This window comes from Phyllobates terribilis, unplaced genomic scaffold, assembly GCF_046119375.1.
Source record: "Phyllobates terribilis strain yellow unplaced genomic scaffold, ASM4611937v1 Scaffold_126__1_contigs__length_5098115, whole genome shotgun sequence".
NCBI classification, from domain to species: Eukaryota; Metazoa; Chordata; class Amphibia; order Anura; family Dendrobatidae; genus Phyllobates; species Phyllobates terribilis.
The window spans coordinates 4,981,899-5,047,386 of NW_027362886.1; positions in this window are offsets into that span (position 1 = coordinate 4,981,899).

Consider the following 65,488-nt stretch of genomic DNA (forward strand, 5'->3'; position numbering starts at 1 on the left):
AATGTGTGCGAGTGTGTGTGCGAGTGTGTGTGCGAGTGTGTGTGCGAGTGTGTGCGTGCGAGTGTGTGTGAGTGTGTGTGCGAATGTGTGTGTGTGCGTGAGTGTGTGCGAGTGTGTGTGTGAGTGTGTAGGACTGTATGTGCAAGTGTGTATGAGTGTGTGTGCGAGTGTGTGTGCGAATGTGTGCGAGTGTGTGCGTGCGAGTGTGCGCGAGTGTACGCGAGTGTGTGCGTTTGAGTGTGTGCGAGTGTGTGCGTGTGAGTTTGTGCGAGTGTGCTTGAGTGAGTGTGTGCGAGTGTGTGCGATTGTATGTGAGTGTGTGCGAGTGAGTGTGTGCGAGTGTGTATGAGTGAGTGTGTGTGAGTGTGTGCGTGTGTGTGAGTTTGTGTGCGAGTGTGTACGAGTGAGTGTGTGCGAATGTGTGCGAGTGTGTGTGTGCGTGCGAGTGTGTGCGTGCGAGTGTGTGCGAGTGTGTGCGTGCGAGTGTGTGAGTGTGTGTGCAAGTTTGTGTGCATGTGAGTGTGTGTGAGTGTGTATGAGTGTATGTGCGAGTGTGTGCGAGTGTGTGTGAGTGTGTATGTGTGTGTGTGCGAGTGTGTGCAAGTGTGTGCGAGTGAGTGTGTGCGAGAGTGTGCGAGTAAGTGCAAGTGTGTGTGTGCGATTGTGTATGAGTGTGTGCGAGTGTGTGTGCGAGTTTGTGCGAGTGTGTAAGTGTGTGCGTGCGAGTGCGTGCGAGTGAGTGTGAGTGTGTGCAAATGTGTGCGAGAGTGTGCAAGTGTGGGCGTGCGAGTGTGTGCTAGTGTGTGCGAGTGTGTGAGTGTGTTCGAGTGTGCGCGAGTGTATTCGTGTGAGTGAGTGTGTGTGTGAGTGTGTGCGAGTGTTTGCGAGTGTGTGTGTGAGTGTGTAGGACTGTGTGTGCGAGTGTGTGCGAGTGTGTGCGAGTGTGTGTGCGAGTGTGTGTGCGAGTGTGTGTGCGAGTGTGTGCAATTGTGTGTGTGAGTGTGTAGGACTGTATGTGCGAGTGTGTGTGAGTGTGTATGAGTGTGTGTGCAAGTGTGTGCAAGTGTGTGCGAGTGTGTGCGAGTGTGTGTGTGCGAGTGTGTGTGCGAGTGTGTGCGAGTGTGTGTGCGAGTGTGTGTGCGAGTGTGTGTGCGAGTGTGTGCGAGTGTATGTGCGAGTGTGTGCGATTGTGTGTGTGAGTGTGTAGGACTGTATGTGCGAGTGTGTGTGAGTGTGTATGAGTGTGTGTGCAAGTGTGTGCAAGTGTGTGCGAGTGTGTGTGTGTGAGTGTGTGCGAGTGTGTGCGAGTGTGTGTTTGCGAGTGTGTGCATGTGTGTGCGAGTGTGTGCGAGTGTGTGCAAGTGTGTGCGTGCGAGTGTGTGTGCGAGTGTGTGTGTGCGAGTGTGTGTGCGAGTGTGTGCAAGTGTGTGCGAGTGAGTGTGTGCGAGTGTGTGTGCGAGTTTGTGCGAGTGTGTGCGTGCGAGTGTGTGCGAGAGCGTGCGAGTGAGTGTGAGTGTGTGCAAATGTGTGCGAGAGTGTGCAAGTGTGGGCGTGCGAGTGTGTGCTAGTGTGCGCGAGTGTGTGAGTGTGTGAGTGTGCGCGAGTGTATGCATGTGAGTGAGTGTGTGTGTGAGTGTGTGCGAGTGTTTGCGAGTGTGTGTGTGAGTGTGTAGGACTGTGTGTGCGAGTGTGTGTGTTCGAGTGTGTTCGAGTGTGTGCACGTGTGTGCGAGTGTGTGCGTGTGTGTATGAGTGTGTGTGCGAGTGTGTGCGAGTGTGTGTGCGAGTGTGTGTGCGAGTGTGTGCCAGTGTGTGCGAGTGTGTATGATTGTGTGTGCAAGTGTGTGTGAGTGTGTGCGATTGTGTGTGTGAGTGTGTAGGACTGTATGTGCGAGTGTGTGTGAGTGTGTATGAGTGTGTGTGCAAGTGTGTGCAAGTGTGTGCGAGTGTGTGCGAGTGTGTGTGTGCGAGTGTGTGTGCGAGTGTGTGCGAGTGTGTGTGCGAGTGTGTGCGAGTGTGTGTGCGAGTGTGTGTGCGAATGTGTGCGAGTGTGTGCGAGTGTGTGTGCGAGTGTGTGCGATTGTGTGTGTGAGTGTGTAGGACTGTATGTGCGAGTGTGTGTGAGTGTGTATGAGTGTGTGTGCAAGTGTGTGCGAGTGTGTGCGAGTGTGTGCGAGTGTGTGTGTGTGAGTGTGCGCGAGTGTGTGCGAGTGTGTGTTTGCGAGTGTGTGCATGTGTGTGCGAGTGTGTGCGAGTGTGTGCAAGTGTGTGCGTGCGAGTGTGTGTGCGAGTGTGTGTGTGCGAGTGTGTGTGTGAGTGTGTAGGACTGTATGTGCGAGTGTGTGCGAGTGTGTATGAGTGTGTGTGCGAGTGTGTGTGCGAATGTGTGCGAGTGTGTGCGTGCGAGTGTGCGCGAGTGTACGCGAGTGTGTGCGTTTGAGTGTGTGCGAGTGTGTGCGTGTGAGTTTGTGCGAGTGTGCTTGAGTGAGTGTGTGCGAGTGTGTGCGATTGTATGTGAGTGTGTGCGAGTGAGTGTGTGCGAGTGTGTATGAGTGAGTGTGTGTGAGTGTGTGCGTGTGTGTGAGTTTGTGTGCGAGTGTGTACGAGTGAGTGTGTGCGAATGTGTGCGAGTGTCTGCGAGTGTGTGTGTGCGTGCAAGTGTGTGCGTGCGAGTGTGTACGAGTGTGTGCGTGCGAGTGTGTGAGTGTGTGTGCAAGTTTGTGTGCATGTGAGTGTGTGTGAGTGTGTATGAGTGTATGTGCGAGTGTGTGCGACTGTGTGTGAGTGTGTATGTGTGTGTGTGCGAGTGTGTGCAAGTGTGTGCGAGTGTGTGTTTGCGAGTGTGTGCATGTGTGTGCGAGTGTGTGCGAGTGTGTGCAAGTGTGTGCGTGCGAGTGTGTGTGCGAGTGTGTGTGTGCGAGTGTGTGTGCGAGTGTGTGCAAGTGTGTGCGAGTGAGTGTGTGCGAGTGTGTGTGCGAGTTTGTGCGAGTGTGTGCGTGCGAGTGTGTGCGAGAGCGTGCGAGTGAGTGTGAGTGTGTGCAAATGTGTGCGAGAGTGTGCAAGTGTGGGCGTGCGAGTGTGTGCTAGTGTGCGCGAGTGTGTGAGTGTGCGCGAGTGTATGCATGTGAGTGAGTGTGTGTGTGAGTGTGTGCGAGTGTTTGCGAGTGTGTGTGTGAGTGTGTAGGACTGTGTGTGCGAGTGTGTGTGTTCGAGTGTGTTCGAGTGTGTGCACGTGTGTGCGAGTGTGTGCGTGTGTGTATGAGTGTGTGTGCGAGTGTGTGCGAGTGTGTGTGCGAGTGTGTGTGCGAGTGTGTGCCAGTGTGTGCGAGTGTGTATGATTGTGTGTGCAAGTGTGTGTGAGTGTGTCCGATTGTGTGTGTGAGTGTGTAGGACTGTATGTGCGAGTGTGTGTGAGTGTGTATGAGTGTGTGTGCAAGTGTGTGCAAGTGTGTGCGAGTGTGTGCGAGTGTGTGTGTGCGAGTGTGTGTGCGAGTGTGTGCGAGTGTGTGTGCGAGTGTGTGCGAGTGTGTGTGCGAGTGTGTGTGCGAATGTGTGCGAGTGTGTGCGAGTGTGTGTGCGAGTGTGTGCGATTGTGTGTGTGAGTGTGTAGGACTGTATGTGCGAGTGTGTGTGAGTGTGTATGAGTGTGTGTGCAAGTGTGTGCGAGTGTGTGCGAGTGTGTGCGAGTGTGTGTGTGTGAGTGTGCGCGAGTGTGTGCGAGTGTGTGTTTGCGAGTGTGTGCATGTGTGTGCGAGTGTGTGCGAGTGTGTGCAAGTGTGTGCGTGCGAGTGTGTGTGCGAGTGTGTGTGTGCGAGTGTGTGTGTGAGTGTGTAGGACTGTATGTGCGAGTGTGTGCGAGTGTGTATGAGTGTGTGTGCGAGTGTGTGTGCGAATGTGTGCGAGTGTGTGCGTGCGAGTGTGCGCGAGTGTACGCGAGTGTGTGCGTTTGAGTGTGTGCGAGTGTGTGCGTGTGAGTTTGTGCGAGTGTGCTTGAGTGAGTGTGTGCGAGTGTGTGCGATTGTATGTGAGTGTGTGCGAGTGAGTGTGTGCGAGTGTGTATGAGTGAGTGTGTGTGAGTGTGTGCGTGTGTGTGAGTTTGTGTGCGAGTGTGTACGAGTGAGTGTGTGCGAATGTGTGCGAGTGTCTGCGAGTGTGTGTGTGCGTGCAAGCGTGTGCGTGCGAGTGTGTACGAGTGTGTGCGTGCGAGTGTGTGAGTGTGTGTGCAAGTTTGTGTGCATGTGAGTGTGTGTGAGTGTGTATGAGTGTATGTGCGAGTGTGTGCGACTGTGTGTGAGTGTGTATGTGTGTGTGTGCGAGTGTGTGCAAGTGTGTGCGAGTGAGTGTGTGCGAGAGTGTGCGAGTAAGTGCAAGTGTGTGTGTGCGATTGTGTATGAGTGTGTGCGAGTGTGTGTGCGAGTTTGTGCGAGTGTGTAAGTGTGTGCGTGCGAGTGCGTGCGAGTGAGTGTGAGTGTGTGCAAATGTGTGCGAGAGTGTGCAAGTGTGGGCGTGCGAGTGTGTGCTAGTGTGCGCGAGTGTGTGAGTGTGTTCGAGTGTGCGCGAGTGTATTCGTGTGAGTGAGTGTGTGTGTGAGTGTGTGCGAGTGTTTGCGAGTGTGTGTGTGAGAGTGTAGGACTGTGTGTGCGAGTGTGTGTGCGAGTGTGTGCGAGTGTGTGTGCGAGTGTGTGTGCGAGTGTGTGCGATTGTGTGTGTGAGTGTGTAGGACTGTATGTGCGAGTGTGTGTGAGTGTGTATGAGTGTGTGTGCAAGTGTGTGCAAGTGTGTGCGAGTGTGTGTGTGCGAGTGTGTGTGCGAGTGTGTGCGAGTGTGTGTGCGAGTGTGTGTGCGAGTGTGTGTGCGAGTGTGTGCGAGTGTGTGTGCGAGTGTGTGTGCGAGTGTGTGCGATTGTGTGTGTGAGTGTGTAGGACTGTATGTGCGAGTGTTTGCGAGTGTGTATGTGCGAGTGTGTTCGATTGTGTAAGAGTATGTGTGTGCGAGTGTGTGTGTGAGTGAGTGTGTGCGAGTGTGTGCGAGTGTGTGTGGGAGTGTGTGTGCGAGTGTGTGTGCGAGTGTGTGCAAGTGTGTGCGAGAGTGTGCAAGTGTGGGCGTGCGAGTGTGTGTGCGAGTGTGTGCAAGTGTGTGCGAGAGTGTGCAAGTGTGGGCGTGCGAGTGTGTGCTAGTGTGCGCGAGTGTGTGAGTGTGTGAGTGTACGCGAGTGTATGCATGTGAGTGAGTGTGTGTGTGAGTGTGTGCGAGTGTTTGCGAGTGTGTGTGTGAGTGTGTAGGACTGTGTGTGCGAGTGTGTGTGTTCGAGTGTGTTCGAATGTGTGCACGTGTGTGCGAGTGTGTGCGATTGTGTGTGTGAGTGTGTAGGACTGTATGTGCGAGTGTGTGTGAGTGTGTATGAGTGTGGGTGCAAGTGTGTGCAAGTGTGTGCGAGTGTGTGTGTGTCAGTGTGTGCGAGTGTGTGCGAGTGTGTGTTTGCGAGTGTGTGCATGTGTGTGCGAGTGTGTGCGAGTGTGTGCAAGTGTGTGCGTGCGAGTGTGTGTGTGCGAGTGTGTGTTTGAGTGTGTAGGACTGTATGTGCGAGTGTGTGCGAGTGTGTATGAGTGTGTGTGCGAGTGTGTGTGCGAATGTGTGCGAGTGTGTGCGTGCGAGTGTGCGCGAGTGTACGCGAGTGTGTGCGTTTGAGTGTGTGCGAGTGTGTGCGTGTGAGTGTGTGCGAGCTTGTGCGAGTGTGTGAGTGTGTGTGCGAGAGTGTGTGCATGTGTGTGTGCGAGTGTGTGCGAGTGTGTATGAGTGTGTGTGCGAGTGTGTGCAAGTGTGTGCAAGTGTGTGGGTGCGAGTGTGTGCAAGTGTGTGCGAGTATGTGTGAATGTGTGTTCGAGTGTGTGTGAGTGTGTGTGCGAGTGTGTGCAAGTGTGTTCGAGTGTGTGGGTGCGACTGTGTGCAAGTGTGTGCGAGTGTGTGTGAATGTGTGTTCGAGTGTGTGCGAGTGTGTGCGTGCGAGTGTGTGCGAGTGTGCTCGAGTGAATGGGTGCGAGTGTGTGTGAGTGTGTGCGAGTGAGTGTGTGCGAGTGTGTATGAGTGAGTGTGTGTGAGTGTGTGCGAGTTTGTGTGCGAGTGTGTGCGAGTGAGTGTGTGAGTGTGTAGGACTGTATGTGCGAGTGTGTGCGAGTGTGTATGAGTGAGTGTGTGCGAGTGTGTGCGATTGTATGTGAGTGTGTGCGAGTGAGTGTGTGCGAGTGTGTATGAGTGAGTGTGTGTGAGTGTGTGCGTGTGTGTGAGTTTGTGTGCAAGTGTGTACGAGTGAGTGTGTGCGAATGTGTGCGAGTGTCTGCGAGTGTGTGTGTGCGTGCGAGTGTGTGCGTGCGAGTGTGTGCGAGTGTGTGCGTGCGAGTGTGTGAGTGTGTGTGCAAGTTTGTGTGCATGTGAGTGTGTGTGAGTGTGTATGAGTGTATGTGCGAGTGTGTGCGAGTGTGTGTGAGTGTGTATGTGTGTGTGTGCGAGTGTGTATGAGTGTGTGCGAGTGTGTGCGAGTTTGTGCGAGTGTGTAAGTGTGTGCGTGCGAGTGAGTGTGAGTGTGTGCAAATGTGTGCGAGAGTGTGCAAGTGTGGGCGTGCGAGTGTGTGCTAGAGTGCGCGAGTGTGTGAGTGTGTTCGAGTGTGCGCGAGTGTATTCGTGTGAGTGAGTGTGTGTGCGAGTGTTTGCGAGTGTGTGTGTGAGTGTGTAGGACTGTGTGTGCGAGTGTGTGTGCGAGTGTGTGCGAGTGTGTGTGCGAGTGTGTGTGCGAGTGTGTGCGATTGTGTGTGTGAGTGTGTAGGACTGTATGTGCGAGTGTGTGTGAGTGTGTATGAGTGTGTGTGCAAGTGTGTGCAAGTGTGTGCGAGTGTGTGCGAGTGTGTGTGTGCGAGTGTTTGCGAGTGTGTGTGTGAGTGTGTAGGACTGTGTGTGCGAGTGTGTGTGCGAGTGTGTGCGAGTGTGTGTGCGAGTGTGTGCGATTGTGTGTGTGAGTGTGTAGGACTGTATGTGCGAGTGTGTGTGAGTGTGTATGAGTGTGTGTGCAAGTGTGTGCAAGTGTGTGCGAGTGTGTGCGAGTGTGTGTGTGAGTGTGCGCGAGTGTGTGCGAGTGTGTGTTTGCGAGTGTGTGCATGTGTGTGCGAGTGTGTGCAAGTGTGTGCAAGTGTGTGCGTGCGAGTGTGTGTGCGAGTGTGTGTGTGCGAGTGTGTGTGCGAGTGTGTGCAAGTGTGTGCGAGTGAGTGTGTGCGAGTGTGTGTGCGAGTTTGTGCGAGTGCGTGCGAGAGCGTGCGAGTGAGTGTGAGTGTGTGCAAATGTGTGCGAGAGTGTGCAAGTGTGGGCGTGCGAGTGTGTGCTAGTGTGCGCGAGTGTGTGAGTGTGTGAGTGTGCGCGAGTGTATGAATGTGAGTGAGTGTGTGTGTGAGTGTGTGCGAGTGTTTGCGAGTGTGTGTGTGAGTGTGTAGGACTGTGTGTGCGAGTGTGTGTGTTCGAGTGTGTTCGAGTGTGTGCACATGTGTGCGAGTGTGTGCGTGTGTGTATGAGTGTGTGTGCGAGTGTGTGCGAGTGTGTGTGCGAGTGTGTGTGCGAGTGTGTGCCAGTGTGTGCGAGTGTGTATGATTGTGTGTGCAAGTGTGTGTGAGTGTGTGCGAGTGTGTTCAAGTGTGTGCAAGTGTGTGTGTGCGATTGTGTGTGAGTGTGTGTGCGAGTGTGCGTGAGTGTGTGCGAGTGTGTGTGTGTGAGTGTGTAGGACTGTATGTGCGAGTGTTTGCGAGTGTGTGCGAGTGTGTTCGAGTGTGTGTGAGTGTGTGCGAGTGTGTGCGAGTGTGTGTGCGAGTGTGTGTGTGCGAGTGTGTTCGATTGTGTAAGAGTGAGTGTGTGCGAGTGTGTGTGCGAGTGTGTGTGCGAGTGTGTGTGCGAGTGTGTGTGATTGTGTGTGTGAGTGTGTAGGACTGTATGTGCGAGTGTGTGTGATTGTGTGTGAGTGTGTAGGACTGTATGTGCGAGTGTGTGTGAGTGTGTATGAGTGTCTGTGCAAGTGTGTGCAACTGCGTGTGAGTGTGTGTGTGCGAGTGTGTGCGAGTGTGCTCGAGTGACTGGGTGTGAGTATGTGCGAGTGTGTGTGAGTGTGTGCGAGTGTGTATGAGTGAGTGTGTGTGAGTGTGTGCGTGTGTGCGAGTTTGTGTGCGAGTGTGTGCGAGTAAGTGTGTGCGAATGTGTGCAAATGTGTACGAGTGTTTGCAAGTGTATGCGTGCGAGTGTGTGCGTGCGAGTGTGCGCGAGTGTGTGTGTGCGCGAGTGTGTGCAAGTGTGTGCGAGTGAGTGTGTGCGAGTGAGTGTGTGCGAGTGTGTGTGCGAGTGTGTGTGTGCGTGCGAGTGTGTGTGAGTGTGTGCGAGTGTGTGTTTGCGAGTGTGTGCAAGTGTGTGCGAGTGAGTGTGTGCGAGTGAGTGTGTGCGAGTGTGTGCGTGCGAGTGTGTGCGTGCGAGTGTGTGCGAGTGTGTGTGAGTGTGTGCGAGTGTGTGTGTGCGAGTGAGTGCGAGTGTGTGCCAGTGTGTGCGTACGAGTGCGTGCAAATGAGTGCGAGTGTGTGCGAATGTGTGCGAGTGTGTGCGTGCGAGTGTGTGCGAGTGTGCGCGAGTGTGTGCATGTGAGTGTGTGCGAGTGTGTGCGTGTGAGTTTGTGCGAGTGTGCTTGAGTGAGTGTGTGCGAGTGTGTGCGATTGTATGTGAGTGTGTGCGAGTGAGTGTGTGCGAGTGTGTATGAGTGAGTGTATGTGAGTGTGTGCGTGTGTGTGAGTTTGTGTGCGAGTGTGTGCGAGTGAGTATGTGCGAATGTGTGCGAGTGTCTGCGAGTGTGTGTGTGCGTGCGAGTGTGTGCGTGCGAGTGTGTGCGTGCAAATGTGTGTGAGTGTGTGTGCAAGTTTGTGTGCATGTGAGTGTGTGTGAGTGTGTATGAGTGTATGTGCGAGTGTGTGCGAGTGTGTGCAAGTGTGTGCGAGTGAGTGTGTGCGAGTGTGTGCGAGAGTGTGCGAGTGAGTGCAAGTGTGTGTGTGCGATTGTGTATGAGTGTGTGCGAGTGTGTGTGCGAGTTTGTGCGAGCGTGTGAGTGTGTGCCTGCGAGTGTGTGCGAGTGAGTGTGAGTGTGTGCAAATGTGTGCGAGAGTGTGCAAGTGTGGGCGTGCGAGTGTGTGCTAGTGTGCGCGAGTGTGTGAGTGTGCTCGAGTGAATGGGTGCGATTGTGTGCGAGTGTGTGTGAGTGTGTGCGAGTGAGTGTGTGCGAGTGTGTATGAGTGAGTGTGTGTGAGTGTGTGCGAGTTTGTGTGCGAGTGTGTGCGAGTGAGTGTGTGCGAATGTGTGCGAGTGTGTGTGCGAGTGTGTGTGCGAGTGTGTGTGCGAGTGTGTGCGTGCGAGTGTGTGTGAGTGTGTGTGCGAATGTGTGTGTGTGCGTGAGTGTGTGCGAGTGTGTGTGTGAGTGTGTAGGACTGTATGTGCGAGTGTGTATGAGTGTGTGTGCGAGTGTGTGTGCGAATGTGTGCGAGTGTGTGCGTGCGAGTGTGCGCGAGTGAACGCGAGTGTGTGCGTTTGAGTGTGTGCGAGTGTGTGCATGTGAGTTTGTGCGAGTGTGCTTGAGTGAGTGTGTGCGAGTGTGTGCGATTGTATGTGAGTGTGTGCGAGTGAGTGTGTGCGAGTGTGTATGAGTGAGTGTGTGTGAGTGTGTGCGTGTGTGTGAGTTTGTGTGCGAGTGTGTACGAGTGAGTGTGTGCGAATGTGTGCGAGTGTGTGTGTGCGTGCGAGTGTGTGCGTGCGAGTGTGTGCGAGTGTGTGCGTGCGAGTGTGTGAGTGTGTGTGCAAGTTTGTGTGCATGTGAGTGTGTGTGAGTGTGTATGAGTGTATGTGCGAGTGTGTGCGAGTGTGTGTGAGTGTGTATGTGTGTGTGTGCGAGTGTGTGCAAGTGTGTGCGAGTGAGTGTGTGCGAGAGTGTGCGAGTAAGTGCAAGTGTGTGTGTGCGATTGTGTATGAGTGTGTGCGAGTGTGTGTGCGAGTTTGTGCGAGTGTGTAAGTGTGTGCGTGCGAGTGCGTGCGAGTGAGTGTGAGTGTGTGCAAATGTGTGCGAGAGTGTGCAAGTGTGGGCGTGCGAGTGTGTGCTAGTGTGTGCGAGTGTGTGAGTGTGTTCGAGTGTGCGCGAGTGTATTCGTGTGAGTGAGTGTGTGTGTGAGTGTGTGCGAGTGTTTGCGAGTGTGTGTGTGAGTGTGTAGGACTGTATGTGCGAGTGTGTGTGAGTGTGTATGAGTGTCTGTGCAAGTGTGTGCAACTGCGTGTGAGTGTGTGCGTGCGAGTGTGCTCGAGTGACTGGGTGTGAGTATGTGCGAGTGTGTGTGAGTGTGTGCGAGTGTGTATGAGTGAGTGTGTGTGAGTGTGTGCGTGTGTGCGAGTTTGTGTGCGAGTGTGTGCGAGTGAGTGTGTGCGAATGTGTGCAAATGTGTACGAGTGTTTGCAAGTGTATGCGTGCGAGTGTGTGCGTGCGAGTGTGCGCGAGTGTGTGTGTGCGTGTGTGCGCGAGTGTGTGCAAGTGTGTGCGAGTGAGTGTGTGCGAGTGAGTGTGTGCGAGTGTGTGTGCGAGTGTGTGTGTGCGTGCGAGTGTGTGTGAGTGTGTGCGAGTGTGTGTTTGCGAGTGTGTGCAAGTGTGTGCGAGTGAGTGTGTGCGAGTGAGTGTGTGCGAGTGTGTGCGTGCGAGTGTGTGCGTGCGAGTGTGTGCGAGTGTGTGTGAGTGTGTGCGAGTGTGTGTGTGCGAGTGAGTGCGAGTGTGTGCCAGTGTGTGCGTACGAGTGCGTGCAAATGAGTGCGAGTGTGTGCGAATGTGTGCGAGTGTGTGCGTGCGAGTGTATGCGAGTGTGCGCGAGTGTGTGCATGTGAGTGTGTGCGAGTGTGTGCGTGTGAGTTTGTGCGAGTGTGCTTGAGTGAGTGTGCGAGTGTGTGCGATTGTATGTGAGTGTGTGTGAGTGAGTGTGTGCGAGTGTGTATGAGTGAGTGTGTGTGAGTGTGTGCGTGTGTGTGAGTTTGTGTGCGAGTGTGTGCGAGTGAGTATGTGCGAATGTGTGCGAGTGTCTGCGAGTGTGTGTGTGCGTGCGAGTGTGTGCGTGCGAGTGTGTGCGTGCAAATGTGTGTGAGTGTGTGTGCAAGTTTGTGTGCATGTGAGTGTGTGTGAGTGTGTATGAGTGTATGTGCGAGTGTGTGCGAGTGTGTGCAAGTGTGTGCGAGTGAGTGTGTGCGAGTGTGTATGAGTGAGTGTGTGTGAGTGTGTGCGTGTGTGTGAGTTTGAGTGCGAGTGTGTGCGAGTGAGTATGTGCGAATGTGTGCGAGTGTCTGCGAGTGTGTGTGTGCGTGCGAGTGTGTGCGTGCGAGTGTGTGCGTGCAAATGTGTGTGAGTGTGTGTGCAAGTTTGTGTGCATGTGAGTGTGTGTGAGTGTGTATGAGTGTATGTGCGAGTGTGTGCGAGTGTGTGCAAGTGTGTGCGAGTGAGTGTGTGCGAGTGTGTGCGAGAGTGTGCGAGTGAGTGCAAGTGTGTGTGTGCGATTGTGTATGAGTGTGTGCGAGTGTGTGTGCGAGTTTGTGCGAGCGTGTGAGTGTGTGCGTGCGAGTGTGTGCGAGTGAGTGTGAGTGTGTGCAAATGTGTGCGAGAGTGTGCAAGTGTGGGCGTGCGAGTGTGTGCTAGTGTGCGCGAGTGTGTGAGTGTGCTCGAGTGAATGGGTGCGATTGTGTGCGAGTGTGTGTGAGTGTGTGCGAGTGAGTGTGTGCGAGTGTGTATGAGTGAGTGTGTGTGAGTGTGTGCGAGTTTGTGTGCGAGTGTGTGCGAGTGAGTGTGTGCGAATGTGTGCGAGTGTGTGTGCGAGTGTGTGTGCGAGTGTGTGTGCGAGTGTGTGCGTGCGAGTGTGTGTGAGTGTGTGTGCGAATGTGTGTGTGTGCGTGAGTGTGTGCGAGTGTGTGTGTGAGTGTGTAGGACTGTATGTGCGAGTGTGTATGAGTGTGTGTGCGAGTGTGTGTGCGAATGTGTGCGAGTGTGTGCGTGCGAGTGTGCGCGAGTGTACGCGAGTGTGTGCGTTTGAGTGTGTGCGAGTGTGTGCGTGTGAGTTTGTGCGAGTGTGCTTGAGTGAGTGTGTGCGAGTGTGTGCGATTGTATGTGAGTGTGTGCGAGTGAGTGTGTGCGAGTGTGTATGAGTGAGTGTGTGTGAGTGTGTGCGTGTGTGTGAGTTTGTGTGCGAGTGTGTACGAGTGAGTGTGTGCGAATGTGTGCGAGTGTGTGTGTGCGTGCGAGTGTGTGCGTGCGAGTGTGTGCGAGTGTGTGCGTGCGAGTGTGTGAGTGTGTGTGCAAGTTTGTGTGCATGTGAGTGTGTGTGAGTGTGTATGAGTGTATGTGCAAGTGTGTGCGAGTGTGTGTGAGTGTGTATGTGTGTGTGTGCGAGTGTGTGCAAGTGTGTGCGAGTGAGTGTGTGCGAGAGTGTGCGAGTAAGTGCAAGTGTGTGTGTGCGATTGTGTATGAGTGTGTGCGAGTGTGTGTGCGAGTTTGTGCGAGTGTGTAAGTGTGTGCGTGCGAGTGCGTGCGAGTGAGTGTGAGTGTGTGCAAATGTGTGCGAGAGTGTGCAAGTGTGGGCGTGCGAGTGTGTGCTAGTGTGTGCGAGTGTGTGAGTGTGTTCGAGTGTGCGCGAGTGTATTCGTGTGAGTGAGTGTGTGTGTGAGTGTGTGCGAGTGTTTGCGAGTGTGTGTGTGCGTGTGTAGGACTGTGTGTGCGAGTGTGTGCGAGTGTGTGCGAGTGTGTGTGCGAGTGTGTGTGCGAGTGTGTGTGCGAGTGTGTGCGATTGTGTGTGTGAGTGTGTAGGACTGTATGTGCGAGTGTGTGTGAGTGTGTATGAGTGTGTGTGCAAGTGTGTGCAAGTGTGTGCGAGTGTGTGCGAGTGTGTGTGTGCGAGTGTGTGTGCGAGTGTGTGCGAGTGTGTGTGCGAGTGTGTGTGCGAGTGTGTGTGCGAGTGTGTGCGAGTGTGTGTGCGAGTGTGTGCGATTGTGTGTGTGAGTGTGTAGGACTGTATGTGCGAGTGTGTGTGAGTGTGTATGAGTGTGTGTGCAAGTGTGTGCAAGTGTGTGCGAGTGTGTGTGTGTGAGTGTGTGCGAGTGTGTGCGAGTGTGTGTTTGCGAGTGTGTGCATGTGTGTGCGAGTGTGTGCGAGTGTGTGCAAGTGTGTGCGTGCGAGTGTGTGTGCGAGTGTGTGTGTGCGAGTGTGTGTGCGAGTGTGTGCAAGTGTGTGCGAGTGAGTGTGTGCGAGTGTGTGTGCGAGTTTGTGCGAGTGTGTGCGTGCGAGTGTGTGCGAGAGCGTGCGAGTGAGTGTGAGTGTGTGCAAATGTGTGCGAGAGTGTGCAAGTGTGGGCGTGCGAGTGTGTGCTAGTGTGCGCGAGTGTGTGAGTGTGTGAGTGTGCGCGAGTGTATGCATGTGAGTGAGTGTGTGTGTGAGTGTGTGCGAGTGTTTGCGAGTGTGTGTGTGAGTGTGTAGGACTGTGTGTGCGAGTGTGTGTGTTCGAGTGTGTTCGAGTGTGTGCACGTGTGTGCGAGTGTGTGCGTGTGTGTATGAGTGTGTGTGCGAGTGTGTGCGAGTGTGTGTGCGAGTGTATGTGCGAGTGTGTGCCAGTGTGTGCGAGTGTGTATGATTGTGTGTGCAAGTGTGTGTGAGTGTGTGCGATTGTGTGTGTGAGTGTGTAGGACTGTATGTGCGAGTGTGTGTGAGTGTGTATGAGTGTGTGTGCAAGTGTGTGCAAGTGTGTGCGAGTGTGTGCGAGTGTGTGTGTGCGAGTGTGTGTGCGAGTGTGTGCGAGTGTGTGTGCGAGTGTGTGCGAGTGTGTGTGCGAGTGTGTGTGCGAATGTGTGCGAGTGTGTGCGAGTGTGTGTGCGAGTGTGTGCGATTGTGTGTGTGAGTGTGTAGGACTGTATGTGCGAGTGTGTGTGAGTGTGTATGAGTGTGTGTGCAAGTGTGTGCGAGTGTGTGCGAGTGTGTGCGAGTGTGTGTGTGTGAGTGTGCGCGAGTGTGTGCGAGTGTGTGTTTGCGAGTGTGTGCATGTGTGTGCGAGTGTGTGCGAGTGTGTGCAAGTGTGTGCGTGCGAGTGTGTGTGCGAGTGTGTGTGTGCGAGTGTGTGTGTGAGTGTGTAGGACTGTATGTGCGAGTGTGTGCGAGTGTGTATGAGTGTGTGTGCGAGTGTGTGTGCGAATGTGTGCGAGTGTGTGCGTGCGAGTGTGCGCGAGTGTACGCGAGTGTGTGCGTTTGAGTGTGTGCGAGTGTGTGCGTGTGAGTTTGTGCGAGTGTGCTTGAGTGAGTGTGTGCGAGTGTGTGCGATTGTATGTGAGTGTGTGCGAGTGAGTGTGTGCGAGTGTGTATGAGTGAGTGTGTGTGAGTGTGTGCGTGTGTGTGAGTTTGTGTGCGAGTGTGTACGAGTGAGTGTGTGCGAATGTGTGCGAGTGTCTGCGAGTGTGTGTGTGCGTGCAAGTGTGTGCGTGCGAGTGTGTACGAGTGTGTGCGTGCGAGTGTGTGAGTGTGTGTGCAAGTTTGTGTGCATGTGAGTGTGTGTGAGTGTGTATGAGTGTATGTGCGAGTGTGTGCGACTGTGTGTGAGTGTGTATGTGTGTGTGTGCGAGTGTGTGCAAGTGTGTGCGAGTGAGTGTGTCCGAGAGTGTGCGAGTAAGTGCAAGTGTGTGTGTGCGATTGTGTATGAGTGTGTGCGAGTGTGTGCGAGTTTGTGCGAGTGTGTAAGTGTGTGCGTGCGAGTGCGTGCGAGTGAGTGTGAGTGTGTGCAAATGTGTGCGAGAGTGTGCAAGTGTGGGCGTGCGAGTGTGTGCTAGTGTGCGCGAGTGTGTGAGTGTGTTCGAGTGTGCGCGAGTGTATTCGTGTGAGTGAGTGTGTGTGTGAGTGTGTGCGAGTGTTTGCGAGTGTGTGTGTGAGTGTGTAGGACTGTGTGTGCGAGTGTGTGTGCGAGTGTGTGCGAGTGTGTGTGCGAGTGTGTGTGCGAGTGTGTGCGATTGTGTGTGTGAGTGTGTAGGACTGTATGTGCGAGTGTGTGTGAGTGTGTATGAGTGTGTGTGCAAGTGTGTGCAAGTGTGTGCGAGTGTGTGTGTGCGAGTGTGTGTGCGAGTGTGTGCGAGTGTGTGTGCGAGTGTGTGTGCGAGTGTGTGTGCGAGTGTGTGCGAGTGTGTGTGCGAGTGTGTGTGTGAGTGTGTGCGATTGTGTGTGTGAGTGTGTAGGACTGTATGTGCGAGTGTGTGTGAGTGTGTATGAGTGTGTGTGCAAGTGTGTGCAAGTATGTGCGAGTGTGTGCGAGTGTGTGTGTGTGAGTGTGCGCGAGTGTGTGCGAGTGTGTGTTTGCGAGTGTGTGCATGTGTGTGCGAGTGTGTGCGAGTGTGTGCAAGTGTGTGCGTGCGAGTGTGTGTGCGAGTGTGTGTGTGCGAGTGTGTGTGCGAGTGTGTGCAAGTGTGTGCGAGTTTGTGCGAGTGTGTGCGTGCGAGTGCGTGCGAGAGCGTGTGAGTGAGTGTGAGTGTGTGCAAATGTGTGCGAGAGTGTGCAAGTGTGGGCGTGCGAGTGTGTGCTAGTGTGCGCGAGTGTGTGAGTGTGTGAGTGTACGCGAGTGTATGCATGTGAGTGAGTGTGTGTGTGAGTGTGTGCGAGTCTTTGCGTGTGTGTGTGTGAGTGTGTAGGACTGTGTGTGCGAGTGTGTGTGTTCGAGTGTGTTCGAATGTGTGCACGTGTGTGCGAGTGTGTGCGATTGTGTGTGTGAGTGTGTAGGACTGTGTGTGTGAGTGTGTATGAGTGTGGGTGCAAGTGTGTGCAAGTGTGTGCGAGTGTGTGCGAGTGTGTGTGTGTGAGTGTGCGCGAGTGTGTGCGAGTGTGTGTTTGCGAGTGTGTGCATGTGTGTGCGAGTGTGTGCGAGTGTGTGCAAGTGTGTGCGTGCGAGTGTGTGTGTGCGAGTGTGTGTTTGAGTGTGTAGGACTGTATGTGCGAGTGTGTGCGAGTGTGTATGAGTGTGTGTGCGAGTGTGTGTGCGAATGTGTGCGAGTGTGTGCGTGCGAGTGTGCGCGAGTGTACGCGAGTGTGTGCGTTTGAGTGTGTGCGAGTGTGTGCGTGTGAGTTTGTGCGAGTGTGCTTGAGTGAGTGTGTGCGAGTGTGCGCGATTGTATGTGAGTGTGTGCGAGTGAGTGTGTGCGAGTGTGTATGAGTGAGTGTGTGTGAGTGTGTGCGTGTGTGTGAGTTTGTGTGCGAGTGTGTACGAGTGAGTGTGTGCGAATGTGTGCGAGTGTCTGCGAGTGTGTGTGTGCGTGCGAGTGTGTGCGTGCGAGTGTGTGCGTGCGAGTGTGTGAGTGTGTGTGCAAGTTTGTGTGCATGTGAGTGTGTGTGAGTGTGTATGAGTGTATGTGCGAGTGTGTGCGAGTGTGTGTGAGTGTGTATGTGTGTGTGCGAGTGTGTGCAAGTGTGTGCGAGTGAGTGTGTGCGAGAGTGTGCGAGTAAGTGCAAGTGTGTGTGTGCGATTGTGTATGAGTGTGTGCGAGTGTGTGCTAGTTTGTGCGAGTGTGTAAGTGTGTGCGTGCGAGTGCGTGCGAGTGAGTGTGAGTGTGTGCAAATGTGTGCGAGAGTGTGCAAGTGTGGGCGTGCGAGTGTGTGCTAGTGTGCGCGAGTGTGTGAGTGTGTTCGAGTGTGCGCGAGTGTATTCGTGTGAGTGAGTGTGTGTGTGAGTGTGTGCGAGTGTTTGCGAGTGTGTGTGTGAGTGTGTAGGACTGTGTGTGCGAGTGTGTGTGCGAGTGTGTGCGAGTGTGTGTGCGAGTGTGTGTGCGAGTGTGTGCGATTGTGTGTGTGAGTGTGTAGGACTGTATGTGCGAGTGTGTGTGAGTGTGTATGAGTGTGTGTGCAAGTGTGTGCAAGTGTGTGCGAGTGTGTGTGTGCGAGTGTGTGTGCGAGTGTGTGCGAGTGTGTGTGCGAGTGTGTGTGCGAGTGTGTGCGAGTGTGTGTGCGAGTGTGTGCGATTGTGTGTGTGAGTGTGTAGGACTGTATGTGCGAGTGTGTGTGAGTGTGTATGAGTGTGTGTGCAAGTGTGTGCAAGTATGTGCGAGTGTGTGCGAGTGTGTGTGTGTGAGTGTGCACGAGTGTGTGCGAGTGTGTGCATGTGTGTGCGAGTGTGTGCGAGTGTGTGCAAGTGTGTGCGTGCGAGTGTGTGTGCGAGTGTGTGTGTGCGAGTGTGTGTGCGAGTGTGTGCAAGTGTGTGCGAGTGAGTGTGTGCGAGTGTGTGTGCGAGTTTGTGCGAGTGTGTGCGTGCGAGTGCGTGCGAGAGCGTGCGAGTGAGTGTGAGTGTGTGCAAATGTGTGCGAGAGTGTGCAAGTGTGGGCGTGCGAGTGTGTGCTAGTGTGCGCGAGTGTGTGAGTGTGTGAGTGTGCGCGAGTGTATGCATGTGAGTGAGTGTGTGTGTGAGTGTGTGCGAGTGTTTGCGAGTGTGTGTGTGAGTGTGTAGGACTGTGTGTGCGAGTGTGTGTGTTCGAGTGTGTTCGAGTGTGTGCACGTGTGTGCGAGTGTGTGCGTGTGTGTATGAGTGTGTGTGCGAGTGTGTGCGAGTGTGTGTGCGAGTGTGTGTGCGAGTGTGTGCCAGTGTGTGCGAGTGTGTATGATTGTGTGTGCAAGTGTGTGTGAGTGTGTGCGATTGTGTGTGTGAGTGTGTAGGACTGTATGTGCGAGTGTGTGTGAGTGTGTATGAGTGTGTGTACAAGTGTGTGCAAGTGTGTGCGAGTGTGTGCGAGTGTGTGTGTGCGAGTGTGTGCGAGTGTGTGTGCGAGTGTGTGTGCGAGTGTGTGTGCGAGTGTGTGCGAGTGTGTGTGCGAGTGTGTGCGATTGTGTGTGTGAGTGTGTAGGACTGTATGTGCGAGTGTGTGTGAGTGTGTATGAGTGTGTGTGCAAGTGTGTGCAAGTGTGTGCGAGTGTGTGTGTGAGTGTGCGCGAGTGTGTGCGAGTGTGTGTTTGCGAGTGTGTGCATGTGTGTGCGAGTGTGTGCGAGTGTGTGCAAGTGTGTGCGTGCGAGTGTGTGTGCGAGTGTGTGTGTGCGAGTGTGTGTGCGAGTGTGTGCAAGTGTGTGCGAGTGAGTGTGTGCGAGTGTGTGTGCGAGTTTGTGCGAGTGTGTGCGTGCGAGTGCGTGCGAGTGTGTGCAATTGTATGTGAGTGTGTGCGAGTGAGTGTGTGCGAGTGTGTATGAGTGAGTGTGTGTGAGTGTGTGCGTGTGTGTGAGTTTGTGTGCGAGTGTGTACGAGTGAGTGTGTGCGAATGTGTGCGAGTGTCTGCGAGTGTGTGTGTGCGTGCGAGTGTGTGCGTGCGAGTGTGTGCGAGTGTGTGCGTGCGAGTGTGTGAGTGTGTGTGCAAGTTTGTGTGCATGTGAGTGTGTGTGAGTGTGTATGAGTGTATGTGCGAGTGTGTGCGAGTGTGTGTGAGTGTGTATGTGTGTGTGTGCGAGTGTGTGCAAGTGTGTGCGAGTGAGTGTGTGCGAGAGTGTGCGAGTAAGTGCAAGTGTGTGTGTGCGATTGTGTATGAGTGTGTGCGAGTGTGTGTGCGAGTTTGTGCGAGTGTGTAAGTGTGTGCGTGCGAGTGCGTGCCAGTGAGTGTGAGTGTGTGCAAATGTGTGCGAGAGTGTGCAAGTGTGGGCGTGCGAGTGTGTGCTAGTGTGCGCGAGTGTGTGAGTGTGTTTGAGTGTGCGCGAGTGTATTCGTGTGAGTGAGTGTGTGTGTGAGTGTGTGCGAGTGTTTGCGAGTGTGTGTGTGAGTGTGTAGGACTGTGTGTGCGAGTGTGTGTGCGAGTGTGTGCGAGTGTGTGTGCGAGTGTGTGTGCGAGTGTGTGCGATTGTGTGTGTGAGTGTGTAGGACTGTATGTGCGAGTGTGTGTGAGTGTGTATGAGTGTGTGTGCAAGTGTGTGCAAGTGTGTGCGAGTGTGTGCGAGTGTGTGTGTGCGAGTGTGTGCGAGTGTGTGTGCGAGTGTGTGTGCGAGTGTGTGCGAGTGTGTGTGCGAGTGTGTGCGATTGTGTGTGTGAGTGTGTAGGACTGTATGTGCGAGTTTGTGTGAGTGTGTATGAGTGTGTGTGCAAGTGTGTGCAAGTGTGTGCGAGTGTGTGTGTGAGTGTGCGCGAGTGTGTGCGAGTGTGTGTTTGCGAGTGTGTGCATGTGTGTGCGAGTGTGTGCGAGTGTGTGCAAGTGTGTGCGTGCGAGTGTGTGTGCGAGTGTGTGTGTGCGAGTGTGTGCAAGTGTGTGCGAGTGAGTGTGTGCGAGTGTGTGTGCGAGTTTGTGCGAGTGTGTGCGTGCGAGTGCGTGCGAGAGCGTGCGAGTGAGTGTGAGTGTGTGCAAATGTGTGCGAGAGTGTGCAAGTGTGGGCGTGCGAGTGTGTGCTAGTGTGCGCGAGTGTGTGAGTGTGTGAGTGTGCGCGAGTGTATGCATGTGAGTGAGTGTGTGTGTGAGTGTGTGCGAGTGTTTGCGAGTGTGTGTGTGAGTGTGTAGGACTGTGTGTGCGAGTGTGTGTGTTCGAGTGTGTTCGAGTGTGTGCACGTGTGTGCGAGTGTGTGCGTGTGTGTATGAGTGTGTGTGCGAGTGTGTGCGAGTGTGTGTGCGAGTGTGTGCCAGTGTGTGCGAGTGTGTATGATTGTGTGTGCAAGTGTGTGTGAGTGTGTGCGAGTGTGTTCAAGTGTGTGCAAGTGTGTGTGTGCGATTGTGTGTGAGTGTGTGTGCGAGTGTGCGTGAGTGTGTGCGAGTGTGTGTGTGTGAGTGTGTAGGACTGTATGTGCGAGTGTTTGCGAGTGTGTGCGAGTGTGTTTGAGTGTGTGTGAGTGTGTGCGAGTGTGTGCGAGTGTGTGCGAGTGTGTGTGTGCGAGTGTGTTCGATTGTGTAAGAGTGAGTGTGTGCGAGTGTGTGTGTGAGTGAGTGTGTGCGAGTGTGTGTGCGAGTGTGTGTGCGAGTGTGTGTGCGAGTGTGTGTGATTGTGTGTGTGAGTGTGTAGGACTGTGTGTGTGATTGTGTGTGAGTGTGTAGGACTGTATGTGCGAGTGTGTGTGAGTGTGTATGAGTGTCTGTGCAAGTGTGTGCAAGTGCGTGTGAGTGTGTGCGTGCGAGTGTGTGCGAGTGTGCTCGAGTGACTGGGTGTGAGTATGTGCGAGTGTGTGTGAGTGTGTGTGAGTGTGTATGAGTGAGTGTGTGTGAGTGTGTGCGTGTGTGCGAGTTTGTGTGCGAGTGTGTGCGAGTGAGTGTGTGCGAATGTGTGCAAATGTGTACGAGTGTTTGCAAGTGTATGCGTGCGAGTGTGTGCGTGCGAGTGTGCGCGAGTGTGTGTGTGCGTGTGTGCGAGTGTGTGCGAGTGTGTGCAAGTGTGTGCGAGTGAGTGTGTGCGAGTGAGTGTGTGCGAGTGTGTGTGCGAGTGTGTGTGTGCGTGCGAGTGCGAGTGTGTGTGAGTGTGTGCGAGTGTGTGTTTGCGAGTGTGTGCAAGTGTGTGCGAGTGAGTGTGTGCGAGTGAGCGTGTGCGAGTGTGTGCGTGCGAGTGTGTGCGTGCGAGTGTGTGCGAGTGTGTGTGAGTGTGTGCGAGTGTGTGTGTGCGAGTGAGTGCGAGTGTGTGCCAGTGTGTGCGAGTGTGTGCGTGCGAGTGTGTGCGAGTGTGCGCGAGTGTGTGCGTGTGAGTGTGTGCGAGTGTGTGCGTGTGAGTTTGTGCGAGTGTGCTTGAGTGTGTGCGAGTGTGTGCGATTGTATGTGAGTGTGTGCGAGTGAGTGTGTGCGAGTGTGTATGAGTGAGTGTGTGTGAGTGTGTGCGTGTGTGTGAGTTTGTGTGCGAGTGTGTGCGTGCAAATGTGTGTGAGTGTGTGTGCAAGTTTGTGTGCATGTGAGTGTGTGCGAGTGTGTATGAGTGTATGTGCGAGTGTGTGTGAGTGTGTGCGAGTGTGTGTGAGTGTGTATGTGTGTGTGTGCGAGTGTGTGCAAGTGTGTGCGAGTGAGTGTGTGCGAGTGTGTGCGAGAGTGTGCGAGTGAGTGCAAGTGTGTGTGTGCGATTGTGTATGAGTGTGTGCGAGTGTGTGTGCGAGTTTGTGCGAGCGTGTGAGTGTGTGCGTGCGAGTGCGTGCGAGTGAGTGTGAGTGTGTGCAAATGTGTGCGAGAGTGTGCAAGTGTCGGCGTGCGAGTGTGTGCTAGTGTGCGCGAGTGTGTGAGTGTGTGCGAGTGTGCGCGAGTGTATTCGTGTGAGTGAGTGTGTGTGTGAGTGTGCACGAGTGTTTGCGAGTGTGTGTGTGAGTGTGTAGGACTGTGTGTGCGAGTGTGTGCGAGTGTGTGTGTTCGAGTGTGTTCGAGTGTGTGCACATGTGTGCGAGTGTGTGCGTGTGTGTATGAGTGTGTGTGCAAGTGTGTGCGAGTGTGTGTGCGAGTGTGTGTGAGTGTGTGCCAGTGTGTGCGTGCAAATGAATGCGAGTGTGCGCGAGTGTGTGCGTGTGTGTAAGAGTGTGTGTGAGTGTGTGCAAGTGTGTGTGAGTGTGTGTGAGTGTGTTCGAGTGTGTGCAAGTGTGTGTGCGATTGTGTGTGAGTGTGTGTGCGAGTGTGCGTGAGTGTGTGCGAGTGTGTGTGCGAGTGTGTGTGTGTGTAGGACTGTATGTGCGAGTGTGTGCGAGTGTGTTCGAGTGTGTGTGAGTGTGTGCGAGTGTGTGTGCGAGATTGTGTGAGTGTGTGTGCGAGTTTGTGTGTGCGAGTGTGTTCAATTGTGTAAGAGTGAGTGTGTGCGAGTGTGTGTGTGCGAGTGTGTGTGCGAGTGTGTGCGAGTGTGTGTGCGAGTGTGTGTGCGAGTGTGTGTGCGAGTGTGTGCAATTGTGTGTGTGAGTGTGTAGGACTGTATGTGCGAGTGTGTGTGAGTGTGTATGAGTGTGTGTGCAAGTGTGTGCGAGTGTGTGTGTGTGAGTGTGCGCGAGTGTGTGCGAATGTGTGTTTGCGAGTGTGTGCATGTGTGTGCGAGTGTGTGCGAGTGTGTGCGAGTGTGTGCGAGTGTGTGCGTGCGAGTGTGTGTGCGAGTGTGTGTGTGTGAGTGTGTGCGAGTGTGTGTGCGAGTGTGTGCAAGTGTGTGCGAGTGAGTGTGTGCGAGTGTGTGCAAGTGTGTGCGAGTGAGTGTGTGCGAGTGTGTGTGCGAGTGTGTGTGTGCGTGCGAGTGCGAGTGTGTGTGAGTGTGTGCGAGTGTGTGTTTGCGAGTGTGTGCAAGTGTGTGCGAGTGAGTGTGTGCGAGTGAGTGTGTGCGAGTGTGTGCGTGCGAGTGTGTGCGAGTGTGTGTGAGTGTGTGCGAGTGTGTGTGTGCGAGTGAGTGCGAGTGTGTGCCAGTGTGTGCGTACGAGTGCGTGCAAATGAGTGTGAGTGTGTGCGAATGTGTGCGAGTGTGTGCGTGCGAGTGTGTGCGAGTGTGCGCGAGTGTGTGCATGTGAGTGTGTGCGAGTGTGTGCGTGTGAGTTTGTGCGAGTGTGCTTGAGTGAGTGTGTGCGAGTGTGTGCGATTGTATGTGACTGTGTGCGAGTGAGTGTGTGCGAGTGTGTATGAGTGAGTGTGTGTGAGTGTGTGCGTGTGTGTGAGTTTGTGTGCGAGTGTGTGCGACTGAGTATGTGTGAATGTGTGCGAGTGTCTGCGAGTGTGTGTGTGCGTGCGAGTGTGTGCGTGCGAGTGTGTGCGTGTAAATGTGTGTGAGTGTGTGTGCAAGTTTGTGTGCATGTGAGTGTGTGTGAGTGTGTATGAGTGTATGTGCGAGTGTGTGCGAGTGTGTGTGCGAGTGTGTGTGAGTGTGTATGTGTGTGTGTGCGAGTGTGTGCAAGTGTGTGCGAGTGAGTGTGTGCGAGTGTGTGCGAGAGTGTGCGAGTGAGTGCAAGTGTGTGTGTGCGATTGTGTATGAGTGTGTGCGAGTGTGTGTGCGAGTTTGTGCGAGCGTGTGAGTGTGTGCATGCGAGTGTGTGCGAGTGAGTGTGAGTGTGTGCAAATGTGTGCGAGAGTGTGCAAGTGTGAGCGTGCGAGTGTGTGCTAGTGTGCGCGAGTGTGTGAGTGTGCTCGAGTGAATGGGTGCGATTGTGTGCGAGTGTGTGTGAGTGTGTGCGAGTGAGTGTGTGCGAGTGTGTATGAGTGAGTGTGTGTGAGTGTGTGCGAGTTTGTGTGCGAGTGTGTGCGAGTGAGTGTGTGCGAATGTGTGCGAGTGAGTGTGTGCGAGTGTTTGCGAGTGTGTGTGCGAGTGTGTGTGCGAGTGTGTGTGCGAGTGTGTGCGTGCGAGTGTGTGCGAGTGTGTGTGAGTGTGTGTGCGAATGTGTGTGTGTGCGTGAGTGTGTGCGAGTGTGTGTGTGAGTGTGTAGGACTGTATGTGCGAGTGTGTGCGAGTGTGTATGAGTGTGTGTGCGAGTGTGTGTGCGAATGTGTGCGAGTGTGTGCGTGCGAGTGTGCGCGAGTGTACGCGAGTGTGTGCGTTTGAGTGTGTGCGAGTGTGTGCGTGTGAGTTTGTGTGAGTGTGCTTGAGTGAGTGTGTGTGAGTGTGTGCGATTGTATGTGAGTGTGTGCGAGTGAGTGTGTGCGAGTGTGTATGAGTGAGTGTGTGTGAGTGTGTGCGTGTGTGTGAGTTTGTGTGCGAGTGTGTACGAGTGAGTGTGTGCGAATGTGTGCGAGTGTGTGTGTGCGTGCGAGTGTGTGCGTGCGAGTGTGTGCGAGTGTGTGCGTGCGAGTGTGTGAGTGTGTGTGCAAGTTTGTGTGCATGTGAGTGTGTGTGAGTGTGTATGAGTGTATGTGCGAGTGTGTGCGAGTGTGTGTGAGTGTGTATGTGTGTGTGTGCGAGTGTGTGCAAGTGTGTGCGAGTGAGTGTGTGCGAGAGTGTGCGAGTAAGTGCAAGTGTGTGTGTGCGATTGTGTATGAGTGTGTGCGAGTGTGTGTGCGAGTTTGTGCGAGTGTGTAAGTGTGTGCGTGCGAGTGCGTGCGAGTGAGTGTGAGTGTGTGCAAATGTGTGCGAGAGTGTGCAAGTGTGGGCGTGCGAGTGTGTGCTAGTGTGTGCGAGTGTGTGAGTGTGCGCGAGTGTATTCGTGTGAGTGAGTGTGTGTGTGAGTGTGTGCGAGTGATTGCGAGTGTGTGTGTGAGTGTGTAGGACTGTGTGTGCGAGTGTGTGCGAGTGTGTGCGAGTGTGTGTGCGAGTGTGTGTGCGAGTGTGTGCAATTGTGTGTGTGAGTGTGTAGGACTGTATGTGCGAGTGTGTGTGAGTGTGTATGAGTGTGTGTGCAAGTGTGTGCAAGTGTGTGCGAGTGTGTGTGAGTGTGTGTGTGCGAGTGTGTGTGCGAGTGTGTGCGAGTGTGTGTGCGAGTGTGTGCGAGTGTGTGTGCGAGTGTGTGCGATTGTGTGTGTGAGTGTGTAGGACTGTATGTGCGAGTGTGTGTGAGTGTGTATGAGTGTGTGTGCAAGTGTGTGCAAGTGTGTGCGAGTGTGTGCGAGTGTGTGTGTGTGAGTGTGCGCGAGTGTGTGCGAGTGTGTGTTTGCGAGTGTGTGCATGTGTGTGCGAGTGTGTGCGAGTGTGTGCAAGTGTGTGCGTGCGAGTGTGTGTGCGAGTGTGTGTGTGCGAGTGTGTGTGCGAGTGTGTGCAAGTGTGTGCGAGTGAGTGTGTGCGAGTGTGTGTGCGAGTTTGTGTGAGTGTGTGCGTGCGAGTGCGTGCGAGAGCGTGCGAGTGAGTGTGAGTGTGTGCAAATGTGTGCGAGAGTGTGCAAGTGTGGGCGTGCGAGTGTGTGCTAGTGTGCGCGAGTGTGTGAGTGTGTGAGTTTGCGCGAGTGTATGCATGTGAGTGAGTGTGTGTGTGAGTGTGTGCGAGTGTTTGCGAGTGTGTGTGTGAGTGTGTAGGACTGTGTGTGCGAGTGTGTGTGTTCGAGTGTGTTCGAGTGTGTGCACGTGTGTGCGAGTGTGTGCGTGTGTGTATGAGTGTGTGTGCGAGTGTGTGCGAGTGTGTGTGCGAGTGTGTGTGCGAGTGTGTGCCAGTGTGTGCGAGTGTGTATGATTGTGTGTGCAAGTGTGTGTGAGTGTGTGCGATTGTGTGTGTGAGTGTGTAGGACTGTATGTGCGAGTGTGTGTGAGTGTGTATGAGTGTGTGTGCAAGTGTGTGCAAGTGTGTGCGAGTGTGTGCGAGTGTGTGTATGCGAGTGTGTGTGCGAGTGTGTGCGAGTGTGTGTGCGAGTGTGTGTGCGAGTGTGTGCGAGTGTGTGTGCGAGTGTGTGCGATTGTGTGTGTGAGTGTGTAGGACTGTATGTGCGAGTGTGTGTGAGTGTGTATGAGTGTGTGTGCAAGTGTGTGCAAGTGTGTGCGAGTGTGTGCGAGTGTGTGTGTGTGAGTGTGCGCGAGTGTGTGCGAGTGTGTGTTTGCGAGTGTGTGCATGTGTGTGCGAGTGTGTGCGAGTGTGTGCAAGTGTGTGCGTGCGAGTGTGTGTGCGAGTGTGTGTGTGCGAGTGTGTGTGTGAGTGTGTAGGACTGTATGTGCGAGTGTGTGCGAGTGTGTATGAGTGTGTGTGCGAGTGTGTGTGCGAATGTGTGCGAGTGTGTGCGTGCGAGTGTGCGCAAGTGTACGCGAGTGTGTGTGTTTGAGTGTGTGCGAGTGTGTGCGTGTGAATTTGTGCGAGTGTGCTTGAGTGAGTGTGTGCGAGTGTGTGCGATTGTATGTGAGTGTGTGCGAGTGAGTGTGTGCGAGTGTGTATGAGTGAGTGTGTGTGAGTGTGTGCGTGTGTGTGAGTTTGTGTGCGAGTGTGTACGAGTGAGTGTGTGCGAATGTGTGCGAGTGTCTGCGAGTGTGTGTGTGCGTGCGAGTGTGTGCGTGCGAGTGTGTGCGAGTGTGTGCGTGCGAGTGTGTGAGTGTGTGTGCAAGTTTGTGTGCATGTGAGTGTGTGTGAGTGTGTATGAGTGTATGTGCGAGTGTGTGCGAGTGTGTGTGAGTGTGTATGTGTGTGTGTGCGAGTGTGTGCAAGTGTGTGCGAGTGAGTGTGTGCGAGTGTGTGCGAGAGTGTGCGAGTAAGTGCAAGTGTGTGTGTGCGATTGTGCATGAGTGTGTGCGAGTGTGTGTGCGAGTTTGTGCGAGTGTGTGCAAGTGTGTGCGTGCGAGTGTGTGTGCGAGTGTGTGTGTGCGAGTGTGTGTGCGAGTGTGTGCAAGTGTGTGCGAGATAGTGTGTGCGAGTGTGTGTGCGAGTTTGTGCGAGTGTGTGCGTGCGAGTGCATGCGAGAGCGTGCGAGTGTGTGTGAGTGTGTGCAAATGTGTGCGAGAGTGTGCAAGTGTGGGCGTGCGAGTGTGTGCTAGTGTGCGCGAGTGTGTGAGTGTGTGAGTGTGCGCGAGTGTATGCATGTGAGTGAGTGTGTGTGTGAGTGTGTGCGAGTGTTTGCGAGTGTGTGTGTGAGTGTGTAGGACTGTGTGTGCGAGTGTGTGTGTTCGAGTGTGTTCGAGTGTGTGCACGTGTGTGCGAGTGTGTGCGTGTGTGTATGAGTGTGTGTGCGAGTGTGTGTGCGAGTGTGTGTGCGAGTGTGTGCCAGTGTGTGCCAGTGTGTATGATTGTGTGTGCAAGTGTGTGTGAGTGTGTGCGATTGTGTGTGTGAGTGTGTAGGACTGTATGTGCGAGTGTGTGTGAGTGTGTATGAGTGTGTGTGCAAGTGTGTGCAAGTGTGTGCGAGTGTGTGCGAGTGTGTGCGAGTGTGTGTGTGCGAGTGTGTGCGAGTGTGTGTGCGAGTGTGTGTGCGAGTGTGTGTGCGAGTGTGTGCGAGTGTGTGTGCGAGTGTGTGTGCGAGTGTGTGCGATTGTGTGTGTGAGTGTGTAGGACTGTATGTGCGAGTGTGTGTGAGTGTGTATGAGTGTGTGTGCAAGTGTGTGCAAGTGTGTGTGTGAGTGTGCGCGAGTGTGTGCGAGTGTGTGTTTGCGAGTGTGTGCATGTGTGTGCGAGTGTGTGCGAGTGTGTGCAAGTGTGTGCGTGCGAGTGTGTGTGCGAGTGTGTGTGTGCGAGTGTGTGTGCGAGTGTGTGCAAGTGTGTGCGAGTGAGTGTGTGCGAGTGTGTGTGCGAGTTTGTGCGAGTGTGTGCGTGCGAGTGTGTGTGCGAGTGTGTGTGTGCGAGTGTGTGTGTGAGTGTGTAGGACTGTATGTGCGAGTGTGTGCGAGTGTGTATGAGTGTGTGTGCGAGTGTGTGTGCGAATGTGTGCGAGTGTGTGCGTGCGAGTGTGCGCGAGTGTACGCGAGTGTGTGCGTTTGAGTGTGTGCGAGTGTGTGCGTGTGAATTTGTGCGAGTGTGCTTGAGTGAGTGTGTGCGAGTTTGTGCGATTGTATGTGAGTGTGTGCGAGTGAGTGTGTGCGAGTGTGTATGAGTGAGTGTGTGTGAGTGTGTGCGTGTGTGTGAGTTTGTGTGCGAGTGTGTACGAGTGAGTGTGTGCGAATGTGTGCGAGTGTCTGCGAGTGTGTGTGTGCGTGCGAGTGTGTGCGTGCGAGTGTGTGCGAGTGTGTGCGTGCGAGTGTGTGAGTGTGTGTGCAAGTTTGTGTGCATGTGAGTGTGTGTGAGTGTGTATGAGTGTATGTGCGAGTGTGTGCGAGTGTGTGTGAGTGTGTATGTGTGTGTGTGCGAGTGTGTGCAAGTGTGTGCGAGTGAGTGTGTGCGAGTGTGTGCGAGAGTGTGCGAGTAAGTGCAAGTGTGTGTGTGCGATTGTGCATGAGTGTGTGCGAGTGTGTGTGCGAGTTTGTGCGAGTGTGTGCAAGTGTGTGCGTGCGAGTGTGTGTGCGAGTGTGTGTGTGCGAGTGTGTGTGCGAGTGTGTGCGATTGTGTGTGTGAGTGTGTAGGACTGTATGTGCGAGTGTGTGTGAGTGTGTATGAGTGTGTGTGCAAGTGTGTGCAAGTGTGTGTGTGAGTGTGCGCGAGTGTGTGCGAGTGTGTGTTTGCGAGTGTGTGCATGTGTGTGCGAGTGTGTGCGAGTGTGTGCAAGTGTGTGCGTGCGAGTGTGTGTGCGAGTGTGTGTGTGCGAGTGTGTGTGCGAGTGTGTGCAAGTGTGTGCGAGTGAGTGTGTGCGAGTGTGTGTGCGAGTTTGTGCGAGTGTGTGCGTGCGAGAGCGTGCGAGTGAGTGTGAGTGTGCAAATGTGTGTGAGAGTGTGCAAGTGTGGGCGTGCGAGTGTGTGCTAGTGTGCGCGAGTGTGTGAGTGTGTGAGTGTGCGCGAGTGTATGCATGTGAGTGAGTGTGTGTGTGAGTGTGTGCGAGTGTTTGCGAGTGTGTGTGTGAGTGTGTAGGACTGTGTGTGCGAGTGTGTGTGTTCGAGTGTGTTCGAGTGTGTGCACGTGTGTGCGAGTGTGTGCGTGTGTGTATGAGTGTGTGTGCGAGTGTGTGTGCGAGTGTGTGTGCGAGTGTGTGCCAGTGTGTGCCAGTGTGTATGATTGTGTGTGCAAGTGTGTGTGAGTGTGTGCGATTGTGTGTGTGAGTGTGTAGGACTGTATGTGCGAGTGTGTGTGAGTGTGTATGAGTGTGTGTGCAAGTGTGTGCAAGTGTGTGCGAGTGTGTGCGAGTGTGTGCGAGTGTGTGTGTGCGAGTGTGTGTGCGAGTGTGTGCGAGTGTGTGTGCGAGTGTGTGTGCGAGTGTGTGTGCGAGTGTGTGCGAGTGTGTGTGCGAGTGTGTGTGCGAGTGTGTGCGATTGTGTGTGTGAGTGTGTAGGACTGTATGTGCGAGTGTGTGTGAGTGTGTATGAGTGTGTGTGCAAGTGTGTGCAAGTGTGTGTGTGAGTGTGCGCGAGTGTGTGCGAGTGTGTGTTTGCGAGTGTGTGCATGTGTGTGCGAGTGTGTGCGAGTGTGTGCAAGTGTGTGCGTGCGAGTGTGTGTGCGAGTGTGTGTGTGCGAGTGTGTGTGCGAGTGTGTGCAAGTGTGTGCGAGTGAGTGTGTGCGAGTGTGTGTGCGAGTTTGTGCGAGTGTGTGCGTGCGAGAGCGTGCGAGTGAGTGTGAGTGTGCAAATGTGTGCGAGAGTGTGCAAGTGTGGGCGTGCGAGTGTGTGCTTGTGTGCGCGAGTGTGTGAGTGTGTGAGTGTGCGCGAGTGTATGCATGTGAGTGAGTGTGTGTGTGAGTGTGTGCGAGTGTTTGCGAGTGTGTGTGTGAGTGTGTAGGACTGTGTGTGCGAGTGTGTGTGTTCGAGTGTGTTCGAGTGTGTGCACGTGTGTGCGAGTGTGTGCGTGTGTGTATGAGTGTGTGTGCGAGTGTGTGCGAGTGTGTGTGCGAGTGTGTGCCAGTGTGTGCGAGTGTGTATGATTGTGTGTGCAAGTGTGTGTGAGTGTGTGCGAGTGTGTTCAAGTGTGTGCAAGTGTGTGTGCGATTGTGTGTGAGTGTGTGTGCGAGTGTGCGTGAGTGTGTGCGAGTGTGTGTGTGTGAGTGTGTAGGACTGTATGTGCGAGTGTTTGCGAGTGTGTGCGAGTGTGTTTGAGTGTGTGTGAGTGTGTGCGAGTGTGTGCGAGTGTGTGTGCGAGTGTGTGTGTGCGAGTGTGTTCGATTGTGTAAGAGTGAGTGTGTGCGAGTGTGTGTGAGTGAGTGTGTGCGAGTGTGTGTGCGAGTGTGTGTGCGAGTGTGTGTGATTGTGTGTGTGAGTGTGTAGGACTGTATGTGCGAGTGTGTGTGATTGTGTGTGAGTGTGTAGGACTGTATGTGCGAGTGTGTGTGAGTGTGTATGAGTGTCTGTGCAAGTGTGTGCAAGTGCGTGTGAGTGTGTGCGAGTGTGTATGAGTGAGTGTGTGTGAGTGTGTGCGTGTGTGCGAGTTTGTGTGCGAGTGTGTGCGAGTGAGTGTGTGCGAATGTGTGCAAATGTGTACGAGTGTTTGCAAGTGTATGCGTGCGAGTGTGTGCGTGCGAGTGTGCGCGAGTGTGTGTGTGCGTGTGTGCGAGTGTGTGCGAGTGTGTGCAAGTGTGTGCGAGTGAGTGTGTGCGAGTGAGTGTGTGCGATTGTGTGTGCGAGTGTGTGTGTGCGTGCGAGTGCGAGTGTGTGTGAGTGTGTGCGAGTGTGTGTTTGCGAGTGTGTGCATGTGTGTGCGAGTGTGTGCGAGTGTGTGCAAGTGTGTGCGTGCGAGTGTGTGTGCGAGTGTGTGTGTGCGAGTGTGTGTGCGAGTGTGTGCAAGTGTGTGCGAGTGAGTGTGTGCGAGTGTGTGTGCGAGTTTGTGCGAGTGTGTGCGTGCGAGAGCGTGCGAGTGAGTGTGAGTGTGTGCAAATGTGTGCGAGAGTGTGCAAGTGTGGGCGTGCGAGTGTGTGCTAGTGTGCGCGAGTGTGTGAGTGTGTGAGTGTGCGCGAGTGTATGCATGTGAGTGAGTGTGTGTGTGAGTGTGTGCGAGTGTTTGCGAGTGTGTGTGTGAGTGTGTAGGACTGTGTGTGCGAGTGTGTGTGTTCGAGTGTGTTCGAGTGTGTGCACGTGTGTGCGAGTGTGTGCGTGTGTGTATGAGTGTGTGTGCGAGTGTGTGCGAGTGTGTGTGCGAGTGTGTGCCAGTGTGTGCGAGTGTGTATGATTGTGTGTGCAAGTGTGTGTGAGTGTGTGCGAGTGTGTTCAAGTGTGTGCAAGTGTGTGTGCGATTGTGTGTGAGTGTGTGTGCGAGTGTGCGTGAGTGTGTGCGAGTGTGTGTGTGTGAGTGTGTAGGACTGTATGTGCGAGTGTTTGCGAGTGTGTGCGAGTGTGTTTGAGTGTGTGTGAGTGTGTGCGAGTGTGTGCGAGTGTGTGTGCGAGTGTGTGTGTGCGAGTGTGTTCGATTGTGTAAGAGTGAGTGTGTGCGAGTGTGTGTGAGTGAGTGTGTGCGAGTGTGTGTGCGAGTGTGTGTGCGAGTGTGTGTGCGAGTGTGTGTGATTGTGTGTGTGAGTGTGTAGGACTGTATGTGCGAGTGTGTGTGATTGTGTGTGAGTGTGTAGGACTGTATGTGCGAGTGTGTGTGAGTGTGTATGAGTGTCTGTGCAAGTGCGTGTGAGTGTGTGCGTGCGAGTGTGTGCGAGTGTGCTCGAGTGACTGGGTGTGAGTATGTGCGAGTGTGTGTGAGTGTGTGCGAGTGTGTATGAGTGAGTGTGTGTGAGTGTGTGCGTGTGTGCGAGTTTGTGTGCGAGTGTGTGCGAGTGAGTGTGTGCGAATGTGTGCAAATGTGTACGAGTGTTTGCAAGTGTATGCGTGCGAGTGTGTGCGTGCGAGTGTGCGCGAGTGTGTGTGTGCGTGTGTGCGAGTGTGTGCGAGTGTGTGCAAGTGTGTGCGAGTGAGTGTGTGCGATTGTGTGTGCGAGTGTGTGTGTGCGTGCGAGTGCGAGTGTGTGTGAGTGTGTGCGAGTGTGTGTTTGCGAGTGTGTGCAAGTGTGTGCGAGTGAGTGTGTGCGAGTGAGTGTGTGCGAGTGTGTGCGTGCGAGTGTGTGCGTGCGAGTGTGTGCGAGTGTGTGTGAGTGTGTGCGAGTGTGTGTGTGCGAGTGAGTGCGAGTGTGTGCCAGTGTGTGCGTACGAGTGCGTGCAAATGAGTGCGAGTGTGTGCGAATGTGTGCGAGTGTGTGCGTGCGAGTGTGTGCGAGTGTGCGCGAGTGTGTGCGTATGAGTGTGTGCGAGTGTGTGCGTGTGAGTTTGTGCGAGTGTGCTTGAGTGAGTGTGTGCGAGTGTGTGCGATTGTATGTGAGTGTGTGCGAGTGAGTGTGTGCGAGTGTGTATGAGTGAGTGTGTGTGAGTGTGTGCGTGTGTGTGAGTTTGTGTGCGAGTGTGTGCGAGTGAGTATGTGCGAATGTGTGCGAGTGTCTGCGGGTGTGTGTGTGCGTGCGAGTGTGTGCGTGCGAGTGTGTGCGTGCAAATGTGTGTGAGTGTGTGTGCAAGTTTGTGTGCATGTGAGTGTGTGCGAGTGTGTATGAGTGTATGTGCGAGTGTGTGCGAGTGTGTGCGAGTGTGTGTGAGTGTGTATGTGTGTGTGTGCGAGTGTGTGCAAGTGTGTGCGAGTGAGTGTGTGCGAGAGTGTGCGAGTGAGTGCAAGTGTGTGTGTGCGATTGTGTATGAGTGTGTGCGAGTGTGTGTGCGAGTTTGTGCGAGCGTGTGAGTGTGTGCGTGCGAGTGCGTGCGAGTGAGTGTGAGTGTGTGCAAATGTGTGCGAGAGTGTGCAAGTGTGGGCGTGCGAGTGTGTGCTAGTGTGCGCGAGTGTGTGAGTGCGTGCGAGTGTGCGCGAGTGTATTCGTGTGAGTGAGTGTGTGTGTGAGTGTGCACGAGTGTTTGCGAGTGTGTGTGTGAGTGTGTAGGACTGTGTGTGCGAGTGTGTGCGAGTGTTTGTGTTCGAGTGTGTTCGAGTGTGTGCACATGTGTGCGAGTGTGTGCGTGTGTGTATGAGTGTGTGTGCAAGTGTGTGCGAGTGTGTGTGTGAGTGTGTGCCAGTGTGTGCGTGCAAATGAATGCGAGTGTGCGCGAGTGTGTGCGTGTGTGTAAGAGTGTGTGTGAGTGTGTGCAAGTGTGTGTGAGTGTGTGTGAGTGTGTTCGAGTGTGTGCAAGTGTGTGTGCGATTATGTGTGAGTGTGTGTGCGAGTGTGCGTGAGTGTGTGCGAGTGTGTGTGCGAGTGTGTGTGTGTGTAGGACTGTATGTGCGAGTGTGTGCGAGTGTGTTCGAGTGTGTGTGAGTGTGTGCGAGTGTGTGTGCGAGATTGTGTGAGTGTGTGTGCGAGTTTGTGTGTGCGAGTGTGTTCAATTGTGTAAGAGTGAGTGTGTGCGAGTGTGTGTGCGAGTGTGTGCGAGTGTGTGTGCGAGTGTGTGTGCGAGTGTGTGTGTGAGTGTGTGCAATTGTGTGTGTGAGTGTGTAGGACTGTATGTGCGAGTGTGTGTGAGTGTGTATGAGTGTGTGTGCAAGTGTGTGCAAGTGTGTGCAAATGTGTGTTTGCGAGTGTGTGCATGTGTGTGCGAGTGTGTGCGAGTGTGTGCGAATGTGTGTTTGCGAGTGTGTGCATGTGTGTGCGAGTGTGTGCGAGTGTGTGCGAGTGTGTGCGTGTGAGTGTGTGTGCGAGTGTGTGTGTGTGAGTGTGTGCGAGTGTGTGTGTGCGAGTGTGTGCAAGTGTGTGCGAGTGAGTGTGTGCGAGTGTGTGTGCGAGTTTGTGAGAGTGTGTGAGTGTTTGCGTGCGAGTGCGTGCGAGAGAGTGCGAGTGAGTGTGAGTGTGTGCGAGTGTATGCATGCGAGTGTGTGCGTGTGAGTGTGTGCGAGTGTATGTGCGAGTGTGTGCAAGTGTGTGCGAGGGAGTGTGAGTGAGTGAGTGCGAGTGTGTGCGAGTGTGTGCGAATGTGTGCGAGTGTGTGTGTTCGAGTGTGTGTGTGCGATTGTGTATGGTGTGTGCGAGTGTGTGTGCGAGTGTGTATGAGTGTGTGCGCGAGTGTGTGCGAGTGTGTGCGAGTGTGTGCGAGTATGTATGAGTGAGTGTGTGTGAGTGTGTGCGAGTTTGTGTGCTTGTGAGTGTGTGCGAATGTGTGCAAGTGTGTGCGAGTGTGTGTGCGAGTGTGCGTGCGAGTGTGTGTGAGTGTGTGCGAGTGTGTGTGAGTGTGTGCGAGTGTGTGTGCGAGTGTGTGTGCAAATGTACCCGAGTGTGCACGAGTGTGCACGAGTGAGTGGGTGCGAGTGTGTGCGTGTGAGTGTGTGCGAGTATGTATGAGTGAGTGTGTGTGAGTGTGTGCGAGTTTGTGTGCTTGTGAGTGTGTGCGAATGTGTGCAAGTGTGTGCGAGTGTGTGTGCGAGTGTGCGTGCGAGTGTGTGTGAGTGTGTGCGAGTGTGTGTGAGTGTGTGCGAGTGTGTGTGCGAGTGTGTGTGCAAATGTACCCGAGTGTGCACGAGTGTGCACGAGTGAGTGGGTGCGAGTGTGTGCGAGTGTGTGCGTGTGAGTGTGTGCGAGCTTGTGCGAGTGTGTGAGTGTGTGTGCGAGAGTGTGTGCATGTGTGTGTGCGAGTGTGTGCGAGTGTGTATGAGTGTGTGTGCGAGTGTGTGCAAATGTGTGCAAGTGTGTGGGTGCGAGTGTGTGCAAGTGTGTGCGAGTGTGTGTGAATGTGTGTTCGAGTGTGTGTGAGTGTGTGTGCGAGTGTGTGCAAGTGTGTTCGAGTGTGTGGGTGCGACTGTGTGCAAGTGTGTGCGACTGTGTGTGAATGTGTGTTCGAGTGTGTGCGAGTGTGTGCGTGCGAGTGTGTGCGAGTGTGCTCGAGTGAATGGGTGCGAGTGTGTGTGAGTGTGTGCGAGTGAGTGTGTGCGAGTGTGTATGAGTGAGTGTGTGTGAGTGTGTGCGAGTTTGTGTGCGAGTGTGTGCGAGTGAGTGTGTGCGAATGTGTGCGAGTGAGTGTGTGCGAGTGTTTGCGAGTGTGTGTGCGAGTGTGTGTGCGAGTGTGTGTGTGAGTGTGTGCGTGCGAGTGTGTGCGAGTGTGTGTGAGTGTGTGTGCGAATGTGTGTGTGTGCGTGAGTGTGTGCGAGTGTGTGTGTGAGTGTGTAGGACTGTATGTGCGAGTGTGTATGAGTGTGTGTGCGAGTGTGTGTGCGAATGTGTGCGAGTGTGTGCGTGCGAGTGTGCGCGAGTGTACGCGAGTGTGTGCGTTTGAGTGTGTGCGTGTGAGTTTGTGCGAGTGTGCTTGAGTGAGTGTGTGCGAGTGTGTGCGATTGTATGTGAGTGTGTGCGAGTGAGTGTGTGCGAGTGTGTATGAGTGAGTGTGTGTGAGTGTGTGCGTGTGTGTGAGTTTGTGTGCGAGTGTGTACGAGTGAGTGTGTGCGAATGTGTGCGAGTGTCTGCGAGTGTGTGTGTGCGTGCGAGTGTGTGCGAGTGTGTGCGTGCGAGTGTGTGAGTGTGTGTGCAAGTTTGTGTGCATGTGAGTGTGTGTGAGTGTGTATGAGTGTATGTGCGAGTGTGTGCGAGTGTGTGTGAGTGTGTATGTGAGTGTGTGCGAGTGTGTGCCAGAGTGTGCGAGTAAGTGCAAGTGTGTGTGTGCGATTGTGTATGAGTGTGTGCGAGTGTGTGTGCGAGTTTGTGCGAGTGTGTAAGTGTGTGCGTGCGAGTGAGTGTGAGTGTGTGCAAATGTGTGCGAGAGTGTGCAAGTGTGGGCGTGCGAGTGTGTGCTAGTGTATTCGTGTGAGTGAGTGTGTGTGCGAGTGTTTGCGAGTGTGTGTGTGAGTGTGTAGGACTGTGTGTGCGAGTGTGTGTGCGAGTGTGTGCGAGTGTGTGTGCGAGTGTGTGTGCGAGTGTGTGCGATTGTGTGTGTGAGTGTGTAGGACTGTATGTGCGAGTGTGTGTGAGTGTGTATGAGTGTGTGTGCAAGTGTGTGCAAGTGTGTGCGAGTGTGTGCGAGTGTGTGTGTGTGAGTGTGCGCGAGTGTGTGCGAGTGTGTGTTTGCGAGTGTGTGCATGTGTGTGCGAGTGTGTGCGAGTGTGTGCAAGTGTGTGCGTGCGAGTGTGTGTGCGAGTGTGTGTGTGCGAGTGTGTGTGTGAGTGTGTAGGACTGTATGTGCGAGTGTGTGCGAGTGTGTATGAGTGTGTGTGCGAGTGTGTGTGCGAATGTGTGCGAGTGTGTGCGTGCGAGTGTGCGCGAGTGTACGCGAGTGTGTGCGTTTGAGTGTGTGCGAGTGTGTGCGTGTGAGTTTGTGCGAGTGTGCTTGAGTGAGTGTGTGCGAGTGTGTGCGATTGTATGTGAGTGTGTGCGAGTGAGTGTGTGCGAGTGTGTATGAGTGAGTGTGTGTGAGTGTGTGCGTGTGTGTGAGTTTGTGTGCGAGTGTGTACGAGTGAGTGTGTGCGAATGTGTGCGAGTGTCTGTGAGTGTGTGTGTGCGTGCGAGTGTGTGCGTGCGAGTGTGTGCGTGCGAGTGTGTGAGTGTGTGTGCAAGTTTGTGTGCATGTGAGTGTGTGTGAGTGTGTATGAGTGTATGTGCGAGTGTGTGCGAGTGTGTGTGAGTGTGTATGTGTGTGTGTGCGAGTGTGTGCAAGTGTGTGCGAGTGAGTGTGTGCGAGTGTGTGCGAGAGTGTGCGAGTAAGTGCAAGTTTGTGTGTGCGATTGTGTATGAGTGTGTGCGAGTGTGTGTGCGAGTTTGTGCGAGTGTGTGCAAGTGTGTGCGTGCGAGTGTGTGTGCGAGTGTGTGTGTGCGAGTGTGTGTGCGAGTGTGTGCAAGTGTGTGCGAGTGAGTGTGTGCGAGTGTGTGTGCGAGTTTGTGCGAGTGTGTGCGTGTGAGTGCGTGCTAGAGCGTGCGAGTGTGTGTGAGTGTGTGCAAATGTGTGCGAGAGTGTGCAAGTGTGGGCGTGCGAGTGTGTGCTAGTGTGCGCGAGTGTGTGAGTGTGTGAGTGTGCGCGAGTGTATGCATGTGAGTGAGTGTGTGTGTGAGTGTGTGCGAGTGTTTGCGAGTGTGTGTGTGAGTGTGTGCGAGTGTGTGTGTTCGAGTGTGTTCGAGTGTGTGCACGTGTGTGCGAGTGTGTGCGTGTGTGTATGAGTATGTGTGCGAGTGTGTGTGCGAGTGTGTGTGCGAGTGTGTGCCAGTGTGTGCCAGTGTGTATGATTGTGTGTGCAAGTGTGTGTGAGTGTGTGCGATTGTGTGTGTGAGTGTGTAGGACTGTATGTGCGAGTGTGTGTGAGTGTGTATGAGTGTGTGTGCAAGTGTGTGCAAGTGTGTGCGAGTGTGTGCGAGTGTGTGTGTGCGAGTGTGTGTGCGAGTGTGTGTGCGAGTGTGTGTGCGAGTGTGTGTGTGAGTGTGTGCGAGTGTGTGTGCGAGTGTGTGTGCGATTGTGTGTGTGAGTGTGTAGGACTGTATGTGCGAGTGTGTGTGAGTGTGTATGAGTGTGTGTGCAAGTGTGTGTGAGTGTGCGCGAGTGTGTGCGAGTGTGTGTTTGCGAGTGTGTGCATGTGTGTGCGAGTGTGTGCGAGTGTGTGCAAGTGTGTGCGTGCGAGTGTGTGTGCGAGTGTGTGTGTGCGAGTGTGTGTGTGAGTGTGTAGGACTGTATGTGCGAGTGTGTGCGAGTGTGTATGAGTGTGTGTGCGAGTGTGTGTGCGAATGTGTGCGAGTGTGTGCGTGCGAGTGTGCGCGAGTGTACGCGAGTGTGTGCGTTTGAGTGTGTGCGAGTGTGTGCGTGTGAGTTTGTGCGAGTGTGCTTGAGTGAGTGTGTGCGAGTGTGTGCGATTGTATGTGAGTGTGTGCGAGTGAGTGTGTGCGAGTGTGTATGAGTGAGTGTGTGTGAGTGTGTGCGTGTGTGTGAGTTTGTGTGCGAGTGTGTACGAGTGAGTGTGTGCGAATGTGTGCGAGTGTCTGTGAGTGTGTGTGTGCGTGCGAGTGTGTGCGTGCGAGTGTGTGCGTGCGAGTGTGTGAGTGTGTGTGCAAGTTTGTGTGCATGTGAGTGTGTGTGAGTGTGTATGAGTGTATGTGCGAGTGTGTGCGAGTGTGTGTGAGTGTGTATGTGTGTGTGTGCGAGTGTGTGCAAGTGTGTGCGAGTGAGTGTGTGCGAGTGTGTGCGAGAGTGTGCGAGTAAGTGCAAGTTTGTGTGTGCGATTGTGTATGAGTGTGTGCGAGTGTGTGTGCGAGTTTGTGCGAGTGTGTGCAAGTGTGTGCGTGCGAGTGTGTGTGCGAGTGTGTGTGTGCGAGTGTGTGTGCGAGTGTGTGCAAGTGTGTGCGAGTGAGTGTGTGCGAGTGTGTGTGCGAGTTTGTGCGAGTGTGTGCGTGTGAGTGCGTGCTAGAGCGTGCGAGTGTGTGTGAGTGTGTGCAAATGTGTGCGAGAGTGTGCAAGTGTGGGCGTGCGAGTGTGTGCTAGTGTGCGCGAGTGTGTGAGTGTGTGAGTGTGCGCGAGTGTATGCATGTGAGTGAGTGTGTGTGTGAGTGTGTGCGAGTGTTTGCGAGTGTGTGTGTGAGTGTGTGCGAGTGTGTGTGTTCGAGTGTGTTCGAGTGTGTGCACGTGTGTGCGAGTGTGTGCGTGTGTGTATGAGTATGTGTGCGAGTGTGTGTGCGAGTGTGTGTGCGAGTGTGTGCCAGTGTGTGCCAGTGTGTATGATTGTGTGTGCAAGTGTGTGTGAGTGTGTGCGATTGTGTGTGTGAGTGTGTAGGACTGTATGTGCGAGTGTGTGTGAGTGTGTATGAGTGTGTGTGCAAGTGTGTGCAAGTGTGTGCGAGTGTGTGCGAGTGTGTGTGTGCGAGTGTGTGTGCGAGTGTGTGTGCGAGTGTGTGTGCGAGTGTGTGTGTGAGTGTGTGCGAGTGTGTGTGCGAGTGTGTGTGCGATTGTGTGTGTGAGTGTGTAGGACTGTATGTGCGAGTGTGTGTGAGTGTGTATGAGTGTGTGTGCAAGTGTGTGCAAGTGTGTGCGAGTGTGTGTGTGAGTGTGCGCGAGTGTGTGCGAGTGTGTGTTTGCGAGTGTGTGCATGTGTGTGCGAGTGTGTGCGAGTGTGTGCAAGTGTGTGCGTGCGAGTGTGTGTGCGAGTGTGTGTGTGCGAGTGTGTGTGCGAGTGTGTGCAAGTGTGTGCGAGTGAGTGTGTGCGAGTGTGTGTGCGAGTTTGTGCGAGTGTGTGCGTGCGAGTGCGTGCGAGAGTGTGCTAGTGAGTGTGAGTGTGTGCAAATGTGTGCGAGAGTGTGCAAGTGTGGGCGTGCGAGTGTGTGCTAGTGTGCGTGAGTGTGTGAGTGTGTGAGTGTGCGCGAGTGTATGCATGTGAGTGAGTGTGTGTGTGAGTGTGTGCGAGTGTTTGCGAGTGTGTGTGTGAGTGTGTAGGACTGTGTGTGCGAGTGTGTGTGTTCGAGTGTGTTCGAGTGTGTGCACGTGTGTGCGAGTGTGTGCGTGTGTGTATGAGTGTGTGTGCGAGTGTGTGCGAGTGTGTGTGCGAGTGTGTGCCAGTGTGTGCGAGTGTGTATGATTGTGTGTGCAAGTGTGTGTGAGTGTGTGCGAGTGTGTTCAAGTGTGTGCAAGTGTGTGTGTGCGATTGTGTGTGAGTGTGTGTGCGAGTGTGCGTGAGTGTGTGCGAGTTTGTGTGTGTGAGTGTGTAGGACTGTATGTGCGAGTGTTTGCGAGTGTGTGCGAGTGTGTTTGAGTGTGTGTGAGTGTGTGCGAGTGTGTGCGAGTGTGTGTGCGAGTGTGTGTGTGCGAGTGTGTTCGATTGTGTAAGAGTGAGTGTGTGCGAGTGTGTGTGTGAGTGAGTGTGTGCGAGTGTGTGTGCGAGTGTGTGTGCGAGTGTGTGTGCGAGTGTGTGTGATTGTGTTTGTGAGTGTGTAGGACTGTATGTGCGAGAGTGTGTGATTGTGTGTGAGTGTGTAGGACTGTATGTGCGAGTGTGTGTGAGTGTGTATGAGTGTCTGTGCAAGTGTGTGCAAGTGCGTGTGAGTGTGTGCGTGCGAGTGTGTGCGAGTGTGCTCGAGTGACTGGGTGTGAGTATGTGCGAGTGTGTGTGAGTGTGTGCGAGTGTGTATGAGTGAGTGTGTGTGAGTGTGTGCGTGTGTGCGAGTTTGTGTGCGAGTGTGTGCGAGTGAGTGTGTGCTAATGTGTGCAAATGTGTACGAGTGTTTGCAAGTGTATGCGTGCGAGTGTGTGCGTGCGAGTGTGCGCGAGTGTGTGTGTGCGTGTGTGCGAGTGTGTGCGAGTGTGTGCAAGTGTGTGCGAGTGAGTGTGTGCGAGTGAGTGTGTGCGAGTGTGTGTGCGAGTGTGTGTGTGCGTGCGAGTGCGAGTGTGTGTGAGTGTGTGCGAGTGTGTGTTTGCGAGTGTGTGCAAGTGTGTGCGAGTGAGTGTGTGCGAGTGTGTGCGTGCGAGTGTGTGCGTGCGAGTGTGTGCGAGTGTGTGTGAGTGTGTGCGAGTGTGTGTGTGCGAGTGAGTGCGAGTGTGTGCCAGTGTGTGCGTACGAGTGCGTGCAAATGAGTGCGAGTATGTGCGAATGTGTGCGAGTCTGTGCGTGCGAGTGTGTGCGAGTGTGCGCGAGTGTGTGCGTGTGAGTGTGTGCGAGTGTGTGCGTGTGAGTTTGTGCGAGTGTGCTTGAGTGAGTGTGTGCGAGTGTGTGCGATTGTATGTGAGTGTGTGCGAGTGAGTGTGTGCGAGTGTGTATGAGTGAGTGTGTGTGAGTGTGTGCGTGTGTGTGAGTTTGTGTGCGAGTGTGTGCGAGTGAGTATGTGCAAATGTGTGCGAGTGTCTGCGAGTGTGTGTGTGCGTGCGAGTGTGTGCGTGCGAGTGTGTGCGTGCAAATGTGTGTGAGTGTGTGTGCAAGTTTGTGTGCATGTGAGTGTGTGCGAGTGTGTATGAGTGTATGTGCGAGTGTGTGCGAGTGTGTGCGAGTGTGTGTGAGTGTGTATGTGTGTGTGTGCGAGTGTGTGCAAGTGTGTGCGAGTGAGTGTGTGCGAGAGTGTGCGAGTGAGTGCAAGTGTGTGTGTGCGATTGTGTATGAGTGTGTGCGAGTGTGTGTGCGAGTTTGTGCGAGCGTGTGAGTGTGTGCGTGCGAGTGCGTGCGAGTGAGTGTGAGTGTGTGCAAATGTGTGCGAGAGTGTGCAAGTGTGGGCGTGCGAGTGTGTGCTAGTGTGCGCGAGTGTGTGAGTGTGTGCGAGTGTGCGCGAGTGTATTCGTGTGAGTGAGTGTGTGTGTGAGTGTGCACGAGTGTTTGCGAGTGTGTGTGTGAGTGTGTAGGACTGTGTGTGCGAGTGTGTGCGAGTGTTTGTGTTCGAGTGTGTTCGAGTGTGTGCACATGTGTGCGAGTGTGTGCGTGTGTGTATGAGTGTGTGTGCAAGTGTGTGCGAGTGTGTGTGCGAGTGTGTGTGAGTGTGTGCCAGTGTGTGCGTGCAAATGAATGCGAGTGTGCGCGAGTGTGTGCGTGTGTGTAAGAGTGTGTGTGAGTGTGTGCAAGTGTGTGTGAGTGTGTTCGAGTGTGTGCAAGTGTGTGTGCGATTGTGTGTGAGTGTGTGTGCGAGTGTGCGTGAGTGTGTGCGAGTGTGTGTGCGAGTGTGTGTGTGTAGGACTGTATGTGCGAGTGTGTGCGAGTGTGTTCGAGTGTGTGTGAGTGTGTGCGAGTGTGTGTGCGAGATTGTGTGAGTGTGTGTGCGAGTTTGTGTGTGCGAGTGTGTTCAATTGTGTAAGAGTGAGTGTGTGCGAGTGTGTGTGTGCGAGTGTGTGTGCGAGTGTGTGCGAGTGTGTGTGCGAGTGTGTGTGCGAGTGTGTGCAATTGTGTGTGTGAGTGTGTAGGACTGTATGTGCGAGTGTGTGTGAGTGTGTATGAGTGTGTGTGCAAGTGTGTGCAAGTGTGTGCGAGTGTGTGTGTGTGAGTGTGCGCGAGTGTGTGCGAATGTGTGTTTGCGAGTGTGTGCATGTGTGTGCGAGTGTGTGCGAGTGTGTGCGAGTGTGTGCGTGTGAGTGTGTGTGCGAGTGTGTGTGTGTGAGTGTGTGCGAGTGTGTGTGTGCGAGTGTGTGCAAGTGTGTGCGAGTGAGTGTGTGCGAGTGTGTGTGCGAGTTTGTGAGAGTGTGTGAGTGTGTGCGTGCGAGTGCGTGCGAGAGAGTGCGAGTGAGTGTGAGTGTGTGCAAATGTGTGCGAGAGTGTGCAAGTGTGGACGTGCTAGTGTGCGCGAGTGTGTGAGTGTGCGCGAGTGTATGCGTGTGAGTGAGTGTGTGTGTGCGAGTGTTTGCGAGTGTGTGTGTGAGTGTGTAGGACTGTGTGTGCGAGTGTGTGTGTTCGAGTGTGTTCGAGTGTGTGCGAGTGTGTGCGTGTGTGTACGAGTGTGTGTGCGAGTGTGTGCGAGTGTGTGTGCGAGTGTGTGAGTGTGTGCCAGTGTGTGCGTGCAAATGAATGCGAGTGTTTGCGAGTGTGCGAGAGTGTGTGCGTGTGTGTGCGAGTGTGTGCGAGTGTGTATGATTGTGTGTGCGAGTGTGTGCAAGTGTGTGCGAGTGTGTTCAAGTGTGTGCAAGTGTGTGTGTGCGATTGTGTGTGAGTGTGTGTGCGAGTGTGTGTGAGTGTGTGCGAGTGTGTGTGTGAGTGTGTAGGACTGTATGTGCGAGTGTTTGCGAGTGTGTATGTGCTAGTGTGTTCGATTGTGTAAGAGTATGTGTGTGCGAGTGTGTGTGTGAGTGAGTGTGTGCGAGTGTGTGCGAGTGTGTGTGGGAGTGTGTGTGCGAGTGTGTGTGCGAGTGTGTGTGATTGTGTGTGAGTGTGTAGGACTGTATGTGCGAGTGTGTGTGCGAGTGTGTGTGATTGTGTGTGTGAGTGTGTAGGACTGTATGTGCGAGTGTGTGTGAGTGTGTATGAGTGTGTGTGCAAGTGTGTGCAAGTGCGTGTGAGTGTGCGCGAGTGTGTGCGTGCGAGTGTGTGCGAGTGTGCTCGAGTGACTGGGTGTGAGTATGTGCGTGTGTGTGTGAGTGTGTGCGAGTGTGTATGAGTGAGTGTGTGTGAGTGTGTGCGTGTGTGCGAGTTTGTGTGCGAGTGTGTGCGAGTGAGTGTGTGCGAATGTGTGCAAATGTGTGCGAGTGTTTGCGAGTGTATGCGTGCGAGTGTGTGCGTGCGAGTGTGCGCGAGTGTGTGTGTGCGTGTGTGCGAGTGTGTGCGAGGGAGTGTGAGTGAGTGAGTGCGAGGGTGTGCGAGTGTGTGTGTGCGAGTGTGTGCGAGTGTATGCATGCGAGTGTGTGCGTGTGAGTGTGTGCGAGTGTATGTGCGAGTGTGTGCAAGTGTGTGCGAGGGAGTGTGAGTGAGTGAGTGCGAGTGTGTGCGAGTGTGTGCGAATGTGTGCGAGTGTGTGTGTTCGAGTGTGTGTGTGCGATTGTGTATGGTGTGTGCGAGTGTGTGTGCGAGTGTGTATGAGTGTGTGCGCGAGTGTGTGCGAGTGTGTGCGAGTGTGTGCGAGTATGTATGAGTGAGTGTGTGTGAGTGTGTGCGAGTTTGTGTGCTTGTGAGTGTGTGCGAATGTGTGCAAGTGTGTGCGAGTGTGTGTGTGAGTGTGTGTGCGAGTGTGCGTGCGAGTGTGTGTGAGTGTGTGCGAGTGTGTGTGAGTGTGTGCGAGTGTGTGTGCGAGTGTGTGTGCAAATGTACCCGAGTGTGCACGAGTGTGCACGAGTGAGTGGGTGCGAGTGTGTGCGTGTGAGTGTGTGCGAGCTTGTGTGAGTGTGAGAGTGTGTGTGCGAGAGTGTGTGCATGTGTGTGTGCGAGTGTGTGCGAGTGTGTATGAGTGTGTGTGCAAGTGTGTGCAAGTGTGTGCAAGTGTGTGGGTGCGAGTGTGTGCAAGTGTGTGCGAGTGTGTGTGAATGTGTGTTCGAGTGTGTGTGAGTGTGTGTGCGAGTGTGTGCAAGTGTGTTCGAGTGTGTGGGTGCGACTGTGTGCAAGTGTGTGCGAGTGTGTGTGAATGTGTGCTCGAGTGTGTGCGAGTGTGTGCGTGCGAGTGTGTGCGAGTGTGCTCGAGTGAATGGGTGCGAGTGTGTGTGAGTGTGTGCGAGTGAGTGTGTGCGAGTGTGTATGAGTGAGTGTGTGTGAGTGTGTGCGAGTTTGTGTGCGAGTGTGTGCGAGTGAGTGTGTGCGAATGTGTGCGAGTGAGTGTGTGCGAGTGTTTGCGAGTGTGTGTGCGAGTGTGTGTGCGAGTGTGTGTGTGAGTGTGTGCGTGCGAGTGTGTGCGAGTGTGTGTGAGTGTGTGTGCGAATGTGTGTGTGTGCGTGAGTGTGTGCGAGTGTGTGTGTGAGTGTGTAGGACTGTATGTTCGAGTGTGTATGAGTGTGTGTGCGAGTGTGTGTGCGAATGTGTGCGAGTGTGTGCGTGCGAGTGTGCGCGAGTGTACGCGAGTGTGTGCGTTTGAGTGTGTGCGAGTGTGTGCGTGTGAGTTTGTGCGAGTGTGCTTGAGTGAGTGTGTGCGAGTGTGTGCGATTGTATGTGAGTGTGTGCGAGTGAGTGTGTGCGAGTGTGTATGAGTGAGTGTGTGTGAGTGTGTGCGTGTGTGTGAGTTTGTGTGCGAGTGTGTACGAGTGAGTGTGTGCGAATGTGTGCGAGTGTCTGCGAGTGTGTGTGCGTGCGAGTGTGTGCGTGCGAGTGTGTGTGAGTGTGTGCGTGCGAGTGTGTGAGTGTGTGTGCAAGTTTGTGTGCATGTGAGTGTGTGTGAGTGTGTATGAGTGTATGTGCGAGTGTGTGCGAGTGTGTGTGAGTGTGTATGTGTGTGTGTGCGAGTGTGTGCAAGTGTGTGCGAGTGAGTGTGTGCGAGTGTGTGCGAGAGTGTGCGAGTAAGTGCAAGTGTGTGTGTGCGATTGTGTATGAGTGTGTGCGAGTGTGTGTGCGAGTTTGTGCGAGTGTGTAAGTGTGTGCGTGCGAGTGCGTGCGAGTGAGTGTGAGTGTGTGCAAATGTGTGCGAGAGTGTGCAAGTGTGGGCGTGCGAGTGTGTGCTAGTGTATTCGTGTGAGTGAGTGTGTGTGCGAGTGTTTGCGAGTGTGTGTGTGAGTGTGTAGGACTGTGTGTGCGAGTGTGTGTGCGAGTGTGTGCGAGTGTGTGTGCGAGTGTGTGTGCGAGTGTGTGCGATTGTGTGTGTGAGTGTGTAGGACTGTATGTGCGAGTGTGTGTGAGTGTGTATGAGTGTGTGTGCAAGTGTGTGCAAGTGTGTGCGAGTGTGTGCGAGTGTGTGTGTGTGAGTGTGCGCGAGTGTGTGCGAGTGTGTGTTTGCGAGTGTGTGCATGTGTGTGCGAGTGTGTGCGAGTGTGTGCAAGTGTGTGCGTGCGAGTGTGTGTGCGAGTGTGTGTGTGCGAGTGTGTGTGTGAGTGTGTAGGACTGTATGTGCGAGTGTGTGCGAGTGTGTATGAGTGTGTGTGCGAGTGTGTGTGCGAATGTGTGCGAGTGTGTGCGTGCGAGTGTGCGCGAGTGTACGCGAGTGTGTGCGTTTGAGTGTGTGCGAGTGTGTGCGTGTGAGTTTGTGCGAGTGTGCTTGAGTGAGTGTGTGCGAGTGTGTGCGATTGTATGTGAGTGTGTGCGAGTGAGTGTGTGCGAGTGTGTATGAGTGAGTGTGTGTGAGTGTGTGCGTGTGTGTGAGTTTGTGTGCGAGTGTGTACGAGTGAGTGTGTGCGAATGTGTGCGAGTGTCTTCGAGTGTGTGTGTGCGTGCGAGTGTGTGCATGCGAGTGTGTGCGTGCGAGTGTGTGAGTGTGTGTGCAAGTTTGTGTGCATGTGCGTGTGTGTGAGTGTGTATGAGTGTATGTGCGAGTGTGTGCGAGTGTGTGTGAGTGTGTATGTGTGTGTGTGCGAGTGTGTGCAAGTGTGTGCGAGTGAGTGTGTGCGAGTGTGTGCGAGAGTGTGCGAGTAAGTGCAAGTTTGTGTGTGCGATTGTGTATGAGTGTGTGCGAGTGTGTGTGCGAGTTTGTGCGAGTGTGTGCAAGTGTGTGCGTGCGAGTGTGTGTGCGAGTGTGTGTGTGCGAGTGTGTGTGCGAGTGTGTGCAAGTGTGTGCGAGTGAGTGTGTGCGAGTGTGTGTGCGAGTTTGTGCGAGTGTGTGCGTGTGAGTGCGTGCGAGAGCGTGCGAGTGTGTGTGAGTGTGTGCAAATGAGTGCGAGAGTGTGCAAGTGTGGGCGTGCGAGTGTGTGCTAGTGTGCGCGAGTGTGTGAGTGTGCGCGAGTGTATGCATGTGAGTGAGTGTGTGTGTGAGTGTGTGCGAGTGTTTGCGAGTGTGTGTGTGAGTGTGTAGGACTGTGTGTGCGAGTGTGTGTGTTCGAGTGTGTTCGAGTGTGTGCACGTGTGTGCGAGTGTGTGCGTGTGTGTATGAGTGTGTGTGCGAGTGTGTGTGCGAGTGTGTGTGCGAGTGTGTGCCAGTGTGTGCCAGTGTGTATGATTGTGTGTGCAAGTGTGTGTGAGTGTGTGCGATTGTGTGTGTGAGTGTGTAGGACTGTATGTGCGAGTGTGTGTGAGTGTGTATGATTGTGTGTGCAAGTGTGTGCAAGTGTGTGTGAGTGTGTGCGAGTGTGTGTGTGCGAGTGTGTGTGCGAGTGTGTGTGCGAGTGTGTGTGCGAGTGTGTGTGCGAGTGTGTGCGAGTGTGTGTGCGAGTGTGTGTGCGATTGTGTGTGTGAGTGTGTAGGACTGTATGTGCGAGTGTGTGTGAGTGTGTATGAGTGTGTGTGCAAGTGTGTGCAAGTGTGTGCGAGTGAGTGTGTGCGAGTGTGTGCGAGTGTGTGTGATTGTGTGTGAGAGTGTGTAGGACTGTATGTGCGAGTGTGTATGAGTGTGTGTGTGAGTGTGTGCAAGTGTGTGCGAGTGAGTGTGTGTGAGTGTGTGCGAGTGTGTGTTTGCGAGTGTGTGCAAGTGTGTGCGAGTGAGTGTGTGCGAGTGGGTGTGTGCGAGTGTGTGCGTGCGAGTGTGTGCGTGCGAGTGTGTGCGAGTGTGTGCGAGTGTGTGTGTGCGAGTGAGTGCGAGTGTGTGCCAGTGTGTGCATACGAGTGCGTGCAAATGAGTGTGAGTGTGTGCGAATGTGTGCGAGTGTGTGCGTGCGAGTGTGTGCGAGTGTGCGCGAGTGTGTGCGTGTGAGTGTGTGCGAGTGTGTGCGTGTGAGTTTGTGCGAGTGTGCTTGAGTGAGTGTGTGCGAGTGTGTGCGATTGTATGTGAGTGTGTGCGAGTGAGTGTGTGCGAGTGTGTATGAGTGAGTGTGTGTGAGTGTGTGCGTGTGTGTGAGTTTGTGTGCGAGTGTGTGCGAGTGAGTATGTGCGAATGTGTGCGAGTGTCTGCGAGTGTGTGTGTGCGTGCGAGTGTGTGCGTGCGAGTGTGTGCATGCAAATGTGTGTGAGTGTGTGTGCAAGTTTGTGTGCATGTGAGTGTGTGCGAGTGTGTATGAGTTTATGTGCGAGTGTGTGCGAGTGTGTGCGAGTGTGTGTGAGTGTGTATGTGTGTGTGTGCGAGTCTGTGCAAGTGTGTGCGAGTGAGTGTGTGCGAGAGTGTGCGAGTGAGTGCAAGTGTGTGTGCGATTGTGTATGAGTGTGTGCGAGTGTGTGTGCGAGTTTGTGCGAGCGTGTGAGTGTGTGCGTGCGAGTGCGTGCGAGTGAGTGTGAGTGTGTGCAAATGTGTGCGAGAGTGTGCAAGTGTGGGCGTGCGAGTGTGTGCTAGTGTGCGCGAGTGTGTGAGTGTGTGCGAGTGTGCGCGAGTGTATTCGTGTGAGTGAGTGTGTGTGTGAGTGTGCACGAGTGTTTGCGAGTGTGTGTGTGAGTGTGTAGGACTGTGTGTGCGAGTGTGTGCGAGTGTTTGTGTTCGAGTGTGTTCGAGTGTGTGCACATGTGTGCGAGTGTGTGCGTGTGTGTATGAGTGTGTGTGCAAGTGTGTGCGAGTGTGTGTGCGAGTGTGTGTGAGTGTGTGCCAGTGTGTGCGTGCAAATGAATGCGAGTGTGCGCGAGTGTGTGCGTGTGTGTAAGAGTGTGTGTGAGTGTGTGCAAGTGTGTGTGAGTGTGTTCGAGTGTGTGCAAGTGTGTGTGCGATTGTGTGTGAGTGTGTGTGCGAGTGTGCGTGAGTGTGTGCGAGTGTGTGTGCGAGTGTGTGTGTGTGTAGGACTGTATGTGCGAGTGTGTGCGAGTGTGTTCGAGTGTGTGTGAGTGTGTGCGAGTGTGTGTGCGAGATTGTGTGAGTGTGCGTGCGAGTTTGTGTGTGCGAGTGTGTTCAATTGTGTAAGAGTGAGTGTGTGCGAGTGTGTGTGTGCGAGTGTGTGTGCGAGTGTGTGCGAGTGTGTGTGCGAGTGTGTGTGCGAGTGTGTGCAATTGTGTGTGTGAGTGTGTAGGACTGTATGTGCGAGTGTGTGTGAGTGTGTATGAGTGTGTGTGCAAGTGTGTGCAAATGTGTGCGAGTGTGTGTGTGTGAGTGTGCGCGAGTGTGTGCGAATGTGTGTTTGCGAGTGTGTGCATGTGTGTGCGAGTGTGTGCGAGTGTGTGCGAGTGTGTGCGTGTGAGTGTGTGTGCGAGTGTGTGTGTGTGAGTGTGTGCGAGTGTGTGTGTGCGAGTGTGTGCAAGTGTGTGCGAGTGAGTGTGTGCGAGTGTGTGTGCGAGTTTGTGAGAGTGTGTGAGTGTGTGCGTGCGAGTGTGTGCGAGAGAGTGCGAGTGAGTGTGAGTGTGTGCAAATGTGTGCGAGAGTGTGCAAGTGTGGGCGTGCTAGTGTGCGCGAGTGTGTGAGTGTGCGCGAGTGTATGCGTGTGAGTGAGTGTGTGTGTGCGAGTGTTTGCGAGTGTGTGTGTGAGTGTGCAGGACTGTGTGTTCGAGTGTGTGTGTTCGAGTGTGTTCGAGTGTGTGCGAGTGTGTGCGTGTGTGTACGAGTGTGTGTGCGGGTGTGTGCGAGTGTGTGTGCGAGTGTGTGAGTGTGTGCCAGTGTGTGCGTGCAAATGAATGCGAGTGTTTGCGAGTGTGCGAGAGTGTGTGCGTGTGTGTGCGAGTGTGTGCGAGTGTGTATGATTGTGTGTGCGAGTGTGTGCAAGTGTGTGCGAGTGTGTTCAAGTGTGTGCAAGTGTGTGTGTGCGATTGTGTGTGAGTGTGTGTGCGAGTGTGTGTGAGTGTGTGCGAGTGTGTGTGTGAGTGTGTAGGACTGTATGTGCGAGTGTTTGCGAGTGTGTATGTGCTAGTGTGTTCGATTGTGTAAGAGTATGTGTGTGCGAGTGTGTGTGTGAGTGAGTGTGTGCGAGTGTGTGTGGGAGTGTGTGTGCGAGTGGGTGTGCGAGTGTGTGTGATTGTGTGTGAGTGTGTAGGACTGTATGTGCGAGTGTGTGTGCGAGTGTGTGTGATTGTGTGTGTGAGTGTGTAGGACTGTATGTGCGAGTGTGTGTGAGTGTGTATGAGTGTGTGTGCAAGTGTGTGCAAGTGCGTGTGAGTGTGCGCGAGTGTGTGCGTGCGAGTGTGTGCGAGTGTGCTCGAGTGACTGGGTGTGAGTATGTGCGTGTGTGTGTGAGTGTGTGCGAGTGTGTATGAGTGAGTGTGTGTGAGTGTGTGCGTGTGTGCGAGTTTGTGTGCGAGTGTGTGCGAGTGAGTGTGTGCGAATGTGTGCAAATGTGTGCGAGTGTTTGCGAGTGTATGCGTGCGAGTGTGTGCGTGCGAGTGTGCGCGAGTGTGTGTGTGCGTGTGTGCGAGTGTGTGCGAGGGAGTGTGAGTGAGTGAGTGCGAGGGTGTGCGAGTGTGTGTGTGCGAGTGTGTGCGAGTGTATGCATGCGAGTGTGTGCGTGTGAGTGTGTGCGAGTGTATGTGCGAGTGTGTGCAAGTGTGTGCGAGGGAGTGTGAGTGAGTGAGTGCGAGTGTGTGCGAGTGTGTGCGAATGTGTGCGAGTGTGTGTGTTCGAGTGTGTGTGTGCGATTGTGTATGGTGTGTGCGAGTGTGTGTGCGAGTGTGTATGAGTGTGTGCGCGAGTGTGTGCGAGTGTGTGCGAGTGTGTGCGAGTATGTATGAGTGAGTGTGTGTGAGTGTGTGCGAGTTTGTGTGCTTGTGAGTGTGTGCGAATGTGTGCAAGTGTGTGCGAGTGTGTGTGTGAGTGTGTGTGCGAGTGTGCGTGCGAGTGTGTGTGAGTGTGTGCGAGTGTGTGTGAGTGTGTGCGAGTGTGTGTGCGAGTGTGTGTGCATATGTACCCGAGTGTGCACGAGTGTGCACGAGTGAGTGGGTGCGAGTGTGTGCGAGTGTGTGCGTGTGAGTGTGTGCGAGCTTGTGTGAGTGTGTGAGTGTGTGTGCGAGAGTGTGTGCATGTGTGTGTGCGAGTGTGTGCGAGTGTGTATGAGTGTGTGTGCGAGTGTGTGCAAGTGTGTGCAAGTGTGTGGGTGCGAGTGTGTGCAAGTGTGTGCGAGTGTGTGTGAATGTGTGTTCGAGTGTGTGTGAGTGTGTGTGCGAGTGTGTGCAAGTGTGTTCGAGTGTGTGGGTGCGACTGTGTGCAAGTGTGTGCGAGTGTGTGTGAATGTGTGTTCGAGTGTGTGCGAGTGTGTGCGTGCGAGTGTGTGCGAGTGTGCTCGAGTGAATGGGTGCGAGTGTGTGTGAGTGTGTGCGAGTGAGTGTGTGCGAGTGTGTATGAGTGAGTGTGTGTGAGTGTGTGCGTGTGTGCGAGTTTGTGTGCGAGTGTGTGCGAGTGAGTGTGTGCGAATGTGTGCAAATGTGTGCGAGTGTTTGCGAGTGTATGCGTGCGAGTGTTTGTGTGCGAGTGTGCGCGAGTGTGTGTGTGCGTGTGTGCGAGTTTGTGTGCGAGTGTGTGCGAGTGAGTGTGTGCGAATGTGTGCGAGTGAGTGTGTGCGAGTGTTTGCGAGTGTGTGTGCGAGTGTGTGTGCGAGTGTGTGTGTGAGTGTGTGCGTGCGAGTGTGTGCGAGTGTGTGTGAGTGTGTGTGCGAATGTGTGTGTGTGCGTGAGTGTGTGCGAGTGTGTGTGTGAGTGTGTAGGACTGTATGTGCGAGTGTGTATGAGTGTGTGTGCGAGTGTGTGTGCGAATGTGTGCGAGTGTGTGTGTGCGAGTGTGCGCGAGTGTACGCGAGTGTGTGCGTTTGAGTGTGTGCGAGTGTGTGCGTGTGAGTTTGTGCGAGTGTGCTTGAGTGAGTGTGTGCGAGTGTGTGCGATTGTATGTGAGTGTGTGCGAGTGAGTGTGTGCGAGTGTGTATGAGTGAGTGTGTGTGAGTGTGTGCGTGTGTGTGAGTTTGTGTGCGAGTGTGTACGAGTGAGTGTGTGCGAATGTGTGCGAGTGTCTGCGAGTGTGTGTGTGCGTGCGAGTGTGTGCGTGCGAGTGTGTGCGAGTGTGTGCGTGCGAGTGTGTGAGTGTGTGTGCAAGTTTGTGTGCATGTGAGTGTGTGTGAGTGTGTATGAGTGTATGTGCGAGTGTGTGCGAGTGTGTGTGAGTGTGTATGTGTGTGTGTGCGAGTGTGTGCAAGTGTGTGCGAGTGAGTGTGTGCGAGTGTGTGCGAGAGTGTGCGAGTAAGTGCAAGTGTGTGTGTGCGATTGTGTATGAGTGTGTGCGAGTGTGTGTGCGAGTTTGTGCGAGTGTGTAAGTGTGTGCGTGCGAGTGCGTGCGAGTGAGTGTGAGTGTGTGCAAATGTGTGCGAGAGTGTGCAAGTGTGGGCGTGCGAGTGTGTGCTAGTGTATTCGTGTGAGTGAGTGTGTGTGCGAGTGTTTGCGAGTGTGTGTGTGAGTGTGTAGGACTGTGTGTGCGAGTGTGTGTGCGAGTGTGTGCGAGTGTGTGTGAATGTGTGTTCGAGTGTGTGTGAGTGTGTGTGCGAGTGTGTGCAAGTGTGTTCGAGTGTGTGGGTGCGACTGTGTGCAAGTGTGTGCGAGTGTGTGTGAATGTGTGTTCGAGTGTGTGCGAGTGTGTGCGTGCGAGTGTGTGCGAGTGTGCTCGAGTGAATGGGTGCGAGTGTGTGTGAGTGTGTGCGAGTGAGTGTGTGCGAGTGTGTATGAGTGAGTGTGTGTGAGTGTGTGCGAGTTTGTGTGCGAGTGTGTGCGAGTGAGTGTGTGCGAATGTGTGCGAGTGAGTGTGTGCGAGTGTTTGCGAGTGTGTGTGCGAGTGTGTGTGCGAGTGTGTGTGTGAGTGTGTGCGTGCGAGTGTGTGCGAGTGTGTGTGAGTGTGTGTGCGAATGTGTGTGTGTGCGTGAGTGTGTGCGAGTGTGTGTGTGAGTGTGTAGGACTGTATGTGCGAGTGTGTATGAGTGTGTGTGCGAGTGTGTGTGCGAATGTGTGCGAGTGTGTGCGTGCGAGTGTGCGCGAGTGTACGCGAGTGTGTGCGTTTGAGTGTGTGCGAGTGTGTGCGTGTGAGTTTGTGCGAGTGTGCTTGAGTGAGTGTGTGCGAGTGTGTGCGATTGTATGTGAGTGTGTGCGAGTGAGTGTGTGCGAGTGTGTATGAGTGAGTGTGTGTGAGTGTGTGCGTGTGTGTGAGTTTGTGTGCGAGTGTGTACGAGTGAGTGTGTGCGAATGTGTGCGAGTGTCTGCGAGTGTGTGTGTGCGTGCGAGTGTGTGCGTGTGAGTGTGTGCGAGTGTGTGCGTGCGAGTGTGTGAGTGTGTGTGCAAGTTTGTGTGCATGTGAGTGTGTGTGAGTGTGTATGAGTGTATGTGCGAGTGTGTGCGAGTGTGTGTGAGTGTGTATGTGTGTGTGTGCGAGTGTGTGCAAGTGTGTGCGAGTGAGTGTGTGCGAGTGTGTGCGAGAGTGTGCGAGTAAGTGCAAGTGTGTGTGTGCGATTGTGTATGAGTGTGTGCGAGTGTGTGTGCGAGTTTGTGCGAGTGTGTAAGTGTGTGCGTGCGAGTGCGTGCGAGTGAGTGTGAGTGTGTGCAAATGTGTGCGAGAGTGTGCAAGTGTGGGCGTGCGAGTGTGTGCTAGTGTATTCGTGTGAGTGAGTGTGTGTGCGAGTGTTTGCGAGTGTGTGTGTGAGTGTGTAGGACTGTGTGTGCGAGTGTGTGTGCGAGTGTGTGCGAGTGTGTGTGCGAGTGTGTGTGCGAGTGTGTGCGATTGTGTGTGTGAGTGTGTAGGACTGTATGTGCGAGTGTGTGTGAGTGTGTATGAGTGTGTGTGCAAGTGTGTGCAAGTGTGTGCGAGTGTGTGCGAGTGTGTGTGTGTGAGTGTGCGCGAGTGTGTGCGAGTGTGTGTTTGCGAGTGTGTGCATGTGTGTGCGAGTGTGTGCGAGTGTGTGCAAGTGTGTGCGTGCGAGTGTGTGTGCGAGTGTGTGTGTGCGAGTGTGTGTGTGAGTGTGTAGGACTGTATGTGCGAGTGTGTGCGAGTGTGTATGAGTGTGTGTGCGAGTGTGTGTGCGAATGTGTGCGAGTGTGTGCGTGCGAGTGTGCGCGAGTGTACGCGAGTGTGTGCGTTTGAGTGTGTGCGAGTGTGTGCGTGTGAGTTTGTGCGAGTGTGCTTGAGTGAGTGTGTGCGAGTGTGTGCGATTGTATGTGAGTGTGTGCGAGTGAGTGTGTGCGAGTGTGTATGAGTGAGTGTGTGTGAGTGTGTGCGTGTGTGTGAGTTTGTGTGCGAGTGTGTACGAGTGAGTGTGTGCGAATGTGTGCGAGTGTCTTCGAGTGTGTGTGTGCGTGCGAGTGTGTGCATGCGAGTGTGTGCGTGCGAGTGTGTGAGTGTGTGTGCAAGTTTGTGTGCATGTGAGTGTGTGTGAGTGTGCATGAGTGTATGTGCGAGTGTGTGCGAGTGTGTGTGAGTGTGTATGTGTGTGTGTGCGAGTGTGTGCAAGTGTGTGCGAGTGAGTGTGTGCGAGTGTGTGCGAGAGTGTGCGAGTAAGTGCAAGTTTGTGTGTGCGATTGTGTATGAGTGTGTGCGAGTGTGTGTGCGAGTTTGTGCGAGTGTGTGCAAGTGTGTGCGTGCGAGTGTGTGTGCGAGTGTGCGTGAGTAGCTGTGTGTGTAAGTGCGTGCGAGTGTTTCCGAGTGTGTGTGTGAGTGTGTAGGACTGTGTGTGCGAGTGTGTGTGTTCGAGTGTGTTCGAGTGTGTGCACGTGTGTGCGAGTGTGTGCGTGTGTGTATGAGTGTGTGTGCGAGTGTGTGTGCGAGTGTGTGTGCGAGTGTGTGTGCGAGTGTGTGTGCGAGTGTGTGCGAGTGTGTGTGCGAGTGTGTGTGCAATTGTGTGTGTGAGTGTGTAGGACTGTATGTGCGAGTGTGTGTGAGTGTGTATGAGTGTGTGTGCAAGTGTGTGCAAGTGTGTGCGAGTGTGTTCAAGTGTGTGCAAGTGTGTGTGTGCGATTGTGTGTGAGTGTGTGTGCGAGTGTGTGTGAGTGTGTGCGAGTGTGTGTGTGAGTGTGTAGGACTGTATGTGCGAGTGTTTGCGAGTGTGTATGTGCTAGTGTGTTCGATTGTGTAAGAGTATGTGTGTGCGAGTGTGTGTGTGAGTGAGTGTGTGCGAGTGTGTGCGAGTGTGTGTGGGAGTGTGTGTGCGAGTGTGTGTGCGAGTGTGTGTGATTGTGTGTGAGTGTGTAGGACTGTATGTGCGAGTGTGTGTGCGAGTGTGTGTGATTGTGTGTGTGAGTATGTAGGACTGTATGTGCGAGTGTGTGTGAGTGTGTATGAGTGTGTGTGCAAGTGTGTGCAAGTGCGTGTGAGTGTGCGCGAGTGTGTGCGTGCGAGTGTGTGCGAGTGTGCTCGAGTGACTGGGTGTGAGTATGTGCGTGTGTGTGTGAGTGTGTGCGAGTGTGTATGAGTGAGTGTGTGTGAGTGTGTGCGTGTGTGCGAGTTTGTGTGCGAGTGTGTGCGAGTGAGTGTGTGCGAATGTGTGCAAATGTGTGCGAGTGTTTGCGAGTGTATGCGTGCGAGTGTGTGCGTGCGAGTGTGTGCGTGCGAGTGTGTGCGAGTGTGTGTGAGTGTGTGCGAGTGTGTGTGTGCGAGTGAGTGCGAGTGTGTGCCAGTGTGTGCGTACGAGTGCGTGCAAATGAGTGCGAGTATGTGCGAATGTGTGCGAGTGTGTGCGTGCGAGTGTGTGCGAGTGTGCGCGAGTGTGTGCGTGTGAGTGTGTGCGAGTGTGTGCGTGTGAGTTTGTGCGAGTGTGCTTGAGTGAGTGTGTGCGAGTGTGTGCGATTGTATGTGAGTGTGTGCGAGTGAGTGTGTGCGAGTGTGTATGAGTGAGTGTGTGTGAGTGTGTGCGTGTGTGTGAGTTTGTGTGCGAGTGTGTGCGAGTGAGTATGTGCGAATGTGTGCGAGTGTCTGCGAGTGTGTGTGTGCGTGCGAGTGTGTGCGTGCGAGTGTGTGCATGCAAATGTGTGTGAGTGTGTGTGCAAGTTTGTGTGCATGTGAGTGTGTGCGAGTGTGTATGAGTGTATGTGCGAGTGTGTGCGAGTGTGTGCGAGTGTGTGTGAGTGTGTATGTGTGTGTGTGCGAGTGTGTGCAAGTGTGTGCGAGTGAGTGTGTGCGAGAGTGTGCGAGTGAGTGCAAGTGTGTGTGTGCGATTGTGTATGAGTGTGTGCGAGTGTGTGTGCGAGTTTGTGCGAGCGTGTGAGTGTGTGCGTGCGAGTGCGTGCGAGTGAGTGTGAGTGTGTGCAAATGTGTGCGAGAGTGTGCAAGTGTGGGAGTGCGAGTGTGTGCTAGTGTGCGCGAGTGTGTGAGTGTGTGCGAGTGTGCGCGAGTGTATTCGTGTGAGTGAGTGTGTGTGTTAGTGTGCACGAGTGTTTGCGAGTGTGTGTGTGAGTGTGTAGGACTGTGTGTGCGAGTGTGTGCGAGTGTTTGTGTTCGAGTGTGTTCGAGTGTGTGCACATGTGTGCGAGTGTGTGCGTGTGTGTATGAGTGTGTGTGCAAGTGTGTGCGAGTGTGTGTGCGAGTGTGTGTGAGTGTGTGCCAGTGTGTGCGTGCAAATGAATGCGAGTGTGCGCGAGTGTGTGCGTGTGTGTAAGAGTGTGTGTGAGTGTGTGCAAGTGTGTGTGAGTGTGTTCGAGTGTGTGCAAGTGTGTGTGCGATTGTGTGTGAGTGTGTGTGCGAGTGTGCGTGAGTGTGTGCGAGTGTGTGTGCGAGTGTGTGTGTGTGTAGGACTGTATGTGCGAGTGTGTGCGAGTGTGTTCGAGTGTGTGTGAGTGTGTGCGAGTGTGTGTGCGAGATTGTGTGAGTGTGTGTGCGAGTTTGTGTGTGCGAGTGTGTTCAATTGTGTAAGAGTGAGTGTGTGCGAGTGTGTGTGTGCGAGTGTGTGTGCGAGTGTGTGCGAGTGTGTGTGCGAGTGTGTGTGCGAGTGTGTGCAATTGTGTGTGTGAGTGTGTAGGACTGTATGTGCGAGTGTGTGTGAGTGTGTATGAGTGTGTGTGCAAGTGTGTGCAAGTGTGTGCGAGTGTGTGTGTGTGAGTGTGCGCGAGTGTGTGCGAATGTGTGTTTGCGAGTGTGTGCATGTGTGTGCGAGTGTGTGCGAGTGTGTGCGAGTGTGTGCGTGTGAGTGTGTGTGCGAGTGTGTGTGTGTGAGTGTGTGCGAGTGTGTGTGTGCGAGTGTGTGCAAGTGTGTGCGAGTGAGTGTGTGCGAGTGTGTGTGCGAGTTTGTGAGAGTGTGTGAGTGTGTGCGTGCGAGTGTGTGCGAGAGAGTGCGAGTGAGTGTGAGTGTGTGCAAATGTGTGCGAGAGTGTGCAAGTGTGGGCGTGCTAGTGTGCGCGAGTGTGTGAGTGTGCGCGAGTGTATGCGTGTGAGTGAGTGTGTGTGTGCGAGTGTTTGCGAGTGTGTGTGTGAGTGTGTAGGACTGTGTGTGCGAGTGTGTGTGTTCGAGTGTGTTCGAGTGTGTGCGAGTGTGTGCGTGTGTGTACGAGTGTGTGTGCGGGTGTGTGCGAGTGTGTGTGCGAGTGTGTGAGTGTGTGCCAGTGTGTGCGTGCAAATGAATGCGAGTGTTTGCGAGTGTGCGAGAGTGTGTGCGTGTGTGTGCGAGTGTGTGCGAGTGTGTATGATTGTGTGTGCGAGTGTGTGCAAGTGTGTGCGAGTGTGTTCAAGTGTGTGCAAGTGTGTGTGTGCGATTGTGTGTGAGTGTGTGTGCGAGTGTGTGTGAGTGTGTGCGAGTGTGTGTGTGAGTGTGTAGGACTGTATGTGCGAGTGTTTGCGAGTGTGTATGTGCTAGTGTGTTCGATTGTGTAAAAGTATGTGTGTGCGAGTGTGTGTGTGAGTGAGTGTGTGCGAGTGTGTGCGAGTGTGTGTGGGAGTGTGTGTGCGAGTGTGTGTGCGAGTGTGTGTGATTGTGTGTGAGTGTGTAGGACTGTATGTGCGAGTGTGTGTGCGAGTGTGTGTGATTGTGTGTGTGAGTGTGTAGGACTGTATGTGCGAGTGTGTGTGAGTGTGTATGAGTGTGTGTGCAAGTGTGTGCAAGTGCGTGTGAGTGTGCGCGAGTGTGTGCGTGCGAGTGTGTGCGAGTGTGCTCGAGTGACTGGGTGTGAGTATGTGCGTGTGTGTGTGAGTGTGTGCGAGTGTGTATGAGTGAGTGTGTGTGAGTGTGTGCGTGTGTGCGAGTTTGTGTGCGAGTGTGTGCGAGTGAGTGTGTGCGAATGTGTGCAAATGTGTGCGAGTGTTTGCGAGTGTATGCGTGCGAGTGTGTGCGTGCGAGTGTGCGCGAGTGTGTGTGTGCGTGTGTGCGAGTGTGTGCGAGGGAGTGTGAGTGAGTGAGTGCGAGGGTGTGCGAGTGTGTGTGTGCGAGTGTGTGCGAGTGTATGCATGCGAGTGTGTGCGTGTGAGTGTGTGCGAGTGTATGTGCGAGTGTGTGCAAGTGTGTGCGAGGGAGTGTGAGTGAGTGAGTGCGAGTGTGTGCGAGTGTGTGCGAATGTGTGCGAGTGTGTGTGTTCGAGTGTGTGTGTGCGATTGTGTATGGTGTGTGCGAGTGTGTGTGCGAGTGTGTATGAGTGTGTGCGCGAGTGTGTGCGAGTGTGTGCGAGTGTGTGCGAGTATGTATGAGTGAGTGTGTGTGAGTGTGTGCGAGTTTGTGTGCTTGTGAGTGTGTGCGAATGTGTGCAAGTGTGTGCGAGTGTGTGTGTGAGTGTGTGTGCGAGTGTGCGTGCGAGTGTGTGTGAGTGTGTGCGAGTGTGTGTGAGTGTGTGCGAGTGTGTGTGCGAGTGTGTGTGCAAATGTACCCGAGTGTGCACAAGTGTGCACGAGTGAGTGGGTGCGAGTGTGTGCGAGTGTGTGCGTGTGAGTGTGTTCGAGCTTGTGTGAGTGTGTGAGTGTGTGTGCGAGAGTGTGTGCATGTGTGTGTGCGAGTGTGTGCGAGTGTGTATGAGTGTGTGTGCGAGTGTGTGCAAGTGTGTGCAAGTGTGTGGGTGCGAGTGTGTGCAAGTGTGTGCGAGTGTGTGTGAATGTGTGTTCGAGTGTGTGTGAGTGTGTGTGCGAGTGTGTGCAAGTGTGTTCGAGTGTGTGGGTGCGACTGTGTGCAAGTGTGTGCGAGTGTGTGTGAATGTGTGTTCGAGTGTGTGCGAGTGTGTGCGTGCGAGTGTGTGCGAGTGTGCTCGAGTGAATGGGTGCGAGTGTGTGTGAGTGTGTGCGAGTGAGTGTGTGCGAGTGTGTATGAGTGAGTGTGTGTGAGTGTGTGCGAGTTTGTGTGCGAGTGTGTGCGAGTGAGTGTGTGCGAATGTGTGCGAGTGAGTGTGTGCGAGTGTTTGCGAGTGTGTGTGCGAGTGTGTGTGCGAGTGTGTGTGTGAGTGTGTGCGTGCGAGTGTGTGCGAGTGTGTGTGAGTGTGTGTGCGAATGTGTGTGTGTGCGTGAGTGTGTGCGAGTGTGTGTGTGAGTGTGTAGGACTGTATGTGCGAGTGTGTATGAGTGTGTGTGCGAGTGTGTGTGCGAATGTGTGCGAGTGTGTGCGTGCGAGTGTGCGCGAGTGTACGCGAGTGTGTGCGTTTGAGTGTGTGCGAGTGTGTGCGTGTGAGTTTGTGCGAGTGTGCTTGAGTGAGTGTGTGCGAGTGTGTGCGATTGTATGTGAGTGTGTGCGAGTGAGTGTGTGCGAGTGTGTATGAGTGAGTGTGTGTGAGTGTGTGCGTGTGTGTGAGTTTGTGTGCGAGTGTGTACGAGTGAGTGTGTGCGAATGTGTGCGAGTGTCTGCGAGTGTGTGTGTGCGTGCGAGTGTGTGCGTGCGAGTGTGTGCGAGTGTGTGCGTGCGAGTGTGTGAGTGTGTGTGCAAGTTTGTGTGCATGTGAGTGTGTGTGAGTGTGTATGAGTGTATGTGTGAGTGTGTGCGAGTGTGTGTGAGTGTGTATGTGTGTGTGTGCGAGTGTGTGCAAGTGTGTGCGAGTGAGTGTGTGCGAGTGTGTGCGAGAGTGTGCGAGTAAGTGCAAGTGTGTGTGTGCGATTGTGTATGAGTGTGTGCGAGTGTGTGTGCGAGTTTGTGCGAGTGTGTAAGTGTGGGCGTGCGAGTGCGTGCGAGTGAGTGTGAGTGTGTGCAAATGTGTGCGAGAGTGTGCAAGTGTGGGCGTGCGAGTGTGTGCTAGTGTATTCGTGTGAGTGAGTGTGTGTGCGAGTGTTTGCGAGTGTGTGTGTGAGTGTGTAGGACTGTGTGTGCGAGTGTGTGTGCGAGTGTGTGCGAGTGTGTGTGAATGTGTGTTCGAGTGTGTGTGAGTGTGTGTGCGAGTGTGTGCAAGTGTGTTCGAGTGTGTGGGTGTGACTGTGTGCAAGTGTGTGCGAGTGTGTGTGAATGTGTGTTCGAGTGTGTGCGAGTGTGTGCGTGCGAGTGTGTGCGAGTGTGCTCGAGTGAATGGGTGCGAGTGTGTGTGAGTGTGTGCGAGTGAGTGTGTGCGAGTGTGTATGAGTGAGTGTGTGTGAGTGTGTGCGAGTTTGTGTGCGAGTGTGTGCGAGTGAGTGTGTGCGAATGTGTGCGAGTGAGTGTGTGCGAGTGTTTGCGAGTGTGTGTGCGAGTGTGTGTGCGAGTGTGTGTGTGAGTGTGTGCGTGCGAGTGTGTGCGAGTGTGTGTGAGTGTGTGTGCGAATGTGTGTGTGTGCGTGAGTGTGTGCGAGTGTGTGTGTGAGTGTGTAGGACTGTATGTGCGAGTGTGTATGAGTGTGTGTGCGAGTGTGTGTGCGAATGTGTGCGAGTGTGTGCGTGCGAGTGTGCGCAAGTGTACGCGAGTGTGTGCGTTTGAGTGTGTGCGAGTGTGTGCGTGTGAGTTTGTGCGAGTGTGCTTGAGTGAGTGTGTGCGAGTGTGTGCGATTGTATGTGAGTGTGTGCGAGTGAGTGTGTGCGAGTGTGTATGAGTGAGTGTGTGTGAGTGTGTGCGTGTGTGTGAGTTTGTGTGCGAGTGTGTACGAGTGAGTGTGTGCGAATGTGTGCGAGTGTCTGCGAGTGTGTGTGTGCGTGCGAGTGTGTGCGTGCGAGTGTGTGCGAGTGTGTGCGTGCGAGTGTGTGAGTGTGTGTGCAAGTTTGTGTGCATGTGAGTGTGTGTGAGTGTGTATGAGTGTATGTGCGAGTGTGTGCGAGTGTGTGTGAGTGTGTATGTGTGTGTGTGCGAGTGTGTGCAAGTGTGTGCGAGTGAGTGTGTGCGAGTGTGTGCGAGAGTGTGCGAGTAAGTGCAAGTGTGTGTGTGCGATTGTGTATGAGTGTGTGCGAGTGTGTGTGCGAGTTTGTGCGAGTGTGTAAGTGTGTGCGTGCGAGTGCGTGCGAGTGAGTGTGAGTGTGTGCAAATGTGTGCGAGAGTGTGCAAGTGTGGGCGTGCGAGTGTGTGCTAGTGTATTCGTGTGAGTGAGTGTGTGTGCGAGTGTTTGCGAGTGTGTGTGTGAGTGTGTAGGACTGTGTGTGCGAGTGTGTGTGCGAGTGTGTGCGAGTGTGTGTGCGAGTGTGTGTGCGAGTGTGTGCGATTGTGTGTGTGAGTGTGTAGGACTGTATGTGCGAGTGTGTGTGAGTGTGTATGAGTGTGTGTGCAAGTGTGTGCAAGTGTGTGCGAGTGTGTGCGAGTGTGTGTGTGTGAGTGTGCGCGAGTGTGTGCGAGTGTGTGTTTGCGAGTGTGTGCATGTGTGTGCGAGTGTGTGCGAGTGTGTGCAAGTGTGTGCGTGCGAGTGTGTGTGCGAGTGTGTGTGTGCGAGTGTGTGTGTGAGTGTGTAGGACTGTATGTGCGAGTGTGTGCGAGTGTGTATGAGTGTGTGTGCGAGTGTGTGTGCGAATGTGTGCGAGTGTGTGCGTGCGAGTGTGCGCGAGTGTACGCGAGTGTGTGCGTTTGAGTGTGTGCGAGTGTGTGCGTGTGAGTTTGTGCGAGTGTGCTTGAGTGAGTGTGTGCGAGTGTGTGCGATTGTATGTGAGTGTGTGCGAGTGAGTGTGTGCGAGTGTGTATGAGTGAGTGTGTGTGAGTGTGTGCGTGTGTGTGAGTTTGTGTGCGAGTGTGTACGAGTGAGTGTGTGCGAATGTGTGCGAGTGTCTTCGAGTGTGTGTGTGCGTGCGAGTGTGTGCATGCGAGTGTGTGCGTGCGAGTGTGTGAGTGTGTGTGCAAGTTTGTGTGCATGTGAGTGTGTGTGAGTGTGTATGAGTGTATGTGCGAGTGTGTGCGAGTGTGTGTGAGTGTGTATGTGTGTGTGTGCGAGTGTGTGCAAGTGTGTGCGAGTGAGTGTGTGCGAGTGTGTGCGAGAGTGTGCGAGTAAGTGCAAGTTTGTGTGTGCGATTGTGTATGAGTGTGTGCGAGTGTGTGTGCGAGTTTGTGCGAGTGTGTGCAAGTGTGTGCGTGCGAGTGTGTGTGCGAGTGTGTGTGTGCGAGTGTGTGTGCGAGTGTGTGCAAGTGTGTGCGAGTGAGTGTGTGCGAGTGTGTGTGCGAGTTTGTGCGAGTGTGTGCGTGTGAGTGCGTGCGAGAGCGTGCGAGTGTGTGTGAGTGTGTGCAAATGTGTGCGAGAGTGTGCAAGTGTGGGCGTGCGAGTGTGTGCTAGTGTGCGCGAGTGTGTGAGTGTGCGCGAGTGTACGCATGTGAGTGAGTGTGTGTGTGAGTGTGTGCGAGTGTTTGCGAGTGTGTGTGTGAGTGTGTAGGACTGTGTGTGCGAGTGTGTGTGTTCGAGTGTGTTCGAGTGTGTGCACGTGTGTGCGAGTGTGTGCGTGTGTGTATGAGTGTGTGTGCGAGTGTGTGTGCGAGTGTGTGTGCGAGTGTGTGCCAGTGTGTGCCAGTGTGTATGATTGTGTGTGCAAGTGTGTGTGAGTGTGTGCGATTGTGTGTGTGAGTGTGTAGGACTGTATGTGCGAGTGTGTGTGAGTGTGTATGATTGTGTGTGCAAGTGTGTGCAAGTGTGTGTGAGTGTGTGCGAGTGTGTGTGTGCGAGTGTGTGTGCGAGTGTGTGTATGAGTGTGTGTGCGAGTGTGTGTGCGAGTGTGTGTGCGAGTGTGTGCCAGTGTGTGCCAGTGTGTATGATTGTGTGTGCAAGTGTGTGTGAGTGTGTGCGATTGTGTGTGTGAGTGTGTAGGACTGTATGTGCGAGTGTGTGTGAGTGTGTATGATTGTGTGTGCAAGTGTGTGCAAGTGTGTGTGAGTGTGTGCGAGTGTGTGTGTGCGAGTGTGTGTGCGAGTGTGTGTGCGAGTGTGTGTGCGAGTGTGTGCGAGTGTGTGTGCGAGTGTGTGTGCGATTGTGTGTGTGAGTGTGTAGGACTGTATGTGTGAGTGTGTATGAGTGTGTGTGCAAGTGTGTGCAAGTGTGTGCGAGTGTGTTCAAGTGTGTGCAAGTGTGTGTGTGCGATTGTGTGTGAGTGTGTGTGCAAGTGTGTGTGAGTGTGTGCGAGTGTGTGTGTGAGTGTGTAGGACTGTATGTGCGAGTGTTTGCGAGTGTGTATGTGCTAGTGTGTTCGATTGTGTAAGAGTATGTGTGTGCGAGTGTGTGTGTGAGTGAGTGTGTGCGAGTGTGTGCGAGTGTGTGTGGGAGTGTGTGTGCGAGTGTGTGTGCGAGTGTGTGTGATTGTGTGTGAGTGTGTAGGACTGTATGTGCGAGTGTGTGTGCGAGTGTGTGTGATTGTGTGTGTGAGTGTGTAGGACTGTATGTGCGAGTGTGTGTGAGTGTGTATGAGTGTGTGTGCAAGTGTGTGCAAGTGCGTGTGAGTGTGCGCGAGTGTGTGCGTGCGAGTGTGTGCGAGTGTGCTCGAGTGACTGGGTGTGAGTATGTGCGTGTGTGTGTGAGTGTGTGCGAGTGTGTATGAGTGAGTGTGTGTGAGTGTGTGCGTGTGTGCGAGTTTGTGTGCGAGTGTGTGCGAGTGAGTGTGTGCGAATGTGTGCAAATGTGTGCGAGTGTTTGCGAGTGTATGCGTGCGAGTGTGTGCGTGCGAGTGTGCGCGAGTGTGTGTGTGCGTGTGTGCGAGTGTGTGCGAGGGAGTGTGAGTGAGTGAGTGCGAGGGTGTGCGAGTGTGTGTGTGCGAGTGTGTGCGAGTGTATGCATGCGAGTGTGTGCGTGTGAGTGTGTGCGAGTGTATGTGCGAGTGTGTGCAAGTGTGTGCGAGGGAGTGTGAGTGAGTGAGTGCGAGTGTGTGCGAGTGTGTGCGAATGTGTGCGAGTGTGTGTGTTCGAGTGTGTGTGTGCGATTGTGTATGGTGTGTGCGAGTGTGTGTGCGAGTGTGTATGAGTGTGTGCGCGAGTGTGTGCGAGTGTGTGCGAGTGTGTGCGAGTATGTATGAGTGAGTGTGTGTGAGTGTGTGCGAGTTTGTGTGCTTGTGAGTGTGTGCGAATGTGTGCAAGTGTGTGCGAGTGTGTGTGTGAGTGTGTGTGCGAGTGTGCGTGCGAGTGTGTGTGAGTGTGTGCGAGTGTGTGTGAGTGTGTGCGAGTGTGTGTGCGAGTGTCTGTGCAAATGTACCCGAGTGTGCACGAGTGTGCACGAGTGAGTGGGTGCGAGTGTGTGTGGGAGTGTGTGTGCGAGTGTGTGTGCGAGTGTGTGTGATTGTGTGTGAGTGTGTAGGACTGTATGTGCGAGTGTGTATGCGAGTGTGTGTGATTGTGTGTGTGAGTGTGTAGGACTGTATGTGCGAGTGTGTGTGAGTGTGTATGAGTGTGTGTGCAAGTGTGTGCAAGTGCGTGTGAGTGTGCGCGAGTGTGTGCGTGCGAGTGTGTGCGAGTGTGCTCGAGTGACTGGATGTGAGTATGTGCGTGTGTGTGTGAGTGTGTGCGAGTGTGTATGAGTGAGTGTGTGTGAGTGTGTGCGTGTGTGCGAGTTTGTGTGCGAGTGTGTGCGAGTGAGTGTGTGCGAATGTGTGCAAATGTGTGCGAGTGTTTGCGAGTGTATGCGTGCGAGTGTGTGCGTGCGAGTGTGCGCGAGTGTGTGTGTGCGTGTGTGCGAGTGTGTGCGAGGGAGTGTGAGTGAGTGAGTGCGAGGGTGTGCGAGTGTGTGTGTGCGAGTGTGTGCGAGTGTATGCATGCGAGTGTGTGCGTGTGAGTGTGTGCGAGTGTATGTGCGAGTGTGTGCAAGTGTGTGCGAGGGAGTCTGAGTGAGTGAGTGCGAGTGTGTGCGAGTGTGTGCGAATGTGTGCGAGTGTGTGTGTTCGAGTGTGTGTGTGCGATTGTGTATGGTGTGTGCGAGTGTGTGTGCGAGTGTGTATGAGTGTGTGCGCGAGTGTGTGCGAGTATGTATGAGTGAGTGTGTGTGAGTGTGTGCGAGTTTGTGTGCTTGTGAGTGTGTGCGAATGTGTGCAAGTGTGTGCGAGTGTGTGTGTGAGTGTGTGTGCGAGTGTGCGTGCGAGTGTGTGTGAGTGTGTGCGAGTGTGTGTGAGTGTGTGCGAGTGTGTGTGCGAGTGTGTGTGCAAATGTACCCGAGTGTGCACGAGTGTGCACGAGTGAGTGGGTGCGAGTGTGTGCGAGTGTGTGCGTGTGAGTGTGTGCGAGCTTGTGCGAGTGTGTGAGTGTGTGTGCGAGAGTGTGTGCATGTGTGTGTGCGAGTGTGTGCGAGTGTGTATGAGTGTGTGTGCGAGTGTGTGCAAGTGTGTGCAAGTGTGTGGGTGCGAGTGTGTGCGAGTGTGTGTGAATGTGTGTTCGAGTGTGTGTGAGTGTGTGTGCGAGTGTGTGCAAGTGTGTTCGAGTGTGTGGGTGCGACTGTGTGCAAGTGTGTGCGAGTGTGTGTGAATGTGTGTTCGAGTGTGTGCGAGTGTGTGCGTGCGAGTGTGTGCGAGTGTGCTCGAGTGAATGGGTGCGAGTGTGTGTGAGTGTGTGCGAGTGAGTGTGTGCGAGTGTGTATGAGTGAGTGTGTGTGAGTGTGTGCGAGTTTGTGTGCGAGTGTGTGCGAGTGAGTGTGTGCGAATGTGTGCGAGTGAGTGTGTGCGAGTGTTTGCGAGTGTGTGTGCGAGTGTGTGTGCGAGTGTGTGTGTGAGTGTGTGCGTGCGAGTGTGTGCGAGTGTGTGTGCGAATGTGTGTGTGTGCGTGAGTGTGTGCGAGTGTGTGTGTGAGTGTGTAGGACTGTATGTGCGAGTGTGTGCGAGTGTGTATGAGTGTGTGTGCGAATGTGTGCGAGTGTGTGCGTTTGAGTGTGTGCGAGTGTGTGCGTGTGAGTTTGTGCGAGTGTGCTTGAGTGAGTGTGTGCGAGTGTGTGCGATTGTATGTGAGTGTGTGCGAGTGAGTGTGTGCGAGTGTGTATGAGTGAGTGTGTGTGAGTGGGTGCGTGTGTGTGAGTTTGTGTGCGAGTGTGTACGAGTGAGTGTGTGCGAATGTGTGCGAGTGTCTGCGAGTGTGTGTGTGCGTGCGAGTGTGTGCGTGCGAGTGTGTGCGAGTGTGTGCGTGCGAGTGTGTGAGTGTGTGTGCAAGTTTGTGTGCATGTGAGTGTGTGTGAGTGTGTATGAGTGTATGTGCGAGTGTGTGCGAGTGTGTGTGAGTGTGTATGTGTGTGTGTGCGAGTGTGTGCAAGTGTGTGCGAGTGAGTGTGTGCGAGTGTGTGCGAGAGTGTGCGAGTAAGTGCAAGTGTGTGTGTGCGATTGTGTATGAGTGTGTGCGAGTGTGTGTGCGAGTTTGTGCGAGTGTGTAAGTGTGTGCGTGCGAGTGCGTGCGAGTGAGTGTGAGTGTGTGCAAATGTGTGCGAGAGTGTGCAAGTGTGGGCGTGCGAGTGTGTGCTAGTGTGCGCGAGTGTGTGAGTGTGTTCGAGTGTGCGCGAGTGTATTCGTGTGAGTGAGTGTGTGTGCGAGTGTTTGCGAGTGTGTGTGTGAGTGTGTAGGACTGTGTGTGCGAGTGTGTGTGCGAGTGTGTGTGCGAGTGTGTGTGCGAGTGTGTGTGCGATTGTGTGTGTGAGTGTGTAGGACTGTATGTGCGAGTGTG